We start from the raw sequence: 72,089 nt of genomic DNA, 5'->3' as shown, positions 1-72,089 counted from the left end.
TGCCTTATCTAAAAAAACTATTTTTCCCTTGATTTTTTAATTTATTTAAATAAACACACTCCCAACCCCACCCTTCTCACCTTACCTTACCTACTCTACAATTTTCCCTGTTTAAATAATAGTTTTTTTAGGTAAGACAGGGACCAAACGCGTAACAAAAACAAACAATAGGGACCAAGCGCATAACAAAAACAAACAGTAGGGACTTTCCGAATTAAAAAAATAAGTTAGGGACCAAGTGCGCAAATTACCCAAAATCATAGGGACCATTCATGTAATTTACTCTAAAATTTAGTATACATCATTCTAAAACTATAATATTTACATATATATCCAAACTTATATTTTAATTAAAATTAAACTAATATAATATTAAAAAACTTATCTAAAATTCAAAATTATATATGATGTTACTGACATATCATTTCTAAATGAAAGATTAAATGTAAACCATTTTAATTAAAACTAACTCGTTAAACAACTCTCTTTCAAAAAAAAACGTTAAACAACTAATTAAACTTTTCAACTTCGATTCATGACGATGTTTTGTCTCAACGTAAATATGCACAAATAACATCATAAAAGATTATATGATTATTATTATCCTACAATAGGAAGAGTCTTTTCTTTTCAAAAGTATAACGATTATGTATTTCTTTGGTTGTTTTTGTACTCATATTTGATTTTCAACTTTTGATTTTAACCATTTTTATGTATTTGTTTCTTTCTTTTTGATAGGAGCAGTGAAAAGTGAAAACAACTAAAAAGCAAATCATCGTATCCAATAGGAAAAATGAGCTACACACCCAACAAGGCAACAACTACACATATTATTATCCTCACTAAATAAAACCTCAAGTCCCATTACTGTGACACGTAGTTTGTGAAACCTTCAAAAACAGTGGCTATATCAACGATAAGAACTGGTGTCGAAGCTGGTGTCCTGTTATTTGTTTAATCCTTAATATTAAAACGTTTAAATTTAATCTTTTATTTAGAAAGGGTACTTTATGAACATCATATATAATTTTGAATTTTAAATAGATTTTTAATATTATGTTAATTTAATTTTAATTAAAATATAAATTTGGATATACATGTAAATATTATAGTTTTAAAATGACATATACGTAAATTTCAATTTATAAGAACATTGACCTAATATTTAAAGTTTAGAAGGATATAAAAAAAATAAAAAAAAAATAAAATATAAAAAAAAAACATCTTGAGCTTTTGTTTTCGGTTTTAGAGAAATCTCCAGAAAAACCCTAAAATTTTACCTTAATTTACGAAATAGTCCCAAAGTAAAATTTATTTACGAAAAAGCATGAATTACCGGTAAAAATGACGATTTGACCCTTTTTTTCCGGTTTACCGGTTTTATTACTTACACGTTTCACTAAAGTCTCATTATTTTACCCTAACTTGCGAATAAGTCCCAAAATAAAATTTATTGATGATTTGGCCATTTTCTTCTTGTAACATATATTTTATCGGTTTCATTGCTGACTTAGACACCTACTCATTAAATTAGCTGATAAAATGATTATGATGGGTTATATAATGTCTCATTTACTGTAAAATTTGATATCTATCTCATCGGCTCATTTGTGACTATATATCTACGTCAGCAATGAAACCAATAAAATATGTGTTTCCAAGAAAAAATGGCAGAAAATGAGTTGATGTCTAATGAATGATGGATATATTGGGTTACATACGATTAGATAGACAATTTGATATTTCTTATAAACGTAAAAAATAACGCAGTTGTTGTTAGTTTATGTAATTATTGTAGTCTTCGTTGGATGCATTTTATGTTCCAAAAAGATATACAATACATCAGAATATCAAGTTTTATGCTAAACATAGCATTATATAACTCAACATATCCATCTCATCATCTAATTTAATGACTAGGCGTCCGGGTCAGAAATGAAATCGGTAAAATGTATGTTACATAGAGTAAATGGCCAAATCATCAATAAATTTTATTTTGGGACTTATTCGCAAATTAGGGTAAATTAATGAGACTTTAGTGAAACAGGTAAGTAATAAAACCGGTAAACCGGAAAAAAAGGGTCAAATCGCCGTTTTTACTGGTAATTCATGCTTTTTCGTAAACAAAATTTAGTTTGAGACATTTTCGTAAATTATGGTAAAATTTTAGGACTTTTCTGGAGATTTCCCTCGGTTTTAAACATAATGTTTTTTTTTCCAAACTAACCCTCAAAAAAGTCTTACATCTTCGTTTTGGCTTTTTACCAAGTTACTAGGTTATGATCCAGTAATTTTTTTTATGAAGTGATTAAAATAGTATGGCTATTATTCAAATACAATTTTATACTTATTTGTCTAGTAAGTTACAAGAATTATCCCTCTTGTGTACCAAAAGCTGCAATATTAGTCTAGTTATACCTTTTTGTTTTAATCATGTTAATAAGTTTTGGTTTTTGTTTCGTCCTTAACCCATACAACATGATATTTTTACCCTTTTCTGATATAGTATATCTATTTTATTTATGTATTTATTACTTATAGTAATATTAATTACATATGCCCCAACTAGACTGGCAAAAGTTGACACAACATGACAACACGATACAAACCCGACATAAAGTTAGCGGGTTTGGGTAAAAGATTTCGACATGTTTAAGTAAACGGGTTGAAACGATACGAAATCAACACAAAAATAAACGGACTGACCCGACACGACACAATAATTAAACGAGTAGGTTTAATGTCAAGCCCTCTCAATCTGTTTAATGTCTTGATATGACACGAACCCGACAAGACATACCATGTTTGCCAGGCTTACACATACCCCACCATCCTCACTTCCTTCTGTAATCACCACCAACCACAACCTTAACCATCACAGCCCCACACAGGCAGCACATTTATGCAAATCAGTAATCATGCAAACATTAAAAAAAAATGAAAATCCATTGTTCACCGAATTCTTACCCCTAACCTACAATTTGTTGTCTTCTTCACTTCACTGAGATAAAGAATGCACAAATTTGAGAGGGGTCCTCTATTCTTGATCGGTAACGAACCAGAACAGGAAGGTGAGGGGTGTGTTCGATTGAGAGCAAGATACCTGGGTGATTGCTCGATTAAGGAAAGAAAAAAAAGGAGAGGCTGCAATTATTTATCTTGTTGGTGGATGTCAATTGAAGCGAGAACAAGAAGAAGGAGATACAGCTGGTGATCGATTGAAGGGAGAAGAAGAAGAAGAATATGGTGTCTGTATCGAGACTTGTTGTGGGGATAAACACGCACACGACCTGATCATTTTCTTATTTTCGGTTGTTTGGTCTCGCCGTAGAGTTAATGTTTTGGATGGTTATTAGGAGTGGGTGAGAAAGAGGAAGACAAAGGAAATCAGAGAAAGGGTAGGGGTTGGGGGAGGGCGTGTTGGTGGAGATATATTTTCTTCCCAATTTTTTAATAAAAAAAGATAAACAAATAAAAGAAAATTAAAAAAGAAATCATTCAGGGAAAATAGTCTTTTTATCTTCAGAGGGATGAAAATGTGTAAGTTTTAAACAAACGATGGACGGTCCTAGTTAATTTTTAAAAATAGGGACTAAACATGCTTTTTGGAATCGAGGGACGATTCATGTAATTTACTCAAAATTAATGTGACATCCTCTATTTTCCATAACCGAAAAAAAAATCTTTACGCTTTAAAATCAACATCATCTTTATTTGCAGAAAATCCCAATATATTAAAACATTTTGAATTCAAATGATTGTTTCAAAATATCAAAACTCTATGGATGTCATAATCAATACACAACATATGTTACAACGTAAAGGCCTAACAGTCCTTAATACTATTCTCTTCAATCACTCAGCACCATACTTACGTCTTTAGCAGTCTTAACATCGCTACCTGTGATACATATAAATTGAGTGGGTCAGGTTCAGGAACCTGGTGAGATACATAGAGTTTTCAATCCCACAATGTTATATTCATCCATAATCAATAACCTGCAAAACCATCTATTATCCATCTCTTCGATCCTCACATATTGGTCCTACGATAGTGATCTTATAAGATCCATCCTGATGGATCACTATAAACGTCAAATTGACTATGTTGTTTCGGGGATTCCCTGGCAGCCAACGAGGATCATAGAGTTAACATACGTTTCAATAAGAAAGACAATGATTGAGGGGAGATGGAGTACTCTAATGAATATACGATCTTGTCTCCTCGGTACGCAACCGTACCTCGACACGTAATAGTGTCAAAAAAACACTTTGTACACCACAAGACATTAGAGTTAGGGGTGATCATCAATACTCTAGTATGCACTCATATCCCGACACGTAATAGTGTCAAAAAGACTTTGTACATAAATAGTACTTCTGGAACACAAAGTACCTCGACACAAGTAGCCCCTCCCTCCTCCCCCCCCCCCCCCCCCCCCGACACATAATAGTGTCGAAAAAGACTTTGTACGTAAACAATACTTCTGGAACAAGTACCACCTGAGAAACAGAGTTCTACTTTCCGTTCCAAGCTCGCACACACCTTAACATAAAACTACCCCATGTCCAAAATTAATTGAACTAAGCATATTGTTCACGTCTTAGGGTATAACTAAACAAGGTTGTAATACCCATAATCTTCCCAAAGTTCCTGCCTATGTAATATCGTTACAATACAAGGTAAATCTATATCTCTTCAACTTAAGTCCAACTAAGCATCCTTTATAAGTCTTATCTCATCAGTAGGCAAGACTACAATGCTTAATATCAACTCCCATGACCAACTCTGTTTAGGCAACACTATCCTAATTTAGTGTATACATTTAGCACAGAGTATTAGGTATTAATATGCATTTATTTTCTCATGAATAATACTTCTACTATTATTATCATGTAATAATATCATATATACATCTTAACACATATCGAACCATATTTGGTTCATAAAGTATATGTGTGACAACCGTTAATTTTGGCCAAGTCAAAGTCAACAAGTCAAACCGGTCAACTCATCTAACCCTTGTATATTAGGGTTTCCATTATGTTTCTTATCGAACAACTCTCAATCTTAATACAAAGTATCACTTGGAATTTTCACGTGTTCGGAAACTCTAAACCCTAATCAGGGCAAGTGATGAAACTACTCGATAAAACATTATTCCTTAACCCTCGGGGGCATATAACAATCATAACAAGACTTAACGACGTTTACAAACCTTGAATTACGGAGCCAAACACTCAAAAAGTTCACAAAAGAAGTCTCTCCCAATCTCTTCCACTCTAAGTCTCCCAAAACTCTCTAAGTAGGAGGAATCTCTCCAAGAATGTGAAATCTCTCCCAAATCTCTCTCTGTATGAGAAATCTCTTCAAGAATGTGAAATCTCTCCCAAATCTCTCTCTGTATGAGAAATCTCTCCAAGAATGTGAAATCTCTCCCAAATCTCTCTCGGTATGAGAAATCTCTCCAAGAATGTGAAATCTCTCCCAAATCTCTCTCTGTATGAGAAATCTCCAAGAATGTGAAATCTCTCCCAAATCTCTCTCTGTATGAGAAATCTCTCCAAGAATGTGAAATCTCTCCCAAATCTCTCTTTGTATGAGAAATCTCTCCAAGAATGTGAAATCTCTCCCAAATCTCTCTCTGTATGAGAAATCTCTCCCAGTATGTGAAATCTCTCCAAGTATGTCAAATCTCTCCCAAATCTCTCTCAAAACCTATTTTGATCTTTTTGTAATCATTTGGGGTATCCTGACACTTGACTTGGTGAAAAACCATGCGAAACGGGAAGATACCTTGGAAAATAGCCTATTAGGGCCGAAGTCCCTCTATAGGGACCAAACCCTCCTTGAGCCGAAGCCCAAGAACCCAGACCGGAGTCTCCTTGAGTAGCCGCAGCCAGCTAGCCGCAGCCATCTAGCCGCAGCCAGCGAGCCGCAGCCTCCGAACCGCAGTCATCAAACCTAGAGCACCGCATCCGAACTCGCCTCCGGTCCTTCCTGACGAACCCGACTGCGGTACCTGCTCGGACCGCAGTCTGTTTCCCTTCGGATCCACTTCAGCGGCCAACCCACACTTCGGACCTAAGGCTGTTAGGACCGGAATCACCCTCCTGACTTCGGATTTGCTACTTTCCACCCGGTTTTCGACTACGACTCCGTTTTAAGCCCGTTTTTAATTATTTTAACGAGGGATTTTCACCCAAACTTATATTTTGACATATAAGACCCCATATATTCATAAATTCAGCATATTTTTAGGGAAAACATTATTTAAGAATAAAATCTATTAAGTAAGATCTTGAGGTAGAGTGTTGACTTTACTTTAGTTTATGACACAAGCAACCACCCATACCCACTCCATGACCAGCCATTGTCCTCCCCACCATACCTAGTCACTTCCTTGTACTTTTCCATCAATATCCAGCCATTCCCACGTCCTAAGAGCTGGACAACCCACCCTCTCTCCTCACACTTCCTTCATTCTCTCATTTTTCCTCCAAGGATCACACTCCAAATTCTCTCACCATTCTCTCTCAATTTCGAGACTTCCAAGGCTGATCATCAAGCTTTCTTCCACTCTTGGTAAGTATAATTCATTCTTCCTATGATTATTACACATCCTTCTACTCAAAATCATAGGAATCTTACACAAACATCGTCACCTTCATGTTAGGTGCTCGATTCATCAAGGCATCTTCTAAGTGTTCTTGAGTTGAACACTTCTCTTCTCCAACATCCATCCTCTAAGAACACATAAGGTGAGCTCATACCCCTATCTTTTCATGTTTTCTTAAGTTTTAAAGGGGGGAATACAAGTTAAAACACCAAGAACACAACTAAACTCATTTAACAGCCTTCATTAGAAAAGTTCATCTCCATTCACGGACTGTTTTGGTCAACTTAAACATTTTATTTTTCAAAACTGTATTAGGTGCAAATAGTTCAAGTTCATACTTTTAAAATTACTACTTGCACATCTCCATACGATTTTTCTACAATTTATGGTGATTTTTACAAAACTGTCTATCATTTCATAAACGAATTCGGACCAGTCTGTGAATATGAACATTTTAACACAAGTTAAAGACTTTCAAAAATCATAATAAAAATTATGAATAAACTAGACACATTTTGTGAACTCTCAGAATTTACGGATTCAGTTTTCGACTTCGTATGATTTTTCTATAATTTCTCTAAAACAGTGTAGAAAGATTAAAAACTAGTGAACAGCTTATAACTTTCATAACACTTGGTATTATGTTGGGCAAAGTGTATAACAATAAGTTCTAAATATTGAATGTATTTTCTTGTTAGTTTATCATCATAAACTGAAATTTAGTCATTCATGATAAGGTTTACTCATTCATTTCGAATACATATAATAAACTTCAATAAGCATAGTTTATGGATTTTTACTACATGAAAAAGGTTTTACCCTCAAAACAAATGGGTTTTTCATATAATGGGATAAAATAATATTAATAAAGCTCAAGTCACTGCTATTTCTTATACTAAAGATAGTATAGAGTAAGCAGGGTCGGTCCACAGGAATACAAGACTTCTTATCTTGCCATATTTTCACACATAATACAAATAATATTAAAATGGGGGATTGTGTTTGAACTTGAATTAAACTTCATAAATAAGAAAGATTGATAACAAAACGCAGTAAAAGAAGTACATTTCCGATTCTGACTCTTATACACGTATTATGTTGAAAGATGTAATATGAGTATAACTCATGTTCAATCTAGGTTGGTAAGTTAGATATTAATAAACTCTAATATCCAAATTGGCAAAAGTATTTTATTCAAAACAAGCTCTTCAAATAAAACTTCATTTAATTGATTCAATTCAAATAAGTTCTTGCATCAAATCATTAAATAACATTAAGTTTTTGCACTAATTACCAACAATGTTTAACATTCCTCTTAAGCTTGGGAATATAAACATTTAATCTTTGATTGCACTAATTTTGATCTAATTACAACCAAGTAAGTGTGTGTTACTAACATCAAATCATAAAACATATACGAATTTCATAATTTGATTAACTAGATTGATAAGAACCCTAGTTCATTGATCAAGTGAAAAAGAGAACTAACCAAACACATGATTAAGATCAAATCAAAGATTACTAGATGTTAAACACAAATCAAGTTCAAGTTACAACCTAACAACACATACTTAAGAATTCAGATTCGGAAATGATAATGAAATCAACCACACATGTCTAGGTTAAACTACAAATCAAACAAATGAAAATGAAATTAGAGTTCTTACAAAATGAAATCAAGTGTTTCCAAGTGTTAATCTACTTCCAAAAGCTCTGAAAATCGCCTTCTCTCTGCCCAAAATCCGACCTAACCTCCAATAGTAATAGTTTAAGGATTTCATATCACTAATTTATTCAGAAAATGTGATTTTACTTCCTTCACGGAAGAGGTTTTAATATCAAACTATGTGTAAACTAGTTAACTTAGGTTGTGAGGCAATTCTCTCCCCGTACGTTCGAGTATGGGATCTCAATTCCTGTAAGTTATAACCAGAGTCTCTTGTAGGGAGAGCGTGATAATTGTGTATAGATCTATATTGGGTTTGACATCCCACACCTTGCTGCTAGCTACAGCGGGACCTGCAGGTATACGGGTGACAAGAGTCATAGTATCTTAACGTCTGAAAAACGTTGTGCAGGTTATTTCTTGTCATAGTATGGTTATAGCGACTCACATAGGTAGTTAACAATATTTCAAGTTTACATGGAAACTTCAACTTTAAAAAGGGTTTTATGCCGATTTAAAACCACTTTTATATCTTTAAGTATGTAAAATACTTGTTTATTTCCGGTCCTGGGATTTAGGACCACATAACTTTTATAAGGAAAATATAGGATTTTCTTTGGAATCATATCTCTGTTAAAACTATATTTCATCTAGAATTGTTAGACTTCAGCTATAATTGCTAAGTATATATGCTAGAGTTATATAAGAATCTAGTCATAATCGACTTAGAATTGGTGGGCCCGCCTTACTTCCTGTTCCTTGTTTGGTTGTGGACCTAGGGCAGACCCATTATATTCGACGGTTTATTTAACTTAAATTTTATATAACTTATATACACTGGGCGATTATAGAAGGAATCTATGGGTCTTTCTAGGGTTCATTATCGCATAACATAGAAGCATTCATTTCACTTAATAAAGAAAATATTGGATTTTCTGGAAACACTTTGTTGCTTTTACAAGGAAAACGGTTTCTTTCTCAAACAAAACTCTTATGAACTCACCAGCTTAATTGTTGACACTTTTTCAAAACTACTTGTATTCTCAGGAAATCAGTGAAACAGGAAAACCAACGGCATTTTGAGGATGGGACGATAAATCGTCAAATAGTTCATTTTGTCACATAATGTAATTGATTTTGAAACATGTAAACTTATTCTATGGTGTAATCTTTTCAATTATATTTATGATGGTTGTATTTACTTTGAGCACTATTATACTCATTGTTGTGATACTATACATGAAGTCCTCCACCCCCGGACGTTTCCGCCATCCTTGGTTTGGGGGTGTGACAATATGTCTTCAATTATACATCTAACCACATATTCCAGACAATAAACGTATAATTCACATATAAACTTTCAACACATATTTAATACTTTTAATAAATACTTGTATTAAAATCATTTTCATGAAACTAACTATGCACTCACTTGACTTAGGTGGAAGATCCTCGGAAAGATAGCTCCTTGGAAAGCTAGCTCCTCTGCTAATACTTTAGCTTATCCCTTTCCAACATCCTAAATACGAATATTACTATGCTTCAGTATTCGTTCATATTTATACTCGTTTTATAACTATTTCTCAAATTCCTCAACAATCCCAATGAATACATCGAGATCTATCAAATAAGGACCAACTAGGTAAGATCATATCGGAGGTAGGATGCGTTTGGTATATAGAGTATATTGTTTGGAGGATCCAATTTAAAAACCTCACTAGATCTAGCCAAGACATCACTCCGTAAGTAGATCAATCAATATTATGATATGGAATCACTGATAAGTCTTGTTTGTAGGTTCATAATAACGATAATGAACTTAAACATAAGTTACAAATAAAGCATAGTAAGTGCAACTTAACTTACAGAGTTTCTAGTGAAAACCAAAATCTGCGCGGGAAAAATCTGGACCGAAAGCTCCTTTTTGTCGGGCTCCTAGATTCTTAGAGCCTTGCATAAGTGCTCAGAAGCTTGGAAAAAGTTGGACTCAATGGTGGGAAAAGATCAGAGAGATTTGAATGAAAGTTGTGAGAGAAATGGGCTGAAATCACATCTAGATATAGGCAGGTTAAGGGGCGTGACACACCTTATCCATAGGCATGATGCATCCATAGTCTAAACGTCTAGTCTTGTGCAGTGCGACATGTCATCGCCCGGCTGGTGTACGTTGCTTTGTCACACTACTGCCTCCGACCATGTCACATGTCTAATTATCGGTGGGCCACGAGTCGGATTTTTACGGTGACATGTCACCATGTCGGTTGGGAGATTCGGTCTTCTCTTCGCCATGTGGCGTGCTCTCGGGCCATCACGTCATCAAGTCAGGTATTTTTTGCGAATCTTTGAACAGTCATAACTTTGCATACAAACTTCGTTTCCGACGCTCTTTGTGTCCACGCGTTCGTATCGACGAGTACTACAACTTTATTTTAGGTCTCAACACCTAATTGTTACTTCATTTTAAATTCATATTTAGACCAATATAGATTCTTAGAATTCTTGCGAAATTCATAACTTCTTCATACGAACTCCATTCTCGACGTTCTTTATATCTACGAGTTCGTATTTATGAGATCTTCAACTCTTGTTTACATTTCTTTCGCTAAAAAGCAACCGATCTCTAATTTATTTTTTATGACACACATAATGGTGTCAGGCTGAACGTGAAATTTAGAAAAATCATAACTACCTCATTCGAAGTCAGATTTGGGTGTTCTTTATACTAACTAAATCGTCATCATGACTACTAAAATTTTAGTTAAGATTATTTATCCTAAATAATCATGTAATTAAAATGTTATTTATTTCTTGTAATGCGTATAACGAATAATTATCCTATTTGTGGATTTTAATTGTAATACTATTACTTATTATATTTCAAATGTTTTGCCCGAATTTGCGAGCGTGGGGTCGTCTCGGTAAAAAATAAAAGGTAAGGACCAAACACGTAGGCGTCCCCAAACCACATGTACAATTCATGTATTTTACGTTTTTAAGGGAAAATGACACTACATCCCATCAAAGTTTCAATAACTAGTTTAAATGGTCTCTATTTTTTTTTCTTTTGGCTCTATAAGGGTATAAATTGGATGTCGACATACTTTGGCTCTATAAGGGTATAAATTGGATGACTTTTCTTTTGACTCCATTAGTAGCAACCTTAAAGTTATATGGGATGCAATTTCTAATATCATCCTTGGGTTCAATTTTGACCATGATTTTCTTCAGTCTCAACAACATATATATCATCGTCATGGGCCAATATCTTCACTAGGCCCGATTATTACCATGATTTTGATCCATATTTTTTAGCCAATCTCATATGGCCCATTTTGAACTCTAGGGTTAAGGTGATCAATATTTGGGGGAACCTGTAAAGTTGCCTCTTTTTTTAAGTTCTTTGATCTATTTTTAAACTAAATCTAATTATTAAAAATAAGAAAATAAATAAACCCTACCCACCCATATTCCCCTCTTCATGGTACTTATTTCATTCTCTTCTCTTCTCTCCCTTACTTCTCTTTCCCTCATTGATAACTAATTGTGTACCCGGGTCGATAATCCGAGAGAATCCAAAACCGCCCCGATACTTACTGTTGGATTAGGTTTCTAAGCCCATAACTATAATTGGTATGAACTTGAACTGATAGCAAGTCGTTTTTGGTTGCCTTCAAACATGGCAATTGAACATGATAACTTTTAGAGAGAGAATAATGATTTATTAATTTGTAATTTGTTTAATAAATTAATTAGATATCAAAATAAATGATTTATTAATGTATTATGGAAATAATATATTAATTAGAAATCATATTGTTTAATTAATATTTAATCAGAAATTAATTTGGAATTAATTTTGGGGTTAAAGAACTTAATTAAAAGTGTAGAGACTAAAGGTGAAAATGTTCAATAGTTGAGCATTGGGAAATTCTTGAACCTCCCTAAAGAGGGGGAACGAAATCTAGATTTATCCTAAGGTTTCCTTGGGCTCTAAGGGTGCCTTGGATGCCTTAAGGAGGAAGTTAAGGGATTAGGGTTATATTGGAGATATCTGCCTTATCCAACATCTTCCTAACACCTATATAAACCCTCATCAGGGTTAAATTTCGGCCAAGTCTTCCTTCTAAGTGTCTTGGACGAAATCTAATCCCCCTCCCCCCCCCTCTCTCTCTATTGTTTTCCTTGGTTGCTAGTATTTGTTTGTGAACCATTAGAGGTGCGACACTTATGACGCTTGCTACCAAAGGTTTTCAACGAGGAATTAAAGATTGTTTACAATAAAAATCTTAAAGGTTAGTTTTCTTGTTCTTATAAGTTAATTAGATCATAGAAAAGTTTTATAACCTAGGGTTCATTGTATGTTGCTTTACTTGAAAGACATAGATCCAATTAGGTTGTATGTGCCCTAATTTATTTGAACTGTTTGAATAATTTTCCGCTTAGTGCACTGCGTTGTAACCCCTAAAACTCATCAGTGATATCAGAGCCATGCGTTGTCTTTCTTGTATTTGCACATTGGTGAATCAAAAGAAACCTGTTTTTTATTTAATCGCAGCTCACGACATGAGCATAGTGTCTCACGACGTGAACTCAGTCGAATGCGATTCTGTTTGCTGAATATTCAGGTCTCACAACGTGAGCTATGAGGCTCACGACGTGAGCTCAGTCCAGATCAGAAAATCTGGATATTTTCTGCCTAATATACTTTTAATTGATATCTACTTACTATGTTTATCCCAAATCCGTTTTTGATATGTTTTGCATGATAAATTAAAAGCCTAGATGTTAGGAGATTGGTATTTGACATATTTAATTGTTTTGTGATTAATATAATTGATTTTTTAAGTGCTTAAATAATTAATTGGATATTAATGGAACTCAATAATTAAATATTTGGTTTATCTTAAATTAAAATTATTTCATTTTGAAATTTATTATAAACCCTAGTATTTTGAAAAGTTTCAAATACATCATTATGGTTTTATTAATGATTTAATTAAATGATTAATTAAATGACAATTAATAAATCCATATATGGTTTAAATTTAATTAAATTAAAGGTTTGATTTATTAAAAGATTAAACCCTTGAAATTTTAAAATGTTTAATTCACCGTATACTATATATATTATTAAGAGTTTAATATATTATATGTATAACTAAAGTCAGTCGAACCGCTAGTACGCCTCATTCACGAAGCCATATTATAAGGGAGTTTAAGGAAGCGACCTATAAAACGACCGTCATTGGATATCCATTCTTACCCACCGCTCTCTTGTATGGTGGAGGGTCGTTAGTCGAACGGGTTCGATAGGACAAATTAAACCCCATTAATAAGTATAATGCAATATAAAGTAACTAAACCATTTTCTAAAATCCCACTCTTAGTTACTTTAGGAAAAATGTGAATTTGATGCTAACTCATGAAATTGCACATTGCACCTTATTAGTCGTTAGTGGAGTATGTGTGGTTAACCGGTACACTAATATGGGACTAATATTGTTGGCAATGGGTGTCTTGTAAATTATCGCTGATTAATGGAGCGCCTGTGGTTGACCGTCGTATTAAGTAGATGATAAATGACATCGAGAGTACCAAGCTAATTTGCATGGTTATCACATCTCATTTGTGATCCTCGGCATCCCAGTCACAAAGTGAGAGTATAATCAAGATTAAACATGCCATTGAATAGTTCAATGAATCTCAAAGATCTAGGAGTTTCATGAGATTGAAATTGGTAAATGCTTTACCTACCTAAAATAGATTCGAATTTGTTTACGACATCCCTCTTCATAGTTCGAATCGAGAATATGGATCCTAGCCGTAATTTAAAATTTTGGGTTAATAATTAAGGAATAAAAATTAACTAACTTGAATTCTCTTTTCTCCTATTATAGATGTCAAGTTCAGACAACAATGGTCTTCCTCGTCCTTCTGGAAATGGTTTTCCATCTCAATCTGAAGATGGTCTTCCACATGATGATCAAGGTGAAAGAATGTTCCATTTTTCAAGAAATGGTGGAACTGGAAATAATGCTTATCCAACTCTTCCTCCACCTCCTCCATTGACTCTCCCCAAGTCATGCCTTCTTCAAGTTGAAATGTACGAAATCACTCAAGCCATGTTGGCATGTAAACATCAAGATGGAAAGTCTGTGTGTGCGTATGTTCTGAAAATGAAATCGCACATTGACAGATTGGGGATGTTGGGTGTCGTTTTACCAAGGGAGCTAGCCATTGACTTGGTTCTTCTTTCGCTTCCTGAGTCATATAGTCAGTTCATCAAAGACTACTATATGAGGGATCATGACGTGACCCTAATTGATCTAACATATATGTTGATTGCTGCTGAAGGAGAAATGCTTAAGAGCACAAGTCAAGCAAATATGTTTGAAGTATATGTCTCCCAAATTTCCATGGACATTGACAATGGAAACATTGGTAGTCCAGAAAAGGCTTCTCTTCCCAATGGAAAGGGATCGACCAAGGTCAAACCGTTTGACCATATGCAAAAGAGAAAGGGTAATTCTGAGATAGTCCCATGTGCTATTCCTGAAAGGTCCATATGTTTCTATTTCCAGTTGAAGGGGCATTGGATGTAAAGATTCCATATCTACCTGAAAGATATTAGAGATAGTAAAGTCAAATTGTGTGACTCTACTTCAAAACATCCACTATCTAACTCCATTAAGTTCTTATTCATAGATTCTTAATACATGATGTGATAGTCACATTTTGATGTTTTTGTAGGATCTAAGAGAAAGAAGGAAACTTAAGAGAGAGCAAGTTGATTGATCATGAGAGATGGATTTCGGTCACATGGTTCGATGATCAGGATTTGGAGTTACTGCTTAGGAGTTATGATAATAGATTGCTTAAGAAATGTCTAGAAACATTGTTTTTATATTTTTATATTGTAAGGACAAGTTGCAAATTTTCGTTTATTATCAATAAAAGTGAAATTTTGGTTGGTTATATTTCCTTACAATGGCATTTATGAAAATTGGTGGTTACATTTCTATTATTAGCAATGCTAAATGTGGATTTGATTCTTAGTTATATCGTTTGTGGTAAATGTAATAATTAACCAAGTGGAAAGGAATTCTCATCGCCCAAGTTTCAATTCGATAGAAACTTGGAGTCATACAATTCGAATTGTGTGATGTATGAGAATCATGATCGTTGGAAGATTAAGACTAATTCGTTGATCAGATGTTTATGTGAATCAAAGTGAATAACTATTGGATCTAGTACATATTGATATGGACTCTTGGGATCCACCACAAAGGACGATAACTCTATTCATCATGGTTTACCGATGTTTCAGTAAACATTTTTGTGTTTATAAGATTAAGCATAATTCTAACACTTTGAAAAGTTTTCAAAGAGTAGTAGAACGAATATGAAGAATCTGTTAGGCAAAAAGATAAAAGTTTCTCCAATCTAAAAGGAAAGGAGATTACTTTAGTATCATGTTTTATGATCATATTGATGATTATGGAACTATGTCACAATTGATCCTCGAAGAACATCTTAGTGCAATTGTTTGACTAAGAAGAGGAATCATATATTGTGAAATGGTTTAATTAAGAGAAGAGTCATACTTCGTTTCCAATAAAGTTTTAGAGTCATACTCTAGTAACTACAAATAGTATCTTGAAGCTTATTCTATACTAAGTATATTTATAACACCTCGTAAAATGTGGAGTAATAATGTTTTTTTACTCTGGCACATTTGGAATTGGTAGTTGTGATGTTTTGGATTTAAAAAAAACAGAGGATGAACTAAGACCAATTCAATGAAGTGTTTTCTTGACAAGAATCCACACTAACTTTTGAATATTTGTTTTGGCTTGTCGAGGAATGTTCCTTAACAGAAAAACTTATATGTCAAGAAGTCAGTGGGAGTCTTATTGATCTTGAAAAACTTTCAAGAGTCAATCAAGAATAAACGTTTTAGTAATCACTAGCACACGAACTGAGGTTAATAACCTATCGTTTTGACACATTCTTGTTTCTTTGCACCTTTCAGTTGAGTTGGCAAAGCTTATGAGTTCTATGGTTCTCATTTGACTACAAAAGGCAGAGCACGTTGGTCAGTGAAAGTACATTGATCAACATGAGTGAGCTGCTTAACAACTTGGAAGCGCTGGTAGGCCCTTGTGCGACCAGAAGGCAATATATAAAGAATAAGCAAAGTTCAGTCCATGAAAGTAAAAACTAAACTTGATTTTGGTTTTTTCCTAAACCTTATCTTATGATTGTAGGTTGGAAATGACAGATTCACATGGATGGGAACACATAGACCATAAAATCTAGGTTGCAAAAGGTTTCGCTCTAATTAATGAAAATGATTATGAGGAAACATTTTTTCTAGTAGATTTTAAATCTGATTAATATCATTACAGTTAGCAGTTGTGATAATTACGTTCTCAAATTCACATATGATTACGACATCCCTTTTCATAGTTCAAATTGTGAGAAATGGCAAGAGACAGTTTGAACATCAGGACTTATAACTATAAGTTCTGAAATGGTTTAAACACACACATATGTTATCTAATGAAAGTGTATAATATTGAGAAGTCTGCTTAAAGACTTATTGAAGCACCACGTATCAGAAATGTGGACTTTAGTAAGAAACTCAATAGTAATGATTTCTAGAAGTCCACTTGATTTCTGGATACATGTCAAAGCTAGTGGGAGCATAATTGTTATGCTAGTGGGATCATAATTGTTATGCTAAGTGTTACAAGTTGGAAATACTATTTGTAGGAAACAAAGTTTACAAATTTGCAAGTTGCAAAGTTTGGGAATTGTTTCGCTATGATAAGCTTTGGGGAGAAGGCACTCATACTTCATTTCAAATCTAAAAGTTTAGATTCAAAGTTTAATAAAACGTAATCTGGAATATATATATATATATATATATATATATATATATATATATATATATATATATATATATATATATATATATATGAATATCGTGTTGAAATGATTCAACATAGGAAATTCGATATATGGAAATATTATAGCAAGAGATTGATCAGATATCATGCTTTTATGTAAGACATTATGTATCAAATCCCATATGCTTCAGATATAGGATTGATTACATATGCTATAATATTCACTTGTTCTGTTTTTCCAAATGCCTAGGGCATTAAGAGGGACAAGGACTAGAACTGGATGTGACTAAAGCTGTTAAACAAGTGTCAAAGGCAATCTGAGGTTCACTGATGAGTGGTTGCTTGTGGACAGTTGGAAGTATATTGATATTTGGACGGACCATATTAACATAATTCTGAGTGGAGATAATTTTTATTCTGAATTGCTTCTTATTCAGAATTGATAGTCATATGGGAATATGGAAATGTTTCCATAATGGGAGTTAACGATTAAAATCTACATGTGAGTTATGAACCTTAATGCAAGGAAGGTGTTCAAGAAGTTATCTTGAATTTGAGACTTCATTACTGTAACGACCAAATTTTTCAAAAGAAAATTTTCATTTTTAATTAGTCAAAACACTTTCCATAAACCACAAAATCTCAATTACAATTGTTTTCAAATCCATAACAATTACAATATTGTTCAAATCATCAGAGTGTCCCATAAAAACGCTTGAGAGAGAGTGCACGCCGCGCCATCAGACCTTGCCCTTGCCCTTAGGCTCAGATGTACCTGAAACAAATCTACAAACTGTAAGCTAATGCTTAGTGAGTTCCCTAGAGCATGCCCCACACACAATTCACATAACACATATCATATTAGCTGTAAAAGCTACATATACCACATAAGCCATGCATACAAACATATAAGGATGTCGTGGGCTCCTCCCAAGGTCTTACTCCAGGATGCCATGGGCTCCTCCACATGGTCTTACACCTAAGTGCCATGGGCTCCCCCATGGTCTTTAGCTGGAAAGCCATGGGCTCCTCCACATGGTCTTACATCCAAGTGCCACGGGCTCTTCCCATGGTCTTTACTTGAAAAGCCATGGGCTCCGCCACATGGTCTTATATCCAAGTGTCATGGGCTCCCCCCATGGTCTTCCCTGCAAGTATCACATATATAGCTAGCATAACACCAAGCATAACTAACTATCATACCACATATCTCTACACTAACGAGTATACCACATATCACAAAATGGATCGGCCTTGGTGCCTTAGACCCATTGGTATGGTGAGGAGACTCACCTCTCGAATGATGAACTAACAAGCTAAGATAAGATGAATCCCACACACTGCTCCAAATCAACTGCCTATAATCATCATGTGATTAACTTGTCACAATCCCAAAATACCATAATTATACTGAAAATCAACCTTGGCCAAAGTCAAGGTCAACAGTCCATGTTGACCTCAACTCGTCGAGTGCATCCAACAACTCATCGAGTCGCCTGATTAACTCGCCAACTCGCCGAGTTACCTGTGTAACTCGTCGAGTTTCTCAATGTCCAGCAGACCGAAAACCCTAATCCTTCACAGAAATCACTCGGAATCTCAAAAACGGGCAAAACCTACTTGACTCGTCGAGTTGGCTATGAGACTCGACGAGTTCCTTCAGTCCTTTTCGTGTTCAGTCCTTTCCAGTGGGATCCAAGGTCCCAAACTTCAGATCCAACTTATCCTAGTGTAGTTACCATATAAAGTTGCAAACTTTACGTGCATGCAAGGCCTCATAAGGCTAAAACACCAAAACTAAGGTTCCTACAAGATTTTAGTGCATGGAAAGGGCCTAAGCTGGATAAAGTGAGCCACTTTATGCCATTGAAGACCTAGAGATGTCCAGATCTGGAACCATATCCTTGTGACAAGTCCAAATTCGAGTATGACACCCTTTTGGCACCAAAAGTGACCATTTACTTCCAAGAAAAGAGATCTAAGCAACTAAAGGTTAAGTTAGTGACTTTATACCTCAATATGGTCGCCAATACAGAGTAGATGTCGGATCTACTACTTCCCTCTTTTCTCTTTCTTCTTCAAGCTCCAAAATCTTCACAATCACACCAAAAATCACTCTCAAAAGCTCTCTCTCTCTCTCTCTCTCTTTCTAGAAGGTTCAAGGCTCAAACTAGGGTTTCTCTGGATGTAGGAATGATGGAAGAGGCTGCAAATGAGCCATAAGTTCTTTAATTAGGTTACAAACCCCTGAAAATTAGGGTTTCTCTTTATAGTGTCTACTCGTCGAGTCGGACCTTCCAACTCGTCGAGTAGATCCGAAGTCCCGCGTCCTCATAATAACTTCTACTCGACGAGTTGGAGCTCCCCAACTCGCCGAGTCCAAGCACAAAACCCTAAAAACTTAGATAATTTAAATGATACCTGTAACAGGTGTCACAAATCTCCCCACTTGAACTAGACTTCGTCCTTGAAGTCTGCTGATACGAACAAGTCCGGTAGTGATCTTGCATCTCCTTTTCCGGCTTCCATGTCCATTCAGAGCCCCTTCGGTGCTGTCATCGCACCTTTACTATCTTCACCTCCTTGTTTCGAAGAACCTTGGCCTTCCTATCTAGAATCGCAACATGCCTCTCAATGTAGTTTAGGCTCTCGTCCACCTGAATGTCGTCCAGAGAAACGACTGCGGCCTCATCGGTGACACACTTCCGAAGCTGTGACACATGGAAGGTGTTGTGAATCTAGTTAAGCTCATCTGGCAGATCCAAACGATAGGCCACCTTGCCCACACGGGACGTAATCCTGAATGGTCCAATATATCGGGGCCCCAACTTGCCTCTCTTCCGAAATCTGACGACTCCCTTCCATGGCAACACTTTTAGTAACACAGAGTCCCCCTCCTGGAACTCAAGATCCGATCGTCGCCGGTTAACATTGCTTTTCTGATGGATCTGTGCGACTCGTAGCGTGTCACGCACCTGCTGAATCAACTCGGTCGTCTTGAGCACCACCTCGGTGCTCCCTATGACCCGGTGCCCTACCTCGCCCCAACAAACAGGGGTCCTACACCTCCGACCATACAACATCTCAAACGGTGGTCGGTCAATACTGGCATGTTAACTATTATTGTATGAAAACTCTGCCAATGGGAGGTATGTATCCCAACTACCTCGAAAATCCAACACGCATGCCCGAAGCATATCCTCGAGTTTCTGGATCGTCCTCTCGCTTTGGCCATCTGTCTGGGGGTGGTATGCCATACAAAAATGCAACTGAGTGCCCAGTTCCTCGTGGAACTTCTTCCGAAATCTGGATGTGAATCGAACATCCCGGTCAGAGACTACTGATACTGGCACTTCGTGCCTGGCCACCACCTCTCGTACATAAATATCCACCAACCTCTCAGCGAATATACTCTCAGAGATCGGAATAAAGTGGGAACTCTTCGTCAACCTGTCCACAATCACCCATATGGCATCCACATATCTCACTGTCCTCGGTAACTTCGTGATGAAGTCCATAGTGATCTCTTACCACTTCCACATGGGAATGGGTAGCGACTGAACCTTGCCATGCGGTCGCTGATGTTCGACCTCGACCTTCCTGCAGGTCAAGTACCGGTCCACAAACCAGGCGATCTCCCGCTTCATGCAGGGCCACCAATAGCTCAGTCTCAGATCTCTATACATTTTTGTAGCCTCCGGATGTATAAAGAACTTGGACTTGTGTGCCTCCTACAATATCTTATGTCTCACTCCTCCAGTCACCGGTACCCTTACCCGGCCACACTGTGTCAGAAGACCTCGGCTATCCCGAACAAACAAGGGATACTGACCCCGAATCCGCTCTATCTTCCAATTCTCTTTCGTCACACCCTCGACCTGAGCTTGTTTGATCAAATCAAACAATGGAGAGATCACCGTCATCCTCAAGCAAACGTTCCCAATCGGGGAACCTGCCGCCTTGTGGCCCAAAGCATCGGCCACCACGTTGGCCTTCCCTGGATGGTATAAGATCTCACAGTCATAATCTTTCAGCACATCCAACCACCTCCTCTGTCGCATGTTGAGGTTCTGCTGATCCATCAAATACTTCAAACTCTTATGATCAGTAAAAATAGTGCATCGCACACCATACAAGTAGTGCCTCCAAATCTTGAGGGAAAACACCATTGCCCCCAATTCCAGGTCGTGAGTGGGGTAATTCGCCTCATGATGCTTCAACTGCCTCGAGCCGTAAGCGATCACATGCCCCATCTGCATCAGTACCGCGCCTAACCCTGACATCAATGCATCACAGTACACTACCAGGTCATCCAACCCTTTAGGTAGTTCTAGAATCAGAGCCTCACATAACCTCTGTCTTAGGGTCTCAAAATCCAACTGTTGATCCGTGCCCCCATCGAAATGTCACATTCTTCTTGGTCAAGCGGGTCGAAGGCACAACGATCTTGGAGAAATCCTGGACGAATATCCGATAATAGACCGCTAAACCCAAGAATCTACTGATCTCGGATGCATTCTTCGGTACCTCCCACCGCATCACTGCCTCAACATTGGCTGGATCCACCGAAATACCTTCCTGGTTGATGATGTGGCCCAAAAATTGTACCTCTCGCAGCCAGAAATCACACTTGGAGAACTTGGCATAAAGCCTTTCCGTCCTCAGTGTCTCCAATACCTCCCTCAGATGCTGCTCATGCTGCTCCTTGGTCTTAGAATAGACAAGGATATCATCAATAAAAACGATCACCGACCGATCCAGCATCGGTCTACACACTCTGTTCATGAGATCCATGAACGTTGATGGGGCATTGGTGAGCCCAAATGGCATCACCACAAACTCATAGTGCCCATACCGAGTCCTGAAAGCTGTCTTCGGTATATCCTCGTCCCGAATTCTCATCTGATGGCACCCTGACCGAAGATCAATCTTGGAAAACCAAGACACACCCTGTAGCTGATCGAACAAATCATCGATCCCCGGTAACGAATAACGGTTTTTCACTGTTAGTTTGTTCAGCTCTCGATAATCAATGCACATCCTGTGGGACCCGTCCTTCTTTTTCACGAACAGGATCGGAGCTCCCCACGAGGAACTGCTCGGATGGATAAACCCTCGGTCTAGCAGCTCCTGAAGCTGCGTAGATAGCTCCTACATCTCGGGCGGAGCTCCCCACGAGGAACTGCTCATACGGTGCCTTTGCTATCGGAGCAGCACCCGACACTAAATCGATGCGAAACTCTACCTGCCTCTCTGTAGGCACTCCAGGCAAATCGTCCGGAAAGACATCCCGAAACTGTTGTACGACCGGTATACTGTCCAAATCCGTTGTGGTCTCAACCCTCGTATGTGTGATATATGCCAGAAATCCCATACAACCCTGCTGCAAAAACCACCTAGCCCTCGCAGCTGAACAGAGGGTTGGACCCTGCGAGGCCCTCTCTCCCGGAATAACCAGTTCTCCCCCACTTGGGGTTTGAACCCTCACCAACTGGTGCTCGCAATCGATCATGGCCCCATTGGCCCCCAACCAGTCCATCCCAACAATCACCTTTAGCCATCGCAATGGTATCGGGACTAGATCAACTTGAAACCTATCCTCAAACACATTTAGGACACAATCCCGATACACCCTCGCAACACTCATAGTGCGGTCGTCCGCAATCTCTACCTCAACCGGGGAATCCAAAGTTCCCGGTGCATCCCGAAACTTCTTGCTAAGCGCAAGAGATACAAAAGATCAGGTAGCACCCGAATCGAATAGAACATGAACCGACATACCATTGACCAAAAAGGTCCCTATACATAAGCACAATATACACTTAAGCAATGCAATAAATCTAGAGCAGGGAGATAAAATACATACCAGCCACAACGTCTGGCACTGCCTGAGCCTCCTCGGCAGTCAACTGAAATGCACGGCTCTTCACCGCTAGAGAATCCGCCTTAGCAGGGCGGCCATCAGTAATCCTCATCGTAGCGGGCGCAGGCGCCGCCACTGCTCCTCCCCCTCCCTGCAACCTCGGATAGACGGCCCGCTTATGGCCAGGTCTGGTTGCAGTGAAAACAAATCAAGCCCTTCTTGGGGAAATCCCTGCTCAAGTGACCCTGCTGGCCACATGCATAACATCCTGAGCCCGTTATCCGACAAGCCCCACTGTGCAGTTTACCGCACTTGGCACACCGGCTACAGCCCTGCTGTCCCCTATTGGAAGAATCTGAGGTCTTAGACTTTTTAGCCTGACCTACTGCTGTCTGTGCCTGCCCGGGTTTCCACTTGGTGTGGAACTCCAACTCCATCTCCTGCTCACGGGCCTTCTCCACCATCTCGTTTAGGGTCTTGCACCTTGTAAAGCTCACAAACTCACGAATATCATCCCTCAACATGGAATGATACCTCTTCCTCCTCATATCCTCATCTGCATCATACTACGGGATAAATAGTGCTCGTTCCTGAAACTTGGCGGTGATCTCCGCCACGGTGTCGGTGGTCTAGCTCCTGAAACTCCCTCACCAATCGTTGCACCTCAATAGTTGGTGCAAACTCTAGGTCAAATCGCCTGACAAACTCGGCCCATGCCATCTTAGCCACACCGGCTGCTCCCACCTGGCTAGTCACCTCTCCCCACCAGTCTCGGGTTCTATCTCTCAGCATACATGAAGCAAAACCCACCTTTTCCGCATCAGGGCAAGAACTCGTGCGCTGGGCGTTCTCTATGTCCGCCACCCAGCGTCGTCTAACAATAGGGTCCCTAACCCCGAAAAACTCCGGCGCCCCGCACACCTTGAACTCCCGGAATGAGGGAGTTCAGGCCCCGACCTGGCCCGCAACAATCTCGACTCTGAATGCCCTGAGCTTCTCCTCCATGATCTCCATCATACCCTCCTTGACCGTCCCAAAAATCACATGGGTAGCGTCAAGGATGCCCCTCGTCACCTCAGCTGCAATGAGCTCGCACAACCTCTCATCAATGGGCTCGGTAGTGTCACCTGACCCCGATCCAGATCCAGATCCCAATCCTGATCCCCCTGCTCCAAACCGTGTCACAACCATACTGTACTGCAATACCACGAAATAAAGTCACTATATTACCATAAAATTTCGATTTTGACACGGAGTTATTTTTTTCGCAATTATGTCATTATATTTACAATTTTGTTGCAATATCAACCAAATGAACGGTTGTATATGTTCTCCCGATAACTACTTTTCCCGAATTGCAATAAAGTTACTAAGTTTAAAAAAATTTCGATTTTGACACCGAGTTTCAAATTGCAAGAAAGTCACTATATTACCATAAAATTTTGACTTTAACACCGAGGTTTTTTCTCGATTATGTCATTATATTTAAAATTTTACTGCAATGTCAACCAATTGAGCGATTCAGGAGATGTTATTGTAGCTTAAAAGCTAGATTTAGAAGCTCGATTTGTACAACAAATAAATCAATGTCAGTCCAATGGTTCAAACTCACTTACAAGTTAACAAAAAGGGCATAATCACCCTTTCAGGATATACTATTGTGGTTTAGAAGTTTGATTTGTACAACAAGTAAATGAAGACCCCTGCAAGGTTCAAAGTCACTTAAAAGTTAGCGAAAAGGGCGTACTCACCCTTTTGGGTAAAACTTGTTATTATAATGTTTAATGTTTATGTAACATCCCAAAAATCACTATAAAATATTTCATTTTTAAATCATGAGAAATCATTGTTTCCAGAAAAAACCCAAATAAAAACCAAACGTTTACAAAACCTTGTTCTCAAAGAAATCATATATCAGAGTGTCCCAAATCAGTATCATCAAAACCAAGATGATGTGCACGATCATGCCTTTGCTTTCCCACGGTCATTTGAAGTACCTGAAACATAAAACTGAAACTGTAAGCCAAAGCTTAGTGAGTTCCCCGAAAGTACCACACATAACCAAACAAATATACATAATGCATAATGGGTCCAAAACCTCTCGGTTGGATTACCCTGGCCCACAAACTCCCAGTTGGATTGCCCTACATATAACATATTGGGTCCACAACCTCCCGGGTGGATTACCCTGGCCCACAACCTCTCAGTTGAATTATCCTGGCCCACAACCTCCCAGTTGGATCACCCTACATATAACATATTGGGTCCACAACCTCCCGGTTGGATTACCCTAGCCCACAACCTCCTGGTTGGATTGCCATGGCCCAAAATCTCCCGATTGGATTACCTCGGGTTTGTTGGATTACAGCACAAAGCAGTATAGCCTCAACCCAACTAGATTATCTCGACATATAACAGATAACATATATTCTACAAACAGTTAATCTTACAGCCAATCAACAGACTCACAGGTAGATCTACAGATCTCTACCACATAACAACATCCTATATACTAGGACTCAGTTCTAACAGATCAATACAATATAGCAACATCCTATAAACCACGATACATAACTCAGTGGGTCAGCACTGGTGCCTTCGACCCACAAGTATAGTGAGGAAAAACTCACCTCTCAGTCTGAAAAGATAGTTGAACAGGACACTGCTCTGAATATTAGCTCTACCGGTCACCTATTCATGGGAAAAATGACCAAACTTAACTATAAATCAAAATATACAAAATACCCCTAGGTCAAACTAGGTCAAAATCTGGTCAAAGCCAAAAGTTAAAAAGTCAGCCGCGTTGACTCAACTGAGTACGCCCAACGTACGCAACTTATAAGCTTAGCGTACTCAAGAGCTTGACCAAAATGCGGGGTGTTGACCTCTTACGCCAAATGTACCATGACGTACACCCAACATACGTGTCTGCCACCTTTTCCTTCTATTAGAGCTTAATCCCTTAAGCTATTTTGTCCAAAATCCAGATCTAGGCCCAAAATAACATCTTAAGTCATAAAGTTTCCAACTTTATGACTTTGCATGGCTAGGAAGTGCTCAAATATAAAAACCCTAACTTCCTAACTCATTAAGACACTATAAACCATGCATGAAAGAAAACTAATAACCAAAATTGCATTTTTATGACCTTAGACACTCCAAAATGTCTGAAGGACAAACCATTTAGGTCTAGAGCATGACATACTCAAGAACATCATTGATTGGGGACAAAAGCAAATAACAACATCATATAATCTTGATCTAACTAAATAATCACCAAGGTATAAACTTTATACCTTATGGATAAGAAGAAGGGTGCAAAACTTCTAGATCCAAGGTTGCTCCAAGCTTCCAAGGTGTTCTTTTTTCCTTCTCCTTCCTCTATGAACACCAAAACACACACTAATGGCTCAAGGACGCTCAAAAATATATTAGGGTTTGCAAGGGTCGAATATAAGGCTGGAGGCTGATGAATGAAGAGGTTCCAAGGAGATAAGGATGTTTAAATAGGGTCAAAACCCTAAAAATTAGGGTTTACATCCTGGCCACATCCGCCCAGCGTACGCAACATATGCCCAACGTACGCATGCAGCCTCCAAATTTTCATTAAAGTGCCATTAAGGACCAATTTGCAAACAATTCACATACCAAGGGTGAAAATGAAAAATACCTAGAAATCGAGATGTTACAGTTTAATTCTTGTCAGAGTTTTTCTTCACAAATGACATCTGAAAGTCAATCTAGTGGTTCAAAATCACTTAAAAGTCGGTGAAAATGGCATACTCACCCTTTCAGAAGCTTTTATTGTGGTCTAGAAGCTCGATTTGTAAAACATGTAAATGAAGACCCCTAAAAGGTCGATCCACGAGATGGTTAGTGAGTTTGAACCAGTTAATCGACCTTGTAGGGGTCTTGATTTACTTGTTGTACAATTCGCGCTTTTAAACCACAATAACATCTCTTGAAAGGGTGACTATGCCCTTTTACCGACTTGTAAGCGAGTTTGAACAATTGGACCGACCTTCATTTATTTGTTGTACAAATCGAGCTTCTAAACCATAATAACATATCCTTAATTGGTCAATTCGTTGATATTGCAACAAAATTGTAAATGTAGAGAAAAAAACTTGGTGTTAAAATCGAATTTTGTGGTAATATAGTGACTTTCTTGCAAATTGAAACTCAGTGTCAAAATCGAAATTTTAATAAACTTAGTGACTTTATTGTAATTCGGGAAAAAGGGTTACCGGGAGAATATGGATAACCGGTTCTTTGGTTGATATTGCAACAAAATTATAAATATAGTCACATAATTGCGAAAAAAATAACTCAGTGTCAAAATCAAAATTTTGTGGTAATATAGTGGTCAGATTCTAACCTTAACCCTAACCTTAGCTTCGTCGGTATCGTACCTCAGCATCATCGAAGTTAATAGAAGTGGTCGGATCTTGAAATCCTAACCCTAGATTCATCGCCATTGAATTCCTTATGTTCTGTTTATCTTGAAACCGTCGTCTCCTCGTGGTCTCACTCCTTACAGATCTGCAACACCCACCTAGATCGTCACTGTTGTATATTGTCGTTAGAAGCGTCATCGCTATACGTCGTCTCCTGAATCGATGTATCGTCATCGCCTCTTCAAACTTGTGTTTGATGGACTCCGATGGTGGTGTTGATTAGTTTTTTGGTTCTCAGTCTAGATCTGTTTACCTGAGACCAACCACAACCATCACTGGTTAACAGCACATCCACCACTACCACCGTAAGCCGTTGCCGGTTACAGTAGCGAAGCTACTCTTTCAAATCTGGAAGCCACCCCTGGAAGCAAGGAGACAAATAAAAACATAGACAAAAAATTAAAACGCCGCCCCAACCACCTGTCAGAAAATCGATTCATCTAATCACCTGTCGGAGGCATCAAAACCGTCGTTGCTCCTAATCTTAACCTTAACCCTAACTTTATCGATTTTGTACCCCAACATCATTGAAGTTGACAGAGGCGGTCGGATCTTGAAACCTAACCTTAACTTCGTCACCATCCTTATTTTCTGTTCATCTTGAAACTGTTGTTGCCTCGTAGCCTCCCTCCTTACGGATCTACAACACCTATTCAAATCGCAACTGTTGTACGTCGTCGTCAAAATCGTCACCATTGTACATTTTTCGCCCGAATCGATGTGTCGATGTCGCCTCTTCAAACGTGTGTTTGTTGGACTCTGGTGGTGGTGTTGATCCGTTTGTCGGTTCCCAGTTTAGATATGTTTGTCTGAGAATGTGACGTGAAGACGATGTTGTTCGCATGAACTCCGATGAAGGGTTTGTTGAGGAAGATGTTGGTGACGAGCTAGGGTTTGCTGAGGAAGATGACCGCCTCTCTAAACTCGTTTCCAGTTGGTGGTGGCGTTATGATTCTTCGTCTTTTGATATGTTTCTATGGCAGAAGAGATGGCCGAAGTTGTTTCCGCGAGAACGATATGGTCGCCGACGGCGTTTCCAACGTGACGGGTGTGGTGGTCGGCGATGTTTTTCTGCTATAATAGAGGGAGACAAATGGAGAGTTGCATGTTAAAAGAGAAATATGAGGGGGTTAGAGTAGTATTTTATTTTTTATTTTCTTTTTAACTGTCGTAATGACAGGAAAATAAAAAAATTAAAAAGGGTAAATATATTATTTTAAAAAATTTAAAATATTTTTGAGCCAAAATCGCAACAAAATTCTTATTTTGGACCAGTGGTACTAATCACTTTTTAGTTAAAATAATAATTTTCGGCTAACCACAAATATCTTTTCTCTGTAGTTTTGATTAAAAGATAAATGTTGGAATTTTTAATATGGTAAAAATGTTAAAAACTAAAAGATATAACTTTATCATTAGGGATGGAAATGGGGCGGGTTTGTTGCGATTTTGGCGGGTAGTTGTCCCCATACCCATCACCACCCATCACTACCCACCACCACCACCACCGCCGCCACCACCACCACCAACCACCATCATCACCACCCACCACCATCACTACGCAACCACAACCACCTACCACCACCAGCCACCTCCACCGCCTGCCACCACCACCCACAACCACTACCTACCACCCATCACCACCACCCACCACCACCACCCATCATTACCCACCACCACCAACCACCACCCATCACTAACCACCACCACCCACCACCCATCACTACCCACCACCACCACCACCACCACCTGTCACCACCATCACCACCCAACCACCACCACCCGCCACCCACCTCCACCACCCATCACCACCGCTCGTCACCACCACCAACAACCACTACTTACCACCCATCTGTTGGATATAGTGTCTAAGTCCATAACTTTATTTGGTATGTACTTGACCCGACCCGGCATGGTCCATTTGGGTTGCATGGCATTGCAATACTTGGATAGACTAAATGAGAGAATAAGGCACTTATGATTATTAATATATTATAAGTTCTAATATATTAATAATAGTATTATTTAATTAGTATTGATCAAGTATTAATCTAGGATTAATTTGGTGATCAAAGTGAGACTAATTAAATATATAGGGTTGATTATGACAATCATCAATTCTTTTATGGTGGATTAATGATCCATGGTTTATGGGTTATGGATGTAACCAAATGGAGCTCCATGGATAGTCCATGGGAGTTACAAATCCATGCGTCATGGGAAATCAAGAGTCATGACAATTAAGGGCATTCATGTGTAAACCCTAATTGTGACAACACTATAAAAGGAACCCTATGGCTAGCAAAATCATGACCTAGTGGACATAGTGTTACTAGAGAGGGCATAACCGATTTTGAGTGCTAGAAGTATTCTCTCAAGTTATTCCAAGTCTTGTGGTGTTGTGTGAAGCATTTGAGGCACAACATTTGGGGTGCTAGGCTCACAAAGTCTTGAAGGAATCCAAGCAACAACAAGGTATGTATTTCTACTAGTATTTATGTTTTATGTAATCCCCATGCCATGCTAGTTAGGAAATAACCTTGAAAAAGAAATATGCATGTATATAGAGAAAACATAGATTCAAGGTTATTAGGGTTGCATGTACACTTAGGAAGTGTTAGAATGCTCAAAATCCCTTCAGTGGTATCAGAGCCTAGGATTGTTTTCTGTATACTTGATGCAAAACTGCTTAAAAATCGAAAATTCTGCATTCTGACGACTGGACTCGCCGAGTCCATGGGGAGGACTCGCCGAGTCCATGGGGAGGACTCGCCGAGTCCATGAACAAATTCATCCTACTCGGCGAGTAGAATAATGCACTCGGCGAGTAGGAGCGTGCTGGGCAGTTTTTTCGAGTTTTGTTGCTGGAAATGGATTAAGATCATTATCCCAATCTGTTTTGGACTTGTAAAATCTGTTTTTCAAAATGATAATGATTATGTTAATCCATTTTACATGACTTTTATCAATTTTCAAGTATTGTATATGTTTATATGATTTCTTGAAATTGCTTGACATGAATTTGTGTTCTTATGAGTTTTTAGAAGATCATAGGAATTATGTGTAACCACCATGTGTGTTTAGTTCATGATCTTAATGGCTATGATGGTGTCCATAACTTGTCCTCAAGTTATGGATAACCAAAAGTCACTTCTTTTAATTGTGATTAAAGAACTAAAGAGGTTTCATAAAATGAAGAGTCTTCATTTTTATGAACCATTAAAACTCATAAGTTACAAATTGAAGAGACTTGGAATAGTTTCAAATCTTGCCCTCAAGTTTTGGAATTTGAAAAGTCTTATACTTTAATACTTTAATTCCAAATTAAACCTTAGATTTTTAAAAAGTTTAAAAATCAACACTTATACTATTATTATAATTTTATTATATAGATATGTATAAGAATATGTCATTCTTACCGTTAGTAGGCCTCATTCACGAAGCCGGTCTATAAGGGGGGTATAAGGTTGTTGCCTATAAAATGGTGACTTAATGGGTGTCCACTCTCACCCACCGCTTCCTTGATCGGTGGAGGGTCGTTAGCCGAACGGGTAGGATACGACTTTAAATACTCGTTAAAAGTATAATGAATTATAAAGTAACTATACATTATAAATTCCCAATCTTAGTTACTTTAGGAAAATGTGAAATTGGTGCTAGCCCATAAAATTACACTTTGTACCTTACCAAGTCGTTAGTGGAGCGTGTGTGGTTAACCGGCACACTAACATAGACTAGTAAGAGTGGAAAAGGGTAACTTGACTTTATTATAGATCGGTGGAGCGTGTGTGGTTAACCGGCACATCGATTAGGTAATATTGTTGAGGGTACCAAGTCAATTTGTATGGTTATTCACACCTTGTTTGTGATCCTCGGCATCCCAGTCACAAACTTGAGAGGGCACAATCGAGATTCAAACATGCCATTGAAAAGTTCAATGTATCTCAAAAGATCTAGGAGTTTCAAAACCAATAAAACCTAATAATAAAATATTTCGTTCTTATGGTGGAAATTGGTAAATCGTCATTTACCTACCTTCAAATATTTTATAGTATGGATTACGGCATCCCTCTTCCAACTATAAATAGTTTGTTGGATCCTAGCCTTAATATTTCATTTGGGTGAATTATTAAGGATTCCTAATCTAATGAAACTTGTCTTTCTTTCCTTTCAGATGTCTTCCAACAATGCTTCTGGCTCAAACCCAACAGGCTCCTTTTCCCTTATGAACTTGTGTGGTAAGGTCATCTTTGATGGATCCAATTTCAATGAGTGGATCAGAAACATCAGAATGATTACCCGCTATGAGGACAAAGAATATGTCCTCGGTAGGGAGCTTAAGGTTGTGAATGAAGCCACTGCTACTCCTGAAGAGTTTGCGGAGTTTGTTGCACATGAAAAGGATGCTACTAAAGTAGCATGCATCATGATGGTCACCATGACTCCTGAACTTCAAAAATCCTATGAAGATTTCTACCCCTATGAGATGCACCTGGATCTGATGGAAAGGTACCATCAGAGCGCGCGTCAGGAGAGGTATGAAATCATCTCCTCCATGATAACCGCAAGGATGAAGGACGGTGAACCCATCACCGGTCACTTACAGAAGATGCAAAGGTTCATTGACCGGTTGCTGAAGCTAAATGTTGACTTTCCTGAGGAAATGGCGATTGACATCATTCTCCATTCCTTACCTCCAATTTATGATCAGTTTCGTATGACTTATCATATGAACAAGGAGGAAGTCACACTTAGCAAACTTCAAGGACTCTTAAGGACAGCTGAAAATGGCCTTAAGGGTAAAGCGGTTGCTACTTCTACTCCTTCAACAGCCCCTGTTCTGGCTATTGGGCAGGGAAAGGGTAAGAAGAGGAAAAACCCTTCGAAGGGTACCAAGGGTAAGACTCTTGATGGTTCCTCTTCAAGTGGGACAAAGAAAGGTCCCATTACTCCTTCTTCAAACCCAAAGGAAGCACAGTGCTTCTATTGCCAGGATAAGGGACACTTCAAGCGAAGCTGCCCTAAATATCTGCAAGATCTAAAGGATGGGAAGGTTAAACCCACCCATGCAGGTATTTACACAATATTGTCTAACAACTCATCTAATGCTAATTCTTGGGTGCTTGATACAGGGTGTGGTATTCACATCTGTACTGATTTGCAGGCACTAAGAAGAAGTGAGCAAGTGGAGCACGAGAAGATAAACTTAGTCATGGGCAACAGGAAAGCATCAACTGTTACCAAGATAGGAGTTTATTCTTTATTGCTTAATAATGGGTTAATGTTAGATTTGAATAAGTGTTGTTACTTGCCCGAAATGGCGAGAAATATTATTTCCTTTCATGGCTTGTACAAACAAGGTTTTACATTTTCATTTGATAATAAAAATGGTGCTATTAATGTTTATTACAATGATGTATTTTACTTTAAAGCATTACCTTGTGATGGTGTATATGAAGCCGTGAATGTTGTAGACAATCTAGGAAATAATGTGTTGTATATTGATTCTTCAGATAGCTTGGATAAAGCATCCTTGTGGCATTGTCGTCTTGGACATGTTAACAAGAAGCGCATAGGCCAACTCCAAAAGGCTGGAGTCTTGGAATCATTTGACCTTAAGTCAGATGATAGTTGCGAGTCTTGTTTACTTGGAAAAATGACAAAGTCGCCCTTCACAGGTACTTGTGATAGGGGTGAAGGTTTGTTGGACCTTGTACACACGGATGTGTGTGGGCCCTTCAGAGTTGCTACAAGGGATGCTAATCGCTATTATGTGACTTTTACTGATGATTACAGTAGATATGGATATATTTACTTAATCAAGCATAAGTCAGAAACCTTTGAAAAGTTCAAAGAGTTTAAGCAGGAAGTTGAGAATCAATTGGGCAGGAACATCAAGATGCTCCGATCCGATCGAGGAGGAGAGTATCTTAGCATTGAGTTCCTTGACTATCTTAAGGAATGTGGGATTGTCTCACAATTGACACCTCCCAGGACACCACAGTTGAATGGTGTAGCTGAGAGGCGCAATCGAACCTTGTTGGATATGGTTCGTTCCATGATGAGTCGAGCTTCGTTACCAATCTCTTTCTGGGGGTATGCCTTAGAGACTGCCGCCCATATCCTTAATCTAGCCCCTACTAAAAAGGTTGCCAAAACACCTCACGAGATGTGGACTGGGAAAGTTCCCAATTTGGACCACATCAAAATTTGGGGTTGTGAAGCTTTCGTGAGGTGTGAGACTCATGATAAGCTTGAACCTTGAAGTGAGAGGTGTATTTTCATCGGCTACCCACAGAGATCCTTTGGTTACCTCTTCTACAGACCCAATGATAATGTGGTTTTTGTAGCAAGAAGAGGAGTCTTTCGTGAGAGAGAATTCATAATCCAAGGGGACAGTGGGAGGCAAATTGACCTTGAAGAGCTTCAGGAGTCAAGTGGTGAAGGAACCTCAAATGCTATCGACCAACCTGAGGAGGAAACTCCTGTTGATCCGATAGATGAGTCTGTACCTCCAAGACGTTCCACTAGGGTGAGGAACACACCTGATTTTTATTATGGTTATCACATCACCACTGAAGGTGATACATTTATTAGTGATAGTACACTAATAGATTTGGATGATCCTAATAATTACAGGGAAGCCATGGCAGGCCCTGAGTCTGCTAAATGGAAGGAGGCTATGGACAGCGAGATTCAGTCCATGTATGACAATCAAGTTTGGAACTTGGTTGACAATGTACCAGGTCGTAAGACAGTTGGGTGCAAATGGATCTTCAAGAAGAAGACCGACATGGATGGGAAGGTACACACTTATAAAGCGCGACTGGTTGCGAAGGGCTTTACTCAAACTCCGGGAGTTGACTATGATGAGACCTTCTCACCAGTAGCTAAGATTAAGTCTATTAGAGTATTGTTAGCCATAGCTGCATTTCATGATTATGAAATATGGCAAATGGATGTCAAAACCGCTTTCCTTAATGGAAAGTTGGCTGAGGATGTTTACATGGCTCAACCAGAGGGTTTTGTCGATACAAGATACCCTAATAGAGTGTGTAAGCTTGATAAGTCCATTTATGGATTGAAACAAGCATCTCGCAGATGGAATCTTTGCTTTGATGAGAAAGTCAAAGAGTTTGGCTTTTCTAGGAGTGAGGATGAGTCTTGTGTGTAGGTCAGGGCTAGTGGGAGCATAGTTAGCTTCTTGGTGTTGTATGTGGATGACATACTTCTCATAGGAAACGACGTCCCAACCTTGCAGGAGGTTAAGTCCTGGCTTGGGAAGTGTTTCGCTATGAAGGACCTTGGGGAAGCTGCTTATATCCTAGGGATAAGGATATTGAGAGATAGGAGTAAGAGACTAATTGGACTTAGTCAAAGTACTTATGTGGATAAGGTACTGAAGAGGTTCAGTATGCAAGATTCCAAGAAAGGAGAATTACTAATCCAGAGTAATGCCAAGCTAAGTAAGACTCAGAGTCCGAGTACAGAGGCTGAGATAGCTGAGATGAGTCATATACCATATGCTTCCGCTGTGGGCTCGATCATCTATGCTATGACTTGTACTCGCCCTGATGTGGCCTTTGCTTTGAGCATGGTCAGTAGATATCAAGGGAACCCTGGCAAGGCACACTGGACAGCGGTAAAGAACATTCTCAAGTATTTGCGGAGGACTAAGGATTGGGTCCTTACCCTCGGAGGCAGTGATGACTTGAGAGTGGAAGGGTATAGCGATGCTAGCTTCCAGACTGATAGGGATAATTTCCGCTCTCAGTCAGGCTGGGTCTTTATCCTAAATGGAGGGGCAATTGCTTGGAAAAGTTCCAAGCAGGAGACAGTAGCTGATTCTACTTGTGAATCAGAGTACATAGCAGCAAGTGAAGCAGCTAAGGAGGCGATATGGCTAAAGAACTTCATCGGAGACCTTGGAGTTGTACCAGCTATAAAAGAGCCAATGGAAATTTTCTATGACAGCGAAAGTGCGGTTGCTTTGGCTAAGGAGCCAAGAGATCACGGGAGATCTAGGCACATTGACAGAAAATACCATTTCATAAGATATCGAATAGAAGAAGGACTCCTCGTAGCTAAGAGGGTATCATCAGATGAGAACCCGGCAGATCCCCTCACGAAGGGACTGAGCAGGGTTAAGCATTTACAGCATGCGAGGCGCATTGGGCTGAAGGATGATATTAGTTTCAATAATTAGATTCCTGAAACTTGTAAAATGTAATTGACATTTGATGATAAATAAAAGTTGTTATTTATTTATGAGTAAGGTGTTACTATCTTGTGTTGATTGTTTACTATGTTTCAATTTTGCATGTTTTTACTTCCAGAATAATTATGTTATTATTCAAACCATCCACAGTCAGTCAAACTTTGGAAGTAAGTATTGATTTAAGACTGTCATGAATTTGGCTTGTATGATTTGTCTAAAAGTGCTTTGGACAATGCAATGGTTGCTACAACATTCATGAGTACTCATAAGGGCTGAGTATTGGATCCAACCTACGCTCACTTGCATCACTTCATGGAATTTATCTCGAGTGATCGTGAGACGGTAATATCATATAAATCTTCAAACCTAGAGATATGAGTTGTTGACTATGAGTTGGTTATTCATTGATTGCACGAAAACGAACTGGTAACTCGATGTCATAAAACGTGCCTTTGTGAATAATTCAACAAGTAGTTAGTACAAGCATATCAGTCGAAGTTTATCTGTTCCTTCTAGAAATAGAAGCGATATCTGGGCCCCTCGATGATTTGGTTTTGACTTATGTACCGGGCCCGGTCAGAACCTAATTGATGTGTTCAATTTAGTTCTATGTCGAAACAAATCAGAGATCGAGAAACAAATGCTGGACAATAAGTAAGGCCATGTTCCATGTGTTTGTCCGGCTGATATCATGAGAACAGAGGATTATATGATCACTTATCTTAAATGGCGTATCATCATCATCTCAGTTCCGAGAGACTTTGAAAGAGCTACGATTGCTAGTCGGATTTTGAAGTCGTATTTGCAAATATAGTTATTAGACTTATCCAAGTGGGAGACTGTTGGATATAGTGTCTAAGTCCATAACTTTATTTGGTATGTACTTGACCCGACCCGGCATGGTCCATTTGGGTTGCATGACATTGCAATACTTGGATAGACTAAATGAGAGAATAAGGCACTTATGATTATTAATATATTATAAGTTCTAATATATTAATAATAGTATTATTTAATTAGTATTGATCAAGTATTAATCTAGGATTAATTTGGTGATCAAAGTGAGACTAATTAAATATATAGGGTTGATTATGACAATCATCAATTCTTTTATGGTGGATTAATGATCCATGGTTTATGGGTTATGGATGTAACCAAATGGAGCTCCATGGATAGTCCATGGGAGTTACAAATCCATGGGTCATGGGAAATCAAGAGTCATGACAATTAAGGGCATTCATGTGTAAACCCTAACTGTGACAACACTATAAAAGGAACCCTATGGCTAGCAAAATCATGACCTAGTGGACATAGTGTTACTAGAGAGGGCATAACCGATTTTGAGTGCTAGAAGTATTCTCTCAAGTTATTCCAAGTCTTGTGGTGTTGTGTGAAGCATTTGAGGCACAACATTTGGGGTGCTAGGCTCACAAAGTCTTGAAGGAATCCAAGCAACAACAAGGTATGTATTTCTACTAGTATTTATGTTTTATGTAATCCCCATGCCATGCTAGTTAGGAAATAACCTTGAAAAAGAAATATGCATGTATATAGAGAAAACATAGATTCAAGGTTATTAGGGTTGCATGTACACTTAGGAAGTGTTAGAATGCTCAAAATCCCTTCACCATCACCACTACCCGCCACCACCACCCACCACCACCACCCATCACTACCCACCACCACCAACCACTACCCACCACCACCAACCACTACCCACCACCACCTGCCACCCCCCACCACAACCACCACCACCCACCACCACCCGCCACCACCACCCATCACTACCCACCACCACCAACCACCACCCACCACTCATCACTACCCGCCACCACCACCACCCACCACAACCACCACCACCACCAACCACCACTCGCCACCACCATCACCACCCACCATCATCACCACCCAACCAGCACCACCCGCCACCCTACCCACCTCCACCACCCATACCCACCCACCACCCACCAAAACCACAACCCATCACTATCACCAGCACTTGCAAACACCCACCACCACCCATCACCATCACCACCACTTGCAACCACCCACCACCACTTGCAACCACCCACCACCACCCATCGTGTATTAAATCACATGTGATTATATGTATTTAATAACATATGATTTACATGGACAATATTTGTTTTCACGTGTTGATTCAATAGTTGTTCTTGTGTATTTAATCACATATGATTATATATATTTAATCACATATGATTCGTATGGAAAATATTTATTCTTGCATCGATTCAATAATTGTTCTAATATATTTAATCACATGTGATTATATGTATTTAATCACATATGATTTATGTGGACAAGATTCATTATTTCTTTCTCAATTCAATAGGTGTACTCATGTACTTAATCATATGTGATTATATGTATCAAATTGCATATGATTTATATTGATATTATTCATGAGTCAATATTTTTTCTTATGTATTTAATCGTATGTGATTGTATGTATTAATCACATATGATTAATGGGGAAAAAGAAAAACTATTTAATCAAAAACGCGAAAATGAATCTTGTGTACAGAAATCATATGTGACTAAATGTACAGGAACAACTATTGAACAAGAATGTGAAAATTGATATTGTCCATATAAATCATATCTAATTAGATACTTATAATCTCATGTAATTAAGCACACAAGAACAACAAATGAATCGAGAACGCGAAAATAAATATTTTCCACATAAATTCTATGTGATTAGATACATATAATCACATGTGATTATATGCATTTAATCACATATGATATATGTGGACACTATTTATCTTTGTGTTCTCGATTCAATAGTTGCTCTTGTGTATATAATCATATGTGATTATATGTATCTAATCACATATGATTATATAGACATCATTATTTTTTGTCCGTATAAATCATATGTGATTAGATACATATAATCACATATGATTATATGTATTTAATCACATATGATTACAGTGGACAAAGAACAATTATTGAATCGAGAATGTGACAATGAATCTCATCTACATAAATCATATATGATTGGATACATATAATCACATGTGATTATATGTATTTAATCAAATATGATTTATATAGATAATATTTATTTTTGCGGTTTCGACCGAATAATTGCTTTTGTGTAATTAATCACATGTGATTATATGTATATAATCACATATGATTTGAGGTGGACAAGATTCATCTTTTCATTCTCGATTCAATAGTTGTGCTTATGTACTTACTCACATACGATTATACATATAATCACATGTGATAAAATACATGAGAGCAACTATTGAATTGACAAAGCAAAAATGAATTATGTCCACATAAATCATATGTGATTAGATTCATATAATCACATGTGATTATATGTATTTAATCACATATGATTAATTTGGATAAAGATTTGTTTTCGCGTTCTTGGTTCAATATTTGTTATCGTGTATATAATTACATGTGATTGTATGTATCTAATCATATATGATTTAAATAGACAAAATTTGTTTTTTCCAAATAAAATCATATGTGATTAGAAACATATAATCACATCTGATTAAATGTATTTAATCACATATGATTAAAGTGGAAAAAAACAAGAAAAGAATCTTAGCCACATATCATATGTGATTAGATACACATAATCACATGTGATTAAATACGTATAATCACTTGTGATTAAATACATGAGACGAACTAATAAATGAATATTATCCACATAAATCATATGTGATTACATGTGATTATATGTATCCAATCATATATCATTATTTGGGCAAGATTTATTTTTTCTCTTTCAATTCAATAAATTTTCTCTTGTATTATCGCATGTGATTATATGTATCTAATCACATATGATTTATATAGACAAAAATGAATTTTCTCAATATAAATCATATGTGATGAAATACATATATAATCACATCTAATTATATACACGAGAACAAATATTGAATCAAATATGAATAAAATGGATGGTGGGTAGTGGTGAGTAGTGATAGGTGGTGGGTGATGAGTGGTAGGTGGCGGTGGTGGTGGTGGGTGACGGTGGAGGGTGGTGGTGGTAGGTATTGAGTTTAATCACATGTGATTATATGTATTTAATCATATATGATTTATTTGGAAAAGATTTGTTTTAACGAATCTTGTTTATATAAATCATATATGATTAGATACATATAATCACACGTGATTATATGTATTTAATCACATATGATTTATATGATTAAATACATATAATCACACATGATTTATCGATTTGAATTTTGCTGCTAATTTCATATGAGTATTAGTTCAATTAAAACAGCCAGGTAAGAACCCTAGATTTCATAAAAGTCGATAGAAGAAATTACCTAGAGAACAACTGAGCATTGACCAGACAACCACAATCAACCAAAAAATGTTCAAATTGACCCAACATAGAGTTAATAGAATGCTCCTCCGTACATCCTAACCCGCCGGAAACCGGGAATATCTTTTTCCATGTAACTGGTGCCTCCTCCATCTCTCCTCCAGTAGCATCATCAGACCTGACGATGTTTTCTCCAAATAACACCAAAATCGAGACTTAGAAGCTGCCTGAAACGACATCGTCTTGTTGAAGAACTCATGCAGATGTGTTGGTTCTTCAAGCTCTTGAAAAGTATGTGGAAAACACACAGTACCACCCGCGATGTGTTGATTTCGTGACTGCACTTCCGTCTCCATTGATGAAGCTGTTGGAATAGCAAAAATGGTGGATTACGTGATTATGGTGATGGATTTGGCTCAAATTCAACAAAGGAGACACTCGATCGAGTTGATTTGATTCTTCTGGGGAAGCATCAGAGATGGTTTCTGCGATTTCTAAATCTGCTCAATTTCTAGATCTGCTAAAAACCAGATCTGGAGAAAGTTAAGAGACAATGTTCGGTGATTACGACACAGTTCCGGTGATTCCGACGGCAGACAGTTAACTCCGACGGTGGTGCAGTGGTCACAGTGGCGGTGAAGCTCCAAGTGAGAAAGGGCATCGGATTCCATATTGGTAAAGTGGGGGGTTGGGTAGGTGGGTAATGTTTTTAAATGATTTTGATTTATATTAATATATTTTACATATTTTAATTAGTGGTACAAATTTGTTCTCAAATGTTCTCACAATAAAAAATGTTCTCGTTTGAACATAACTCTCTCTATCTCTCTCTCTCTCTCTCTCTCTCTCTCTCTCTCTATATATATATATATATATATATATATATATATATATATATATATATATATATATATATATATATATATATATAGTCATCAAAGTGGGGGCGGGGCGGGTTGGGGATTGTTATACCCGGCCCCGACCCCATCCCCAGTTTTAGCATAATGGGGATCCCCGGCCCCATACCCGAACCCGTTTTAGCAGGGAATACCCGACCCCGATTAGGGCGGTTCAACCGGGTTCCCCATCGGGTCGGGTGAAATTTCCATCCCTATTTATCATACTATTTAATTGTTATTTATTTATTAATTTAAATTATTAATATTAGCTAATATTATTTTTAAACATATGACGTAGATTAAAAGATTGGAAAATCATATAAAGATGATAGCTCATATAAAATATATAAATGGTAAAGATAAAGTAGTTAATTTTTGAAAAGTATTTTTTTTAACAAAGTTAACTTTTGAAATGACTTTATAACGTAGTTTTTGTAGGACAAAAAAAAACATTTCAAAAGCTCACTATTATTGAAGATGTACCATTGGGAAAAGTTAAAAACATTTCAATCGGCGTATGGAGCTTAATTGAGTAAATTACAACTCTAGTCTCTACTATATGTGAAAAAATTATAAATTTTGTTCAAATGAATCATTTGTTGCAAGAGTAGTCCCTAAAATTTACTCTTGTTGTAAGTTAACTTCATTATAAATGATCATCTCGCGGCTCGCCCATGTCTTCTCCATTTTCTTAATCTCCTTCAACTTATTTTGAACAAGCTAGCCCTGAGACTTCAAACGTATAAACATATCATAAAACCAAAATTAGAATTAAACTAAAGCAAAAGCTAAATCAGAAATCTTTTGCCGAAAACAAATATTTTTATTTAAATACAATGGTCGTTGAGGAGTTGGATATGGAGCTATTAAGCAGATAGCATTGTAAATCTATCAATAAACGTCAAACCTTTTCAACTCAAATTTCTATTTCAAGCTCTCCAACTTAAATGATTACTACTTCAGAAACATGGAGTATACCTATATTCCTTCCATTCACATCACTTACCTGCCAGCTTTATTAAAAAAAATGGAGATTGAAAAGTGTCATAAAAAATCATAACATAGTGAAATTTGAAATTAAGACCTTCATTTTGCTCAATATGTTTTAACCTTGATTATGGTTTGCTTTATTCTAGATATTGTTTTGATAATTTAATGAAATGATGTTTTAAATTAGGATTTGTTGACACAATGAGATAAATAAAATGGAGAAGACATGGACAAAATGATCATTTCTCATGCATGTCTTTAAAATTTACTGTCTAATGCTTGACTTGGTTGGTTTATACAAATTCATATAAATGATGAATAAAATTGAGAAAGGGTATACCGATGTGCGTGACATACATACTAAAAGGATCAAATTTGGATTATTTTCTATTCCCCTTGTTTTGGCATATATATATATATATATATATATATATATATATATATATATATATATATATATATATATATATATATATATATATATATATATATATATATATATATAGAAGAGAGAGGTCGTACATATGTGATAAGTGGAACGGGACATACGTCGCAAGCTCTTAACAGAAAAGGTTATGCATCATGTATCATGTATGTCATGTACCAGCTGTATGTATCAACATTTTTGTTTGTCGGCCTTAACTCCCGGTTGTTCCCTTTTATTGGCTAGCTAGGAACAAGATAGTTACCTTTTTTTTTTTTGTTATTATTGTAACAGAAAATATAAAGGAAACAAAAAAAAGGTTGTAAGAATAACTCTGGAAATGATTATTTTTATCCGATACGTAACAGTCAATTTAAGGGAAATTAATGATAAATTAATTAGATACAAAAAAATGAATTTAACTTTTGAGATACATCTTTTAGCTTAATATGTATGTTCATAATTAAAAGCTAGAATGTAAAACTCGGTAAGAATCAAGCGTTTCCATTAAAAGGATATACTTATATTGTCAAAAGAAGAAATGAAACAATATTAGATCATTGATTGTTCAAGTGGAGAAGGATGTATCGACGTTTTACATAATTAAACGAGCAAGTTAAAATTGGTATTACGTATTACAAGTGAAATATCTAGCTAGCTACTCCATGGATGAACACAGACGAATTTAAAGAAGTTTAGCGAGTACAAATAAATATGCCTGAACTGATCAATGAATATTAAAAAGAACGAATTAAACATATATCAACTCATTCTTGTAGGCTGTAGCCAACTACATTTGATTCCCTGAACAACTACACTAGTTTAGCCGCATATATATATGTTAGACAGACTTGAAGAAGATTAGAATGTGTTAATAATAAAGTGATGCTACGCGTACGTTTACAACCGGAGAGTAAGGTCCAGGACGTCGGTGGTGTTGTCTGTGGGTGGAGGAGTGACATGATGGAAGACCGGAGAGCTGGTGGCGTCGGCTTGAAGTGGGTGGTCGAACCAGCTGGTATAGGCCGCGGTGGACGTGGATACTGTGTTTGGAAGGTGGTTATCGGCGGTGCCCATGCAAGAACGGCTGGCAGCGGCTCTCTCACGCTTGTGGGCGTTCTGGTGTCCTCCCAATGCCTGAGAAGTATAGAACTGGCGAGGGCAGTAGAGGCAACGGAAGAGTCTGGAAGATTGATTCGGTTGCTTAGCATCAAGTTGAGAATGGGGATGAGGCTGAGCCGCCGGAGAATGCAGCTTTAAGAAGTCATACAGCCCTTGCTCCGCCATTGATTAATCTTGAAACACACACAGAGAAAGAGCGTGTGAGAGAAAGAAAGAGAGAGAGAGAGAATGCGATTTGGAAGGATCGAGTGGTTTACATGTATATATATACATGGTGAATGGTGATGATGATGGGTTAGTGTTGAAGCTCTTTAAATTTGTCTTTATCTACACAAGGTTTTGAACGGTGATTGGTTCTGTTACCAAAGTGACAGCACCACACCCCTTTCCACTACCCTTGATCACTTCTTCTGAACATCACTACGTAATTACATTAATACATTTTACCTTCCTTTAAATTTCTTATATTATCTTAAAAAAAAGTATTTATATATGAAACATCAAATCATATTTATTATACATGGTCATTCTTGCCAAACATAAATTATTCGTTATTGAACATAATTTGATCATCAAGTTAATGTCACTATATTTTACGAACCACAATGGCCGGTTGTAACTTGTAAGAGAAGGACAAGCGCCTAAGAATAATATTTGTTCTTTCAAGATTTAATATCTAATTATTTATCAGAGTGTAATCAAAACTCGAATATGTTTAGTTTAATGGAAAACAACGAATTTATAATAATTTTAGACTCCTAACTGCTAGAATTGTGGAGGAAAATATGGTCACTTTGATAATCAAATAGGTACGTTTATATATTGGTGGATATCTTGTAATGTTCACTGTCTTTAATTGATAATCCAGTGTGATTTTGGTATAAGATAATCCATAAAAGGCACTTTGGTTTTTTAGGCAAAAATTAAGAGGAAGCAATGTACCATAGTTGTGTAAGGATTATTTCAACATCTTAAAAGTCTAAGGTGTATTATTTATAAGTATTTATACTCCTGTTGTCCAAAAATTAGATAAGGATAATGAAATTGCAGTTTTCATAAGTTACGAAATAGCAACACAAACTTTTACAAAAAATTTAGGCCTTAAGCTGACCGGTCATCCCAAGTCGACATTGTCCAAATTAACTGAAGTCGGCTCTAACCAAACAAGTTAGGTCATCAACATCAGTCTTATATCATCCATTATCCATCCATCAATCCATTTATCACTATCTATCCATCTGTCCATCCATTTATCACTATCTATCTATCAATTAATCCATCCATCCATCTTTTATAGATCGTAAAGAATAAATAAAGTTTTATATTTTATAAAAGGGTTGTTCTTTTAGCATCATTGCTATTTTATGGATTTCAAATTATATAAGGTAAAAAATAAGTTGTTAAGATCAATATCTTACCTATGATTGTTTTTTGCTCCATAAGATCGTGTAATTATATGATCATATTGTGATCGAAATCTTACCATTATGAGCTTGTTTGTTCTATATATATGAGCAATCATTTGAATATATATCAAATGAAAATTATAACATATTTAAAAAAATATTTGAACTTAAACACTATAGTTTATATTGAATGAAAGTTATAAACGCATTCATAAAAATTATTTCAACTTAAATGTATAGTTTCAAACAAACCTAGGTTCAAGTTCCTAAGATAGGATATGAATACGTAACGTGGTCGATTTCAAGTTGTGATTTGGAAAGCGGGATCAGGAAAGAGATTTCTCAATCTCAGAGTTTAAAGATAGGGGGAAACTCAAAAGATTTTGGGACGGAGAGGAGGTTAACGAAAAGAGTTGTGAGTTGTGTTTCGTTTTTTTATTTTGGTATTAAAATTGGGACTGAGAGGAGGTTGACGAAAAGAATTGTGAGTTGCTGACTGGGTTAGAAATTCTGACTGAGTCCACATTTGACTGAGTTTATGTTGTTTGATTATTTCTTTGACCGACTATGATGAATGATAAAAATGATAATTTTACCATTTTGTTCTATTGTAACTTAACATACATAACTAATCACTTCTAGGATCCATGGCTATAATTTATCTACCATAGATCATTTCTATTTTCTAATGGCATGCCATGAGCAACATGAAACATAGAGATTCGGTAGGTTTTTTTTTTTTTTTTTTAAGTATGATATTATTGTTCATATTTTTTAGAAGATTAAAACTAAAAGAAATACAAAAACACATACTATTAAATGTTAATCTCGAAACCAACAAGCATAAAAAACAACTCACAACATTGTTTGTAGTTAATGTACATAAAATCAATAAGAAAACATAAACCAATCTTCATTTTTAAAAATAAATGTCATATCAACAAAATACTATTACTCTTCTAACACAACCATTAAATATCAAAAAATACATAACCTCAATTGTAATAAAAAAAGATCACATTTTGCAGAAAAAGAGTAGAGCACATCATCATGTTTATAGTACAAGACTCGCATCACCGATTCTCAACAGCTTCTGGTGACCTACAGTTATAACCAACAAAAAAAATTGTAACATTTTAGGCTTTCAGGTATTTTGAAATCCTTCCATTGGTTTTTAAATATGTCATTTTGGGTCCTTGGAGTATAAAGATGTAGCCGAAAGAAGCCCTACTGGCAAAATGGTAATTTTGGGAGTAGGAGTAGTACGTTGGACGTACATGTGGGTACGCTAAGCGTACTAGGGCGCACCCTAGTACGCTGGGCGTACACATATGTGCGCTAGGCATACTAATGTCCGGTGAAACCCTAATTTTTTGGGTTATTTGGAGAGTTAGTACTTAGGATAAGGCCTAATAAGGAGTTTGGGTCCAATTTGGAAATTAGGTCAATTATGGGCCTTGAAGTAATTTGGGCCTTGTGGATCAAAAATTGGACTTGGACCTTAGCCCAATTAGGGAAAGAGTAAAGTGGACATTTACCCTAAGTATGAATCCTTAGTCAATGATGGTAATCCAATTCTTAAATTGGATGTTTGTTTTGTTGTGATAGTTCGAGATTTTTCGTGAGCCAGCATCCTGAGGTTTTTCAGTGTGGTTCGACATTGTGAGGCGAGTTTTCCTCATTATACTTCAGGTCGAAGGCACCAATGTTGTTTTGTATTTTATGCTATTTGTTATGTATTGGTATTTTGGTGGAACTCACTAAGCTTTGACTTACAGTTTTGGATTATGTTTTAGGTACCTTATAGGATCGCGGGAAGGCAAAGGCGTGATCGTGCACCTCCTCATATTTTGTTTATGATATTGGGATTTCTCTGATATTGAACTCATTTTGAAAATAATTTGTAAACAATGATGGTTTTTGGGTTGTTTAAACGTTAAATTTTTTCATGAATTTTATGGATATTACAAGTTGGTATTAGAGCCTTGTTTTGAATGAATTGGAGGAACACTCGTGTGAATGCAGTCTCAAACTAAGGAAAAGATTTTAAAATGATTTTCTTAAAATGGTTTGCAAAATAATAAAGGAGGATGTGATGTGTACGATCAGCCGGAGCCAGTAAGTAGACCCCAAAATACCACACTGTTATTGATATTGTGTTATGTTACAACAACATGCTAGTGATAGGCTAAGGATCTTCAGGATTTTGCATGATAGAAGTGCCTGATTTTATATGATGCTTGATAGCCTAAGGTTCTTCTTTTATGGAATTGACATCATTACTGTAGTTGCTTAGTGTATACATCATAATTATGCATAACTAAGATTCTATAGCCTGAGAATGTTTGGTTTGACCTTATTTCATGTTATTGGTTGATGAAGGGCTTACGTTAGGATCATATATTCGTTTTTCTATAGGGTCAAATGTTATGTATGACTAGCATACACGAGTGCTGCAGGGTTGGTGGAAGTTTCATGGATGTGTTGTGTGGGGTCAGTCGGCCAGTATCAAGATGTTTAGCTTCCTCTAGGATGTGAGGATTGAGTGTATGTTTATGCTATTGAGTATTGCTAAGGTGTTGTGATGACCCTCTGAGACAAATACGGGTAGGTGTGGAAGGTAGTATGGGCTCGTACTACTGGAAGCACATGACTTGTACGCGTAACAAGGAAGTCACAACCCCTAGGGCTTTGTTGGGAGTTGGTTCCCGGTTATGATATGCATGTTATCTAATATCCTCCTGGTTTATTTTCAGTATGGTGACTACGCGTCGAGTTGAGACAAGATCTGGTTCGAGATCAGGAGTCGGCCGTCTAGATGAGTCGACTGCATTGGATGACAGGATCAGGGCGATCCTGCATGAGGAGGTTGCTACTCTCTTCCAAGCCAAGTTTCCCCGAAGATGTTTGGTTCTATTAAGACCGATATGACTGAGTACTTCAACGAGCGTTATGCTGCTTTGTCTGAGACTGCTGCTGCTGCAGCCACCGCAGCCGTGGCGGCTGCTGGGATTGGCGCTGGGAGGGCTTTCCAGTATCGGGACTTCGATATTACGAAGCCCCCTACTTTCGATTGGATTCAGGATCTAATTGTATCCATGAGGTGGCTATCTGATGTGGAGGGATGTTTCTTTACCTGTTCTTTCCCAGCTGACCAGAAGGTCAGGTGTGCTCTGAACCTCCTGAGGACCGGAACGAAGGATTGGTGGACGCTTGCCACTAGTTCATATTCTGCTGCACAAAGAGATGCTGTGACTTAGGAGCAATTCTCAGAGATGTTCCGCTCCCGATATGTGTCACTGGTGGAGCGGTAGAAGTTGGCCCTGGAGTACCTGGATTTGAGGTAGGGTTCTGAATCAGTGACGGAGATCACCAAGATGTTTATGGAGAGGGCTATGTGCTGTCCTGAGTTTGCTGCATCTAAGTAGGCTCAGATGACCCGATACTTGAGCATGCTCAAGACTAAGACCAGACAGTTTGTTTCTACCCAGCGCCATGATACTTTGTTGGATATGCAGGAGGCCGATAGGCGGAGTGTGATTGAGATTGATTTGCAGACAAGGGAGTCGAGACCGGCCCCAGCGCAGTCGCAACCTTCGTCGAAGTGGTTTAGGTCCACTGATTCCAAGTCACAGAGTCAGAGGGGCCTTACTTGTGGGAAGTGCGGCAAGGTGCATGATGGAGCTTTTCGATCTTCTTTGGGTTGCCACAAATGTGGCAAGCAGGGCCACGTCGCGAGGGATTGTCGGCAGTAGACTCCAGCTTCTGGTGTCAGACTTTGTTACCATTGTGATCAAGTGGGCCATATGAAGGCCCAATGTCCTTTGCTTGCTACCAGGCCGGTGCAGGTTCCAGCTCCGACTACTTTGAGGATCACATCCGGGAGTCAGGGCAGGACGGAGCCCCCGAGGGCTCGAGGGCACGCTTTCCAGCTTACCGCCGAGGAGGCCAGAGCAGCACCAGATGTTGTGACTGATATGTTTCTATTCTTATCCTAATGTTTATGTTTTGTGTTATACTTATATTTAAACCTCTATGAGGTATTTTCCTAGTGAACTCTTTTCCTGCTCTAGTGTTGTTTGACTCGGGTGCGAGTCGGTCTTTCCTATCTCGGTTGTTCAGTAGGGAGTTTGATATGCCCATTGCGGAGTTAGAGTGTCCGTTGCGAGTTTCTATCTCCAACTTACACGTGGTTTCTGCATCATCGGTATATTAGGGTTGTGTTCTGGAGATTTTTGGAGTGCCTTGTCCGATCGATTTGATCCTAATCCCCATTGGGGATGTCTGCGTTATTGTGGGAATGGATTGTTTGAGCCGTTTCGGTGATATGATTGATTGTGAGGGCTAGCGCATGGTAGTTCAAACCCCAAGTGGGGGAGAAATGGTTATTTATAGAGAGGTAACCAGGATGGGTTCAGGTTTTTGTTCTGCAGCCAGAGCTCGACAGTATAATCAGTATGTGTGAGCGGGTGATTTGGCTTATTTGGTGGATACGCGTGTTGGAGATCAAGTTTCAGTTTCGTAGGTCCTTGTGGTCAGGGAGTTTGTCGATGTATTTCCGGAGGAGTTACAAGGTGTGTGTAACATACACGTTTTGAAATCGTGTTTTAAGTAAATAATATTATGAAATATTATATAATTATGAGTATTGAGTTCTAACAGATAGTTTTTACTAGAAATGAAGTAAAACTATGTTTAAAATCAATCGGAAAATATTGGAAGTCTTATGAGATTCCAATTAAAAGACAAATATCGAAATTTAACAAAAATATAAAATTTGAAATAAGTAAAATTTTATTATTCAAAGTTTTATAGAATCTTATTAGAAGCATTTAGGCGAAAACCTCATCGAAATCCGAGTTATAACGAAGAAGTTATGACCAATCGAAGATCCGCGACAAAACCGGCACGGCGCCGAATGACGTAAAAAGTGAGTTTTTGATAAACTACTTTTTAGCCTTAGTGATCTAAATGAAATTCGTAGTATTCGTTAAACCGAGAAGTTTGATAAAAAGAACGCCAAAATCTGACTTCGTATGAGGAAGTTATGATTTTTCTAAGTTCCAGCTTAGCAGTAGACAGCTAAAAACTCGAATTTTAGATCGAGTGATTTTTAACCGAAACAACCTAAACGACAATTGAAGATCTCGTCAATATTAGTACAACGGTAAAAAGTCTGACGAAAACGGATGTCGAATGAAGAAGTTATGAATTTTTAACGGATTTACCAGTCTCGGTCTGTTAAAAATAATAATATTAAAAATAAAGTCAAAATTAGCCGACGAAGTCTAAACTAAAGTTGTATAATATATTCCCGCCTACGCGTGCATATAAAGAACGTCAAAAACGGAGCCCGTATGCGAAAGTTATGGATTTTAGAAGATTTGGGCTCTTTTCGGTTTTGAAGCTCAACCTTTGCAGAGCCCGGTTTTTCAATAAATCTCCCGGTTTTCAACGAAGGAAGTTATATTTAGAGCCAAAGTGCTGCTCAAATTACTATTTTAACCCCTGGTTATTTCACGGTGAGTTCAATATATAGGAACAATTGTATGTTATGTGTTTTATGTTCAATGTGCTTTCCTGTGTTATTCTGGTTTTATACCTTTGGCTATGTAAAACATGATTTGTATACTAACGGAATACTAACGGAGCTGACTTGAAGTGTATGACATAAGCATCACTTGGGTATTGGTATGTAGCCTCTGGCCATGTAGAGCATGTCTCGTAAGAGAATGACTTCTATTCTATGGCATTGGCAGATGGTTAGACATGGCTGAAAGCCTGAAATCTACCAAAATGTTTAATCAGAAAGTATATGTCTTCTGTGCCATTTGGGCCGAAACTTTATTGATGTATGTCAATTATTATTGAAATTGTTATGTCTTATTGATTGATATGGAAAGTATGTCATATGATACTCATCTGCTCTTGTTGTTCTTTGTACCTCTTTGCTTCTGTCATATTGATATGTATATGGCATAGCTTTATATTGTATCTATTATTGAACTCACTAAGCGTCACCGCTTACCCCTCTCTATGTTTAACAATTGCAGGAGATAAATAAGCAATATGATAGTATACTGTTGGAAGATTTAGAATAGTTTGTAATAGTACTTTTGTACTTCAGTTTATGTTTGTATAAAATTACAATATCCTGGGTAGTTATGTAAAATTATTAAAACATAGTCGGTTTGTATCCAATCCTTTGTAATCAAATTATCAATGTAAAATATTATACATATGAATATGCATGTAGCATGTTTTTGGAGTAACAATATTGTGAAGTATGAAAGTTTGGGTCTTTCAGAAATACAAAAGTTTAGAAATGGGTTCTTTCAATCATGGTATCAAAGTGGTGGTTTAAGTGAACTAAATTCCACGGATTGGTATCTAGACTTAAATTATTGGAAGTTCAATATATGAACTGAATCATTGTAAATATATGGATACAAACCATAGGAAATACTTAAGTGGGGTATTGGGTAGTGATAAACCCTAGTATTCTAAGATATTAAGTTACTTCAAAATTTTCAGAGAATTAGTTTATGTGAACTAGGAATTTTGAGAATTTCTAGATTTAAACATGGATTGTTAAGTGAAGATGATACGATATGTATCTAGTATACTTTAGGTTGAATACCTAATGGGGAAAAGCACTAGAATATTAAGAGGAGATATGCCTTATATTCTAATATGTGCTAAATGATAAGTAAATATAGAATGCTTTAGGTTTCATACCTATATTGCTATTATTTGAGAAAGTTTAAGGTCTGTTGCCGACTTTGGTTTAGAAAATTTTATGTTCAGAATTCTAGGAATTTCCGTAATAGAATTTACATGAAACTTTTCGAAGTGATAAAGAGACTTATGATAGTTGACATCGATAAGTTTATAAATAAACGATCGCGGGATATCGTAAAATAATAAATATGAAGTGTTATCGTAAATAGTGTATTAATACCAATAGAGTGGTATTATACATTTAAAGTATGTTTGATATATAATAACATCTTTGGAAGAAAGATATGCGTTTGAAACACGTTTGGGCAAGATAAATGTATTGGTACAAATCCATGAAGTTGTTCCACCACTGTCCAGATTGAAACAGTGATTGTTTATAGAGTCGGAAGAACCAGAGATGGTGATAAATACTTCGACAGTATTGAAATTAATGTGGTACAATATTTAGAAGAACTAAATGAAGATCAAAGGAAAGGCTAATGAAGTTTTTAGACTCAATAGGCCAAGACTTTGTGATGTAGTATGTAGTTCGAGTAGTAACCCTATACAAGATGTTCAGACTTAGTATTTAATAATACTGAGTGATGATTGACTTCTATCACATCCTTATGGAAGTTCCATTGTGTGTTAAGCCGACTTTAACATACAAGATTGGGATGGTGAATTGAGTCATTTAGTGGTAAAAGGTTAAGCAACTTACTTGTTTAAGTAAGGTAGAATGCTTAGTTGAAGAAGCAATACACCCATAGTATTGTATGAGAAGAAATGTTGTAGTTAGGAATGACAGAGAATCAAGTTAAAGCTAGTAGAACATGCTGAGATACAGCTACAATGCGGATTTCCTAGGATAGATTCCTATGAAGTAGACTTAAAGGATACACTCATGAGAAGAAGACTTACTCATATACAAAAATGAATAAATGTGCATGGTGACTTGCATGAATTAGACGATGATGCAGATAGTTAAAGACCGTTTGTCTCCACGATACTAGAGTAAATTCTGGCATAGTGTGTGTAACACTCGTGTTTCTAGCCTAGGCATTAATATTAAGGTGATAGTCTAGGTTAACCTTTGTAACTCATTTTGAAGAAATGAAAAAGGAATTATGTGAATTCTATGTGTTTTATGTGTTTTATGCTTAATTACTAGGAGTTAATTAATTAAGAATAAAAATGAGCGTCAAAAATTAAATTTTAGATAAAGCCGATATCTATTAATAAAGTTGTAGTGGTCGTGACAAGGATTACGAATATATAAAGAATGCCGAAATCCGAGTTATAACGAAGAAGTTATGACATGTCGAAGTTTCACGACAAAACCGGCACGGTGCTGAATGTCGTAAAAAGTGAGTTTTCGATAAACTACTTTTTAGTCTTAGTGATCTAAACGAAACTCATAGTGTTCTTTAAACCGAGAAGTTCGATAAAAAGAATGCCCAAATCTGACTTCGTATGAGGAAGTTATGATTTTTCGAAGTTTCAGCTTAGCAGTAGACAGCTAAAAAACTCGAATTTTAGATCGAGTGATTTTTAGCCGACACAACCTAAACGAGAATCGAAGGTCTCGTCATTAGTAGCACAACGGTAAAAAGTCTGACGAAAACGAACGTCGGATGAAGAAGTTATGAATTTTTAACGGATTTCCTGTCCCGGTCTGTTAAAAATAATAATATAAAAATTGAAGTCATAATTAGCCGACGAAGTCTAAACAGAAGTTGTAGAGCGTAATTTTACCTACGCGTGTATATAAAGAACGTCAAAAACGGAGCTCGTATGCGAAAGTTATGGATTTTAGAAGTTTTTGCACAAAAACCGAGAAAATTCGCATAGTCACGATTTGCCACGTCACCCTCGCTTAGAAGGTGCCATGTGTCCGAAATGGTGAGTCAGGCAAGCCACGTGTTCGAGCTGCTGAGTCATCCGAGCAGCTGATCTATCCGAAGTGGTCCAATAGCGGTGCGACACGTACTCTCTTCCCTCGTGTCCGAAACCTCGCAAGAATGCCACGGATCCCCCCTACTTCGGACTAGACCTTGGTCCAATCAGGAGAGGACAGCGAGGCCTTCGCACGTGCAGCCACCTGCGCACCCTCGCCTACGGACCCCACCACCAGAACCGACTTCGGACCTAGGCTTCGGTCCAATCACAAGAAGCCAGCAGCCACTTCGCATGTGCAACCTCGTGCGAGCCATCCCCTGCGAGTCCTCGGATCAGCACACCTGGAGGCTTCTCAACCGTCGGATCAGGAGCTTCGGCCCCTATAAATAGGGGGTGCGAGACCTCCCGGGGGTATTTTGAAAACTTGTCACTTTTAGCCCCTAAACCCATATTTCTTTGATATTAACATCCCCCGAAGCCCCGATATCAATTATAAGCCCCAGAATACGCCACGAAGTGCCCGTGAAGCCTTGAAAATTTATCTTTTCGGTTTCGAAGCCCGACTTTTGCAGAGCCCGGTTTCTCAATAAAACTCCCTGTTTTATTAGAAACGATCGTTTTAGGAAACGAATTGCTGCCCGATTTTCATCAAAACAAGTGAGTGTGTAGTTACTTTCAATTTACACATAGATATGAAGTATTTACCTTAAAATACGTGTTATGTGTAAATATGTTAATTGTTTATTTGAGGTGACTGTTGAATTGATGTTTTATACAAGTTTTAAACTGTATATGTATTTTATCTACAAATATGTTGGGTAGAACATGGGTAGACAAAATAGTCGGTGGGTGTTAAAAATGATGAGAGGCCTCGGTGTCGGTGTTGTTGTTGGTGTTATCGTTGTAGTTGTCTAGCGGAGTATAGATGACGATCACGGACCTTTCTAGACAGTCCAGTGGTACACTAGCAAGTTCACAACTTGTAGGTGTTGATGAACTAAATGTTCATTGGTGTACTCCAATCCCCCTCATGGTTGCCTTTAGGACATGTATGGCTGAGGAGTCCCCTTAGCAGTAGTGTCCAACCCGATGATATTCCTTAGGTTAAGTCCCTTGTGTTAGGTGTTTAGGGACGTAAAGTGAGGACAACAGGAATGGGTAATCAGGGTTATTGTTGATTGGTGAACTTAATATGTTATTATTATTGTGGGTTGAAAACCCTATATGCTCACCAGGCTCCCAAGCCTGACCCACTCAGCTTTTTATGATTACAGGTAGTGGACCCTGAGCATAGTCGGAGGACGATGAGAGATTTTTTATTATAGGCCAGTAGTTGTAAATAACTGTTGAAAGGCTTATAATGTCTTGTTTATGCTTTTGATCTGTATCGGAACATGACATCCCGAGGTTTTGATATATATGGAAAATATATACCTTCTTAAAGAAGGGTTTTGATAAACATTATCATGTTTTATATTGGGGACCTATTCCGCAAAATCTTTTGAAAAGATTTCTCTGATTTTATTTTAAAAAGCATAAATTAAATCGGTCTTTTCTGCCGAGAAATTAGGGGATGTCACAGTTGGTATCAGAGCATTAGTTTAAGCGAACTAAGAAATTTTAAAATTTCTAGACTTGAACTTAGAATGCTAAGTGATGATTGTGAGGTGAGTGTCTACCATATTTTAGACACGAGCACTAGTTTATTTTAGGAAAGGTGCCTAAAATGCCTTTATGTGCTAAATGCTATATGTTTCCATATATGCCACTATTTGTTCGGATCTATGGTCTGTTGCCGACCGGATCTGGAAACCTTATGTGTGTAGGATTCTAAGCGTATGATTACGAGATTAGAACTAACATGTAAATGTTTCGGAGTGATAAGGGAATTGACATGTCTAACAAGGATAAAGACCTAAATTCGCCTTATTCGGTATATAGATTGTAATGACAAGAACTCGAAGTGGAGCGGGAAATGCAAACAGAAACCAACAACCTCAACCTCAAGTGGTGGAACAGGTGCCGATAGTAGGAGCTGCACCCGAACCCATCACCATGGCTGGAGTACGAGCTGTGATTCAGACCATGATGGCTGAACAGAGGGAGGAGTTGAGGCAAATGTTGCTGAACAACAGGGATGAACCTTCAGTTCCTGTTGAACAACGTGAACTAAATAACGATCGATCTGAAGAAGGGAACAACAGCAGATCGGTTGGTCGTAGTGAACCGCTTGTGGTTGGGAGGAATAACCACGAGGGCAGAGTGGAGAGAAATGGGTGCAAGTATAAGGACTTTATGACTTGCAAGCCATCGACCTTCACTGGAAAAGAAGATCCTGTCGGAGTTTTGGACTGGATCTCGGAAATGGAGTTGGCTTTCATGACTTGTGATTGCCAAGGCAAGTTACAAACTACCTTTGCAGTACGTCAGTTCAGGGGTAGTGCTGCTCGTTGGTGGAACACATTGGGGAAAACCCTAAGCCCTAATGAGCCATTGCAAATGACTTGGGTAGAGTTCTTGGTGCACTTTAAGCGCAAGTTCTGCTCGGCCCAAAACGTACTTGAGTTAGAAAACCAATTTCTAACGTTGAAGAAGGAGAGTATGACTGTTGACGAGTATACAAATAACTTCATAGACAAAATGGAGTTTGCTTTGTGTATTGTCCCATATGAGCTGGCGAAAATTGACAGGTACGCAAAGGGATTTCCATGGGAGTATGCGGTGCCAGTACGTCAGGAACTTACTTTGGAGGCAGCTATCTGGGCTGCCAAGTCTGTTAAAGATATGATCAAGGGGAGAGCCGCCAGCAAGGTTGAAGTTGGCGAAAAGAGAAAGTTTGAAGGAACGTCAGGTTCCAATAAAAAGAACAAATTCTCGAAGTCTGGTTCGAGAAAATTTGGAGGAGGAGCCGAAGCCAAGTGGTGTGACAAGTGTAAGAAGAAAGATGCTGGGAAATGCAGCGTGGGAGTCACTTGTTACAAGTGTGGAAAGCCAGGGCATTATGCCAATGAATTCACCTTCACTAATAACGTCTGTCATGGGTGCCATGAAGAAGGGCATATTTTGAGGGATTGCCCGAAGAAGAAAGATGCAGCAAAACCCAATCTTCCACCAAAGCCGAAGGCGAGAGCCTTTCAGATGACACTCGAAGCTGCGAAAGAAGAAGCCGATGTCGCTTCAGGTACCTTTCTCGTAAACGAATTGCCTGCCCAAATTTTGTTTGATTCTAGAGCCAATTACTCCTTTATATCGCATGAATTTGGTAGAAAACTAGCTTTGCCTGTTGATAGACTAGTTAATGCTTTATTAGTCGAAATTGCTAGTGGCAAGTTTGTACCTGTTAGCCATCGTATGAAAAACATCATCATTGACTTGGATGGGAATAAGTTCCACGAGGAATTATTGCCTATCGAGTTAAATGGTTTCGACATAGTTTTAGGAATGGATTGGCTTAGCGCCAATGATGCCGAAATAATGTGTAGGAAGAAGATAGTTAAAGTAAACCCGTCAGGGAAAGAGTCGTTTATGGTGTATGGAGACAAACGCAGAGTAAATTCTGGAATCATTTCCCTAATGAAAGCCAGAAAGTGTTTGGCCAAGGGGTGTACATCATATTTAGCGTTCGTGATCGATGCTAAGAAGGAAAAGAAGGAGGTGCAGGATATTCCGGTGGTGTGTGATTATCCGGAAGTCTTTCCCGAAGATCTTCCCGGATTGCCCCCTGATCGACAAGTAGAGTTTCGTATCGACTTGTTACCAGGAACGATGCCGATAACAAAAGCACCATATCGATTAGCACCAACCGAAATGAAAGAACTTATGACACAACTTCAGGAGTTATTGGACAAAGGTTTCATTCGACCTAGTTCATCACCCAGGGGAGCCCCTGTGTTATTTGTAAAGAAGAAAGACGGGAGCATGAGAATGTGCATCGATTACAGAGAGCTGAATAAAGCGACGATAAAGAACAAGTACCCGTTGGCGAGGATCGATGACTTGTTCGATCAGTTGCAAGGATCGAGCTATTTTTCGAAGATCGATCTTAGGTAGGGGTACCATCAACTAAAGGTGAGGGAGCAGGATATCGAGAAGACCGCGTTCAGAACAAGATATGGACACTATGAATTTTTGGTTATGCCGTTCGGATTAACCAATGCCCCAGCAGCTTTCATGGATTTGATGAACAGGGTTTGTAAACCATACCTTGATAAATCCATGATAGTATTCATAGACGATATCTTAATCTATTCGAAAAGCAAGCAGGAGCATGAAAAGCATCTGCGTGAAGTGCTAGAAGTTCTGAAAGATGAGAAGCTGTATGCAAAGTTCTCCAAATGTGAGTTTTGGATTCAAGAAGTCCAATTTTTAGGTCATGTTGTTAACCAATATGGAATAATGGTTGACCCAGCAAAGATTGAAGCTGTAATGAAGTGGGAACAACCAAAAAGTCCCACGGAGATTCGAAGCTTTTTAGGATTAGCCGGATATTATCGCCGATTTATCCAAGGCTTTTCTTCGATCGCTACTCCATTAACAGCTTTGACCCACAAAGGAGCTACTTATGCTTGGAATGAGAAGCATAAGGAAGCCTTTGAGAAGTTAAAGAAGAGATTGTGTGAAGCACCGATTCTTTCGTTACCTGAAGGAGTTGATGACTTCGCAGTCTATAGTGATGCCTCTGGAGTTGGGTTAGGATGTGTTCTGACCCAAAGGGATAAAGTGATAGCGTATGCATCGAGGCAGTTGAAAGAACATGAAAAGAACTACCCCACTCATGATCTGGAGTTGGCAGCGGTAATATTCTCCTTAAAGATATGGAGGCATTATCTTTATGGTACTAAGTGTAAACTTTTCACTGATCATAAGAGTCTTCAATATCTCTTTAATCAGAAGGAATTGAACATGAGGCAGCGGCGCTGGCTGGAACTACTCAAGGACTACGACTGTGAGATACTTTACCACCCTGGTAAAGCAAATGTTGTTGTTGATGCTCTCAGTCGGAAGGTAAATCTTGAAAAGAGAAGGCCAAGAGCGCTGAAGATTGAAGTTGTCTCTACAATTGTGGAAAGTATAAAGAAAGCTCAGGAGGAAGCTTTGGAGAAAAATGACTGGAAGGAGGAACGTTTGGGTAAAACGTTGGTGTTTGATACAAACGGTCAAGGATTGAAGGTATTCAAAGATAGGATTTGGGTACCTAAGACGGGAGGAGTAAGAGGTCTTCTGATGGAAGAAGCTCACAAAACCATGTACTCGATTCATCCCGGCAGTACGAAAATGTATAGGGACCTAAAACCCTATTACTGGTGGCCGACGATGAAGCTCGATGTTGCTAAGTATGTGGCTGAGTGTGTAACATGTGTTAGGGTTAAGGCACAACATCAGAAACTGTATGGGAGTTTAGAACCTTTACCAGTACCCATGGGTAAATGTGAGGACATTACCATGGATTTTGTGATTAAACTTCCCAGAACAAGGAACGGTCACGACATGATTTGGGTGGTCGTTGATCGCTTCACTAAGAGTGCGCATTTCATAGCCGCTAACGAGAAATGGACTATGGATAAACTTGCGAATTCTTACGTGAAGGAAATTGTGAGTCTACACGGTGTTCCGTTAACGATTGTATCCGATCGTGACAACCGTTTTACCTCAAGGTTTTGGAGGAGTCTACAAGAGGAATTGGATACCAAGTTGTGTTTGAGTACAGCTTACCATCCACAAACCGATGGTCAGAGTGAACGAACGATTCAAACATTGGAGGATATGTTGAGAGCATGTACCATAGAATTCCAAGGTAACTGGGATGAACACTTACCTCTAGTAGAATTTTCCTATAATAATAGTTTCCACTCAAGCATTAAGATGGCACCTTATCACGCTTTGTATGGGGAAAAGTGTCGAACGCCATCATGTTGGCTGGAAGCTGGGGAAAAGCAGTTTATGGGACCTGAAATAGTCCATCAGACCGCTGAAAAGTTGAAGGTGATAAGAGAAAGAATGTTAGCTGCTCAAGATCGACAAAAGAGCTATGCTGACAAGAAAAGACAACCGATATCCTTCGATGTTGGAGATTCGGTTTTACTTAAAGTCTCGCCATGGAAGGGACTTATAAGATTTGGTAAAAGAGGAAAGTTGAGTCCAAGGTTTATTGGACCATTTAAAGTTCTTCAGAAGATCGGGAATCAAGCTTACAAACTAGAATTACCGGAAGAACTGGAGGGTATTCATAACACATTTCATGTGTGTTATTTGAGGAAGTTCACGGGAGGTGTGCCCGACATAATTCCTATTTCTGAGTTAAGGTTGGATGAAAACAAGAGGTTGATTGAAGAACCTGAGGCAATCGTTGACCGTAAGACTATGAAGTTGCGACGCACGATGGTTGATTTAGTGCTTGTGTGCTGGAAACATACGAATGGACCAAATCTCACATGGGAAACGGAGAGTGAAATGATGAGTCGCTACCCGCAGTTGTTTGGTGATGTGTGATTCCGAGGACGGAATCATCCTAAGGAGGAGAGAATTGTAACACTCGTGTTTCTAGCCTATGCATTAATATTAAGGTGATAGTCTAGGTTAACCTTTGTAACTCATTTTGAAGAAATGAAAAAGGAATTATGTGAATTCTATGTGTTTTATGTGTTTTATGCTTAATTACTAGGAGTTAATTAATTAAGAATAAAAATGAGCGTCAAAAATTAAATTTTAGATAAAGCCGATATCTATTAAGAAAGTTGTAGTGGTCGTGACAAGGATTACGGATATATAAAGAATGTCGAAATCCGAGTTATAACGAAGAAGTTATGACCTGTCGAAGTTTCACGACAAAACCGGCACGGTGCTGAATGTCGTAAAAAGTGAGTTTCGATAAACTACTTTTTAGCCTTAGTGATCTAAATGAAACTCGTAGTGTTCTTTAAACCGAGAAGTTCGATAAAAAGAACGCCCAAATCTGACTTCGTATGAGGAAGTTATGATTTTTCGAAGTTTCAGCTTAGCAGTAGACAGCTAAAAAACTCGAATTTTAGATCGAGTGATTTTTAGCCGACACAACCTAAACGAGAATCGAAGGTCTCGTCATTAGTAGCACAACGGTAAAAAGTCTGACGAAAACGGACGTCGGATGAAGAAGTTATGAATTTTTAACGGATTTCCTGTCCCGGTCTGTTAAAAATAATAATATAAAAATTAAAGTCAAAATTAGCCGACGAAGTCTAAACAGAAGTTGTAGAGCGTAATTTTACCTACGCGTGCATATAAAGAACGTCAAAAACGGAGCTCGTATGTGAAAGTTATGGATTTTAGAAGTTTTTGCACAAAAACCGAGAAAATTCGCATAGTCACGATTTGCCACGTCACCCTCGCTTAGAAGGTGCCATGTGTCCGAAATGGTGAGTCAGGCAAGCCACGTGTCCGAGCTGCTGAGTCATCCGAGCAGCTGATCTATCCGAAGTGGTCCAATAGCGGTGCGACACGTACTCTCTTCCCTCGTGTCCGAAACCTCGCAAGAATGCCACGGATCCCCCCTACTTCGGACTAGACCTTGGTCCAATCAGGAGAGGACAGCGAGGCCTTCGCACGTGCAGCCACCTGCGCACCCTCGCCTGCGGACCCCACCACCAGAACCGACTTCGGACCTAGGCTTCGGTCCAATCACAAGAAGCCAGCAGCCACTTCGCACGTGCAACCTCGTGCGAGCCATCCCCTGCGAGTCCTCGGATCAGCACACCTGGAGGCTTCTCAGCCGTCGGATCAGGAGCTTCGGCCCCTATAAATAGGGGGGTGCGAGACCTCCCGGGGGTATTTTGAAAACTTGTCACTTTTAGCCCCTAAACCCATATTTCTTTCATATTAACATCCCCCGAAGCCCCGATATCAATTATAAGCCCCGGAATACGCCACGAAGTGCCCGTGAAGCCCGAAAAATTTATCTTTTCGGTTTCGAAGCCCGACTTTTGCAGAGCCCGGTTTCTCAATAAAACTCCCGGTTTTATTAGAAACGATCGTTTTAGGAAACGAATTGCTGCCCGATTTTCATCAAAACAAGTGAGTGTGTAGTTACTTTCAATTTACACATTGATATGAAGTATTTACCTTAAAATACGTGTTATGTGTAAATATGTTAATTGTTTATTTGAGGTGACTGTTGAATTGATGTTTTATACAAGTTTTAAACAGTATATGTATTTTATCTACAAATATGTTGGGTAGAACATGGGTAGACAAAATAGTCGGTGGGTGTTAAAAATGATGAGAGGCCTCGGTGTCGGTGTTGTTGTTGGTGTTATCGTTGTAGTCGTCTAGCGGAGTATAGATGACGATCACAGACCTTTCTAGACAGTCCAGTGGTACACTAGCAAGTTCGCAACTTGTAGGTGTTGATGAACTAAATGTTCATTGGTGTACTCCAATCCCCCTCATGGTTGCCTTTAGGACATGTATGGCTGAGGAGTCCCCTTAGCAGTAGTGTCCAACCCGATGATATTCCTTAGGTTAAGTCCCTTGTGTTAGGTGTTTAGGGACGTAAAGTGAGGACAACGGGAATGGGTAATCAGGGTTATTGTTGATTGGTGAACTTAATATGTTATTATTATTGTGGGTTTAAAACCCTATATGCTCACCAGGCTCCCAAGCCTGACCCACTCAGCTTTTTATGATTACAGGTAGTGGACCCCGAGCATAGTCGGAGGACGATGAGAGATTTTTTATTATAGGCCAGTAGTTGTAAATAACTGTTGAAAGGCTTATAATGTCTTGTTCATGCTTTTGATCTGTATCGGAACATGACATCCCGAGGTTTTGATATATATGGAAAATATATACCTTTTTAAAGAAGGGTTTTGATAAACATTATCATGTTTTATATTGCGGACCTATTCCGCAAAATCTTTTGAAAAGATTTCTCTGATTTTATTTGAAAAAGCATAAATTAAATCGGTCTTTTCTGGCCGAGAAATTAGGGGATGTCACAGTGTGTTAAACAAAAGTTGAATTTTTAACGGATTTACCAGTCCCGGTCTGTTAAAAATAATAATATTAAAAATAATTTCAAAATTAGCCGACGAAGTCTAAACAAAAGTTGTAGAATATATTCCCGCCTACGCGTGCATATAAAGAACGTCAAAAACGGAGCCCGTATGCGAAAGTTATGGATTTTAGAAGATTTGGGCTCAGTTTCCGAAGAATCTCGCATGGATAAGCCTTATCCGGAACCGATCACGTCACCCTCTATCCGAGTAGGCCGCGTGTTGCCTTCTGATTGGACCGAAGCCGAAACACGTCCCGAAGTTCCTGAGAAGCCCGAAAAATTTATCTTTTCGGTTTTGAAGCTCAACCTTTTGTAGAGCCCGGTTTTTCAATAAATCTCCCGGTTTTCAACGAAGGAAGTTATATTTAAAGCCGAAGTGCTGCCCAAATTACTATTTTAACCCGTGGTTATTTCACGGTGAGTTCAATATATAGGAACAATTGTATGTTATGTGTTATATGTTCAATGTGCTTTCCTGTGTTATTCTGGTTTTATACCTTTGGCTATGTAAAACATGATTTGTATACTAACGAAATACTAACGGAGCTGACTTGAAGTGTATGACATAAGCATCACTTGGGTATTGGTATGTAGCCTCTGGCCATGTAGAGCATGTCTCGTAAGAGAATGACTTCTATTCTATGGCATTGGCAGATGGTTAGACAGGGCTGAAAGCCTGAAATCTACCAAAATGTTTAATCAGAAAGTATATGTCTTCTGTGCCATTTGGGCCGAAACTTTATTGATGTATATCAATTATTATTGAAATTGTTATGTCTTATTGATTGATATGGAAAGTATGTCATATGATACTCATCTGCTCTTGTTGTTCTTTGTACCTCTTTGCTTCTGTCATATTGATATGTATATGGCATAGCGTTATATTGTATCTATTATTGAACTCACTAAGCGTCACCGCTTACCCCTCTCTATGTTTAACAATTGCAGGAGATAAATAAGCAATATGATAGTATACTGTTGGAAGATTTGGAATAGTTTGTAATAGTACTTTTGTACTTCAATTTATGTTTGTATAAAATTACAATATCCTGGGTAGTTATGTAAAATTATTAAAACTTAGTCGGTTTGTATCCAGTCTTTTGTAATCAAATTATCAATGTAAAATATTATATATATGAATATGCATGTAGCATGTTTTTGGAGTAACAATATTGTGAAGTATGAAAGTTTGGGTCTTTCAGAAATACGAAAGTTTAGAAAGGGGTTCTTTCAGTGTGCCTCCTGAGAGGCAGGTCGAGTTCAGGATTGACCTCATGCCAGGTGCGGCCCCGATTGCCAAGGCGTTGTACCGTTTGGCACCACTTGAGATGCAGGAGTTGTCATCTCAGTTGCAGGAGCTGCTAGGTAATCAGTTCATCAGACCGAGTAGTTCTCCGTGGGGAGCGCCGATTTATTCGTCAAAAAGAAGGATGGTTCACACCGGATGTGTATTGATTACCGGGAGTTGAACAAGCTAACGGTGAAGAACTGTTATCCCCTTCCACGGATTGATGATCTTTTTGATCAGTTGCAGGGTGCATCTTGGTTCTCCAAGATAGACCTGAGGTCTGGGTACCATCAGGTCAGGGTGAGAGAGGAGGACGTAGAGGACACCGCGTTCCAGAGTCGTTATGGGCATTATGAGTTCGTGGTGATGCCATTCGGTCTCACCAATACGCCAGCGGTATTTATGAATTTGATGAATCAGGTATGTATGTCGATGCTCGATCGTTCGGTTATCGTGTTTATTGATGATATCTTGGTATATTCCAAGACCAGAGAGCAGCATGAGGAGCATCTGCGCGAGCTTATATGGATTTTGAGGAGAGAACAGCTTTATGCTAAGTTCTCGAAGTGCGAGCTTTGGTTACGAGGGGTTTAGTTCCTTGGACACCTCGTTAACCAGGACGAGATATTGGTCGATCCAGCCAAGATCGAGGCGGTGATGCAGTCGGAGGTTCCGAAATCTCCCTCGGATATCAAGAGTTTCTTGGGATTTGCAGGGTATTACCAGAGATTTATTCAGGATTTCTCCAAGATTGCAGTACCCCTCACTCGTCTGACGAGGAAGGGGTGGATTTCCGGTGGGCCCTGAGCAGCAGACAACATTTGAGACCCTTCGGCAGAGACTATACGAGGCCCCAGTTTTGACCCTCCCGGAGGGAATTGAGGATTTTGTGATTTTCTGTGATCCGTCCATCACTGGGTTGGGGGCGGTCCTCATGCAGAAAGGATGAGTGATAGCATATGCTTCACGGAAGTTGAAGCCACATGATACGAGGTATCCCATGTATGATCTTGAGTTGGGGGCTTTGGTTTTTGCCCTCAAGATTTGGAGGCATTATCTTTATGGGGTCCGCTGTACTATCTACATGGATCACAAGAGCTTAAGACACATTATGGATTAGCCAAACTTGAACATGTGGCAGCGCAGGTGGCTGGACGTAGTCAAGGATTATGACTGCGAGATCCTTTACCATTCAGGTAAAGCAAATGTGGTGGCAGATGCCTTGATCCGCAAGTCGGCTGGATCTTCGGATGGGCTGTAATGTATGAGGATATCAATGGATTCTCCGCTGGTGAGATTGATTAGGGTGGCTCAGGCCGAGGGTGTTCGGGAAGAGAATTGGAAGATTGAGAGGATCAGGTGTGAGATCACTAGATTTGTCCCCGATAGTCGTGGGTTGTTGACTTATTGTAGTCGGGTATGGGTTCCTATGTATGGTGGGGTCAGGTAGATTTTGTTGGAGGGGGATCATAAGTATTGTTTTTCTATTCATCTGGGGGCAACCAAGATGTATCGGGATCCAAGATTGAGCTATTGGTGGTTGTGTACGAAGAGGGAGATAGCCTGGTACGTTGAGAGGTGCTTGATCAGTAGGATGGTCAAGGCCGAGCATCAGAGGCCGCATGGCAAGATGCAGCCTTTGGAGGTTCCCATGTGGAAATGGGAGAAGAAATCGATGGACTTCATCACCAAGTTGCTGAAGACGGCAAAGGGTTTTGATGCTATTTGGGTCATCGTGGATCGATTGACCAAGAGTGCCCATTTCCTGGCGATTCGGGAGAGTTCATTATCCGAGAAGTTGGACGATGTGTATATTCACGAGATCGTTGCTCGCCATGGGGTTCCGGTCTCCATTGTTTCAGACCGTGATGTTCGGTTCACCTCCCGTTTTTGGCAGAAGTTCCATGAGGAGCTGGGCATGAGGCTACTCTTCAGTACAACTTATCATCTGCAGACCGACGACCAGAGTGAGCGGACGATATAGAATCTTGAGGATATATTGCGAGCATGTGTCATTGATTTTGGTGGGAGCTGGGACTCCTACCTACCTCTTGCGGAGTTCTTCTACAACAGTTTTCATTCCAACATTGGTGCTCCGCCTTTTGAGCTCTTGAATAGACGGAGATGTCGTACCCAAGTCTGTTGGGGCGAGGTTGGTCACAGGGTTATGAGGCGTACTGAGATGGTCCTTCAGACTACAAAGATGATTCAGCAGATCAAGCAGAGATTGCAAACTGTTTGGATTCGTCAGAAGAGCTATGCCGACCGACGCCAATCCGAGTTGGAGTTTCAGGTCGACGACATGGTGTTGTTAAAGGTCTCATCTTGGAAAGCTGTGATTCGCTTCAGGAAGAGGGGGAAATTGGGTCCCCGATATTGGGACATTCCGGGTTATTGTCAGGGTTATCAAGGTCGCCTACAGATTGGATATTCCTAAGGAGTTCAGTCAGATTCATAGCACTTTTCATGTTTCACAGCTACGACAGTGTGTATTGGATGAGGACGTGGTTGTGTCATTGGATGATATTCAGGTTGATGAGAGTCTGAACTATGTTGAGAGACCAGTAGCCATTTTGGAGAGGAAAGTAAAGGTCTTGCGAAGCAAGGAAGTACCTTTGTTAAAGGTACAATGGCAGCATTGGAGGGGCTCTGAGTGGACCTGGGAGCCAGAGCCGGAGATGCGAGGGCATTAACCAGATTTGTTTGCTGCAGCAGACTTCGAGGACGAAGTCTAGATCAAGTGGGGGAGAGTTGTAACATCCCGGGCTTTCAGGTATTTTCATATCCTTCATTTGGTTTTGAAATATGTCATTTTGGGTCCTTGGAGTATAAAGATGTAGCCCTAAGAATTCCTAGTGGCAAAATGGTAATTTTCGGAGTAGGAAGCGTACATGTGAGTACGCTAAGCGTACTAGGGCGCACCCTAGCACGTTGGGCGTACTAATGTCCGGGTGAAACCCTAATTTTTAGGGTTTGAAGAATATTTAAGCACCTTTATGGATCATTTAGCCTCACTCTTTCAGCCTCCACATCCTTGAGTCGTTCTTAGCCAACCCTAACCCCATAAGAGACTGTTTTGAGCTTAAAGTGTGTTATTTGTGTGTTTAAAGGATAAGGAAATGCATCAAGGAGCCTAGGAAGGAAAGCAATATTGTGGATCTTGGATCATCATCTTTTTGGGAAGCTCCAGAAGTTAAAAAGTTGCTACCTTTATGCTTGGTTTGCTTAGATCTCATCTTGATAGCTTTATGATGTTCTTTTGTCCTTAAAAGTCCCATTGTTGTGCATGCTTGGTTTTGGACGCTTTGGGTTGTCCTTCTAGACCCTAGGAAGGGTCCTTAGTCATAAAAATGAGGTCCCAATGACCAGAAGTGTCTCATGCATTTGGAAAAGGGTCTTAATGGATTAAGACCTTGTATTAAGAACTTATGGACATGTACAGTCATAAAGTTGGAGACTTTATGACTCTAGGGAGCATTTGGACATTGGATTTGTAATTTGGGCTTAAGTGCCTAAGCCATTAAGCACTTAATGGACTTTTGGGATCTACGAGGGTACGCCCCGCGTACTCGGTCAGCCACCCCGATGGTGGTAAATGCGAGGCTCGCATACGCTCCGCATACCTCCGGTGTACGCCCAACGTATGTCTTCTGTTTGATTTTTGAGTTGGGCTTCGAGTTTTGGGACACCTGTTAGGCTTGAATGCTTGGGCCCTCATTGGACTATCTAAGTATGATCGTTTTTGGCTATTTGGAGAGTTGGACCGTAGGATAAGGCCCAATAAGGATTTTGGGCCCAATTTGGAAATTGGGCCAATTATGGGCCTTGAAGTAATTTGGGCATTTTAGATCAAAAATTGGACTTGGGCCTTGGCCCAATTAGGGAAAGAGTAAAGTGGACATTTACCCTAAGTATGAATCCATAGTCAAGGATGGTAATAGAATTGTTAAATTGGATGTTTGCTTTGTTGTGATAGTTCGGGATTTTTCGTGAGCCAGCAGCCAATGGTTTTCAGTGTGGTTCGACATTGTGAGGTGAGTTTTCCTCATTGTACTTCGGGTCGAAGGCACCAATGTCGGCCCTTGGGTTGATATCTTGTTGTGCATGTTATGTTATAGTGATCTGTTAGATCAGTATCCTGGTAGATAGGATGATGTTATGCTTAGGCCCCGCTTAATAGCCTCTTAATTGATAAATTAATAGGCAGACTCTTAATTTTTCAGATTTAGACTATTTAGTTGCATATGAATTTATGCCTCTTAAACTTTCAGATATAAAGATATGTCTGAAAAAATAAAAAGATCCTGTGTTCCCTTTTTTCCTAAATACTTCTTCTCCTTCCCTCTGCCTTTCTTCTTCACAAATGTCGCTCTTCTTGTCCCCTCCCACTGAAACTCCGATTGCAACCCTATGTCATCGCCTTCGGTCATCCCCTTCAAACACCGCCTCCGCCATCGCCGCCGGTAGCAGCGAAGCCCTTCGGCTCCCTCATCGACGCTAGTTTTCTTCCACCCCTTTCTCCTCCAGCTCCGATCATGTCAGCAATGTCACCGCCGTCGTCATCTTCGCCTCCTTCTTCGGCTGCTTTGCCTATGCTGCCTTTGCCTCCGACATCTTCTGCATGTAACTTTTATTTTTCTCTTGTAATTCGATTTTAATGCTTAAAAGGATGAAAACCCGGATGGTACAAACTCAGGAATCCATGAAAAAGAGTAGGAAGCTCTTGTATGCAGAACTGTGCTTGTACCTTGGATTGGGGAAAGGGGAATTAAGGCGAAAATGGGATCGAATGGAGGAAGATGACAAATGGGTTTTGGCTGAAAAATTCATTTCAGATTGGATTTCCAATTTTCATTCATTATCTGTTAAATCTGTTAAGCAGTTGGTCGATCAACAATTGGTGATAACAATGATAATAATTCATCTCAGGATTCTTTTTCTTCATTATTGTTTAGTGGTTTGAAGAAACTCATGGGATTTCTAGATGGTAAATGATGGAAAATAATTAATAGGTCTTTGGAATTTAAAGAATTTCTTGATGGTCACCATGTTAATTGAGTTATAGTTTTTACATTATGCATTCATGAGTTCAAAGAAATTGTGATTGTGCATACAGCTATACAGGTATGATCATCATACTGTCATAGAGCTTGTTCATTCAGTTTACCATTATACATTCAATTATAGATTCACAAAATGGAAAGAGTCAAAGAACTGCCATTACACTTTCATCACAAGAAATCAACTGAGGTGCAATATTGAATTGGATATGTATTTAATTTTGTTTTATTTTTGGTTTGGATTTTATATGGTGTATATATTTTTTTAAAATAAAAATATTGAATTTAGCAATAGATAATATAAAAGGGTAAAATGGTCTTTTTATTATTCAACACAACAATTCAGATGATCCAACCAAACAACATGTTAAGAATTCAGATCTTAAAAATTCAGACCCTCTTAGAAATTCAAACCTCTTATAAATTCAGATCTTAAAAATTCAGATCCTGCCAAACAGCCCCTTAGTGATCTGTAAGATCTATCTATTTGTTTGCTAGTTGGTTAATAGTATGGTTATTTGTATTATCTGCACATGATTGGTTAGTGGCTGAGGCTTCACTGATTTGTGCGTAAGTCAACAGGCCGGGGCATTCCAACCCGATGGTTGAGGTCCTAGGGTATTCCATCCCGAGGATGATTGCACCCATGATATATTGGCATTCCAACCCGATGGTGGAGGAGCCTGGGGTATTCCTACCTATGGTTGATTGGACCCATAATATGTTGGCATTCTAACCCGATGGTTGAGGGGCATAGGATATTCCAACCCGATGGTTAATTGGGCCCATAGTATGTTGTTTTGTATTTTATGCTATTTATTATGTACTGGTATTTTGGGGGAACTCACTAAGCTTTGAGCTTACAGTTTTGGATTATGTTTCAGGTACCTCAGAGGATCCCGGGAAGGCGAAGAATTGATCGTGCACCTCCTCATGTTTTGTTTATGATTTTGGGATTTCTCTGATATTGAACTCATTTTGTAAACAATTTGTAAATAATGATGGTTTTTGGGTTGTTTAAAAGTTAAAATTTTGCATGAATTTTATGGATGTTACAAAAATACCTTGGCACTAAGCATGGATGTAATGGGAAGCAAATTCACATAAAATGATCAATAATAAAAACATGATGTTATCCTGGACATTTGATATCTATTTTAGGCCCTTCATCCCAGTTGATATCATCCCATCAAAAACACACAAATATGATGACTTGCCATTTACACGAATATAATAAAAAAATAATCCAGAGATATAAAGAACAACAGCAAAGACCATGGCTGCAAAATCACCATAAAGACAGAACAATTGTCAATTGTGAAAGTACCTGGGATATTATAATGAGGGTGTGAGCAGGGGCAATATAGACTCATCTTAATCAAAAAGTTTCATTTAAGCATTCCATCAAACATTTCATGTGCAACTTGAGTTACAAACAGATTTAAAGGATTAATAAGATGTTGATAAACTAAATGATTTTACACACGGATCTTGGGGTATGTAAGTGATAGGTTTTATACAAACAATCCTATGTGTGCATGCAACCCTAATTGGATCTATGTTTTCACTATTAGACATACAACTTTATGAACACAAAAAGAAACCTGGAATTCTCCTCTAATTTTCGAAATCTACATAGGAGAATAGAATACATACCTTTTGTTGTTATAGCAATAACAACTAGTTTCTTGAATTTCCTTAGCTCTTGAAAGCAAGTACCACAAGTGTAGTACCTCTAATGGCTCACAAACACACTTTGAGTAAGAGGATGAATATGAGAGAGAGGAGGAAAGGTACTAAGCTCCAAATTCGGCCCTAGTAGGGTTTTCCCAAGGGGGTGGTCGAATTCTAGTGCCTTAGGGTGCTATTTATACTTGAGGCTAGTTAGGGTTTCAAGGTGGAAACCCTAATCCCTTAGCTTAGGGCCTAAGCAAGTCCATGGACTCCTTTCCTTAAGCCCTTGGACGAAAACTCTTAGATCCTTCTAGGATTTTCGTTCAAGCCTTAATAAAGGTGATCCAATAGCCCAAAGTCTCAACTATCAAATAATTACAAAACAGCCCCTGTACTTTTAATTAATTCCTTTAATCCCAAAATTAATTCCTAATTAATTTCTGATTAAATACTAATTAATAATATGATTCCAAATTAATATATTATTCATATAATATAATAAATAAATCATATTTATGCCCTAATCAACCTCTCTCCTTAACTGTCATCCTGTCTAGTCACCCGTGTGAAGGCAACCCAAAAGGACCATGCTCACAATCGGGTCAAGTACATACCAAAATAGTTATGGACTTAGACACTAATCCAACAGTAAGAACTGAAACAGAAACCTCTCTCCTTAACTGTCATTCTATATGTCGTTTCCCGATTTCCGATTTATGACGACTGACTAATTGAACAAATCAAATCAGTCCTGGCCCGACCGAGCACTTTCCTTTGTCATCACTAAATCAACGAGGGGCCCACAGATATCGCTTTTATCCCACCTTGGGTAAAAGGAATGGATAAACTTTAACTCAAATGCTTGCTTGCACCTACTAATCGAATCACACACAACAATAAGTTTTATAACACCAAGTTACTGGTGTGTTTACTTATCATCAATGTGCAACCGACCAGCAAATAACAACTCACACGTCTCGGTTTCAAGAATATACAATGTTATCGTCTCACCAATCACTCGTGATAAAACCATGAAGTGATTCAAGTGAGCGTGGGTTTAATCCAATACTTTAATCTTACCAAAGCACTCATGAACTCTGCAGCAAACTTGTGCTATGTCTAAACACTTTAGACAATCTGCAGACAGATTCATGACAGTCTTCCTTCATACCTACTTCTAACGTATGACCGACTGTGGAGGTTCGAATAACCTAATTATTCTGGAAGTCAAAACATGCAAAGTGAAACGCAATAATAATATTAATCCTATATGGCCCCAAAACTTTTGAGCGTAAATAAAAACACTTTTATTTAAACACCATATTGATTACTCATTATTCATTGCTTACTGTTTCAGAAAATCAACTTATTACTTGAATTATAACCACAATTGTCCCATGCTCCAAGCATGCACACTTTGGTTTCCTATGGTCCATACTTTGTGAAATAGATCAGTTGAAAACTTTTCCAATGAAACTCATTTCACAATCCCCAATCCTTATTA

The sequence above is a fragment of the Lactuca virosa genome, chromosome 9, assembly GCF_052849685.1.
Source record: "Lactuca virosa cultivar CGN04683 chromosome 9, Lactuca_virosa_CGN04683_v6, whole genome shotgun sequence".
NCBI lineage: Eukaryota > Viridiplantae > Streptophyta > Magnoliopsida > Asterales > Asteraceae > Lactuca > Lactuca virosa.
The sequence above is the reverse complement of the archived record's forward strand: the minus strand, read 5'-3'. Positions refer to the sequence as shown.